The sequence below is a fragment of the Engystomops pustulosus genome, chromosome 3 (assembly GCF_040894005.1).
Source record: "Engystomops pustulosus chromosome 3, aEngPut4.maternal, whole genome shotgun sequence".
Lineage (NCBI taxonomy): Eukaryota > Metazoa > Chordata > Amphibia > Anura > Leptodactylidae > Engystomops > Engystomops pustulosus.
In genome coordinates this window covers 180,936,773-181,008,861 of record NC_092413.1, presented here as the reverse complement: position 1 = coordinate 181,008,861, position 72,089 = coordinate 180,936,773, and the positions used below count along the sequence as shown (strand labels likewise).

Genomic DNA, 72,089 nt, shown 5'->3' with positions numbered 1-72,089 from the left:
ATAATTGTGCCACGCTCCATTAGATGTTCCATTATTGCTCTATTACTGAGGGAATCTTCCCTGAAAGCATCACTTCCAGAGGACAACGTCTCTGAAACACATTGTTATACACAGGAACCGTACAACAACATAGTGAGTGCTTACAGCTCTATAGTACTGAGCCACAGGGGAGCTATGTCCCTGGGAACAAACTCACTGTTCATTAGTCTTAAGAGAAATTGGATAGGCAAAGTCTAGTCCTCTGCACTCTGCTGCTTTAATACCTGGGTTTCAGTTTTAGCTATTTTATTTATCTGCTATGTTCTTTTTATCCCAATAATTATATTGTTTCATATGACAATGTTATTGCTCTGTAATGTCTTGTTTGATTCGTATATGTAACCCATGAGTTGTGGGATCCAAAGGAATATGATGTCACTTTGTAATTATTTATTATCAGTAATTATTAATCTTCAATATTTGCATATCATGTAGTATTTATGTATCTAAAAAACATTACAATGGGTGCGTTGCAAAGGCTATAGCAATCACCTGTGATTTATGAAGACACCTACCAATATGTATGCAAATTTTTCTGCAGAACTATCAAAGTATTCCACAGTGTGTATTCCAATCAATGGGTTATCCCTGTGGTATGGTGGGATAAGTCCTCCTAGTGGAATAGATTCGCTCTGAAATAGAGGTTATGTAAAGAGAACAGTCCAAGTCCCTAGTGCCTTGCAGTAAGGGAACAGAGATGGGGATATGTTGCCAGGCCAGCATAAAGCCCTTCTTCTGCCAGGGAGGAGATTGGAGAAGTCATCCTATGATTTACTGGTACTGCTTTGTCCCTAATATCTTCAGTAAAGCAGATAACTGTTCACTGCAGACCCTGACTCTCTGGACTTATTTCCCATTGGGGTGCACCACGCCTTACCATCCCTTCTAGAGAGCACCAACACATTTTAACACCTCGTCAGTGACTGGAAGATTGGGGCCATCCCTAACCTGGGAACTGCTTTTACAGTACAATTTCTGCATGCAGTACTACATGTTAATGGTAAACAGGATCAGAATAGAAGGTCCTCTGGTGGACCCGGGCAATAATTGGATTTAGAGGTGCTCCACAATGGTTCAGCTGGGCCGGCTATAGTGAGTTAGTGCTGAGTCGGAGCATACATCATTTGCTACAGCAGTAGAGATATTCAATTCCTCAAAAAGGTATTGGCATAACAATGACAAACTAGAGGGGAATTAACACCAACATTGTCAACTTCACAGGTTCAAGGACCAGGTCGGCAGCTGGACAACTCTGAAGGAGAAGGTTGTGAAAATTTAGGGGCCAAAAGAGCCACAAGTAAAGAAGGACTTAGGGCTAATGAAGAAACTAAAGAAAGCTAGACCCAAAAGCAAATTGAGCATATACTGCACCTGAAGCCATTGTTTAGTGAGACAAATTGTTATTTATGTACCTCTACGGGCACCCTGTATCAAAGAACTAGTCGGTATCAACAAAAATGGCCAGCAGTCAGGATCTTCCCAACTGCTCCCTCTACTCAGCACAACATACACTGAGCACTATAGCCGCGACAGGTTCTGTTGCAGTCACATTCTTGGCGGCTGTTGGTGCCATAGAGAAGGATGCATAATCATAAATAGCATGATGGTAGCTAAAGAATATAGTTTGCTTCAAGTAATGTCTTTGTTCCCCCCCCCAAAAAAAATACAAAAAAATATACATTTGAAATATTTTCAACATGCTCTAAATTACATATCATATAATCTGTCAAAATATTTGTAAAGTAAGTGGGCAACAATTGGTGAATCTCTGGAACGCCGAAACTCCCTTTCAACACTCTCTTAGGCCATTCAGCAATGAAAATAGATGCTAAGGGTAAACATAGTTTAAATAGACATGTAAGATAGACCTTACTTTTTCCTCTGACCTGCGGATAATTTAGGATTATGCTGTAATTTTATGATGAATTCTCCTGTGGATTTTCCACTTAAAAGTTTTAAATTGAGTAGGATGGAAGTAAGGATCATTAACCAATTTACATTCTAAGCCCTATCATATTCAACACAGCTAATTGATAATTAGACAGAAGCCTTTTTGTTTTCTGTACCCTGTAACGCTCCATGTGTATTACCTTTTAACGACATGTGACACGCTCAAGGGGAAATGACATGCAGAATATAACTTTTTGCTTAATTTACTTTGAACAGTGAGTACTGTAAGATATTCAGCCTCATTAATACTCACAGCAATTGTAATATCAAGAGCACCTGGTATGAATGAAGCCAAAATATAACATAAAAAAAAAAAATTTAAATTAGACAACTTATTACACAAACTTGACTACAACTATTAAACCCTCTCGTGTCTATAGTCCCTTTTATACCAATGAGTCTAAATTATTACCTTTCATCATTTATGATGATGTAGAGGACTAGGCTAGGTTCAAGTTGCCATTTTTTTCGCATGCTTAGTGTATACACCAGGAAAGCTCCCAACATACACTCACCGGCCACTTTATAAGGTACACCATGCTAGTAACGGGTTGGGTAACGGCCTTCAGAACTGCCTCAATTCTTCGTGGCATAGATTCAACAAGGTGCTGGAAGCATTCCTCAGAGATTTTGGTCCATATTGACATGATGGCATCACACAGTTGCCGCAGATTTGTCGGCTGCACATCCATGATGCGAATCTCCCGTTCCACCACATCCCAAAGATGCTCTATTGGATTGAGATCTGGTGACTGTGGAGGCCATTTGAGTACAGTGAACTCATTGTCATGTTCAAGAAACCAGTCTGAGATGATTCCAGCTTTATGACATGGCGCATTATCCTGCTGAAAGTAGCCATCAGATGTTGGGTACATTGTGGTCATAAAGGGATGGACATGGTCAGCAACAATACTCAGGTAGACCGTGGCATTGCAACAATGCTCAATTTGTACCAAGGGGCCCAAAGAGTGCCAAGAAAATATTCCCCACACCATGACACCACCAGCCTGAACCGTTGATACAAGGCAGGATGGATCCATGCTTTCATGTTGTTGACCCAAATTCTGACCCTACCATCCGAATGTCGCAGCAGAAATCGTGACTCATCAGACCAGGCAACATTTTTCTAATCTTCTACTGTCCAATTTCGATGAGCTTGTGCAAATTGTAGCCTCAGTTTCCTGTTCTTAGATGAAAGGAGTGGCACTCAGTGTGGTCTTCTGCTGCTGTAGCCCATCTGCCTCAAAGTTCAACGTACTGTGCATTCAGAGATGCTCTTCTGCCTACCTTGGTTGTAACGGGTGGCTATTTGAGTCACTGTTGCCTTTCTATCAGCTCGAACCAGTCTGCCCATTCTCCTCTGACCTCTGACATCAACAAGGCATTTCCGCCCACAGAACTGCCGCTCACTGGATGTTTTTTCTTTTTCGGACCATTCTCTGTAAACCCTAGAGATGGTTGTGCGTGAAAATCCCAGTAGATCAGCAGTTTCTGAAATACTCAGACCAGCCCTTCTGGCACCAACAACCATGCCATGTTCAAAGGCACACAAATCACCTTTCTTCCCCATACTGATGCTTGGTTTGAACTGCAGGAGATTGTCTTGACCATGTCTACATGCCTAAATGCATTGAGTTGCCGCCATGTGATTGGCTGATTAGAAATTAAGTGTTAACGAGCAGTTGGACAGGTGTACCTAATAAAGTGGCCGGTGAGTGTATATGCTGAACATATTCATTGACATATACTTGCAGACAAAAGCTTCCTTTTTGCCCCAATCTAACCAGTATATGTCAAGTAGTGTGGTAAACACATCCTGGATCCTGCTTCATCCTGCTGAGCATGTATATACTCAGCAGAGGCAATTGGAAGCAACGAGCGACAGATGCAACATATTGCATCCCTCCTCTGGCCTCCACTGAGTGTATCCTCAGTAAGGACTCTGTCTACATAAGGACAGATACATCACTGGGGGAAACACTAACATAGACAGCAGTGTAATGACAGTAATAACTGTCTCTTACCAAAGTTCACTCCTCATCCCACTTTCAGGAAGGGGGAGGGGAAGGAACAGGACAACATATTTATGTACATAAATTGGATTACATTGTTTTCCATCCAGTGTATGGACACACCTGCCAAATTTATCCTTACAAGAGAGGGGAAAAAAGCTGTGTGAATGCAGCTTTAGTTGGAAGAGCCTACTTAGTTTGGTTGTAGCCTGTTTATACCGAGACAAATAGAATATGTGCATCCTCTGAAAGGAATTACTATGTGAGGCCTACCTGGTAGTATTATGTGGATGGAGATTATGAGAACCATGATTAGAAGTGGGCGCTGCTTTACTTGTCCCACAGGGGCCAATTTTCCCTCAACCCACACTCACCTCTTTAAAGGTTCTGTAGTCTCTGTGGCTTCCAATCTTTTCAGAATTAATGTGTTGATGTCATGTTTTTTTTGTGCTTGTGACAGCTGAGGGAATTTCCGGCCTCAGTGGTCATCTGCCCAATTGCACAGTTGAAATAAAAAGGCTCAGCTCACTACGCCTTTGGCTTGACTCTGTACAGTGACACTGGAAGCTGGGACTTTTTGAGTAAAAATGTTGTACAGGTGATAGAAAATTTCTATCTAAAGATAGAAAATGATTAAGCTACCAGTGATACTACTTCAAAAATGCAAAATCATAATATAATATAGGCAGTTTGGGCACCTCTAGAGGGTCCAGGGTTACCCAAACCATCCACCGAATTTTAGACTGAGAAGGACCCTCACCCATGAAGTCCTCATACATCTGTTCATGTATACACACATACTCGAGAGAAATTTCAGGTCCTTTAAACTCCTCCAAGAGTCCTGAAACTGCCGATTAAAAGCAGAAAGAAGGGACACATCCTACATTCTCCAAGAAGCTGATTCTAGTATCATATAGAGGAAGTGATTTCAGACATGTAGGGGGCTATAATATCCATACAGCCCAGGGTCCATAGCAGTCTTAATCCATCCCTATGCTAGACCACTAAAAGGTGCGCAAAAGCTGAAAGCATTTTTGTGCAATTTACTTGAAAAATGTCCCAAAATGAATGTGATAATGTCCTACCTGCCTGCACTGCAGTCTCTGGTGTGGTGAGTATGTGCTTTTGTGTTTTTTTTTTATTTTACACAAAGACTCCCCTGAAAGCAAAGCTACACAACCACTACCAAAATGCAAAGTATGCAAAAACCGGTGTCTTGAAATACCAGAAACAGCTCCAAACTTGCTTTAGACACACACTCGTTTAAAGATATATATTCATATATATATATATATATATATATATATATATATATATATATATATATATATTTTATTTTTTTTTACTTGATTCCAAATTCTGAAATTGTCATCACAAATTCAAGTAGAAAATATTTTGCTCACATCATAGATAGAGTAAGTCCTTGTCCAGAATGGCAGGCTGAAGTCTCTTGAGAATAACTCAATCATTTCATTATTTTCAGCTCTGTGAAAGCCTTGGCCTGCAAGTCACTTACCACACAAGATAAAATTGTTTATGATGCTGAAGGGGAAGCTGAATTCCTGTACATCAGTTTGTGGGCTGAAGTTTTCTAATGGGTAATTTATTGAAATGCCCACTGGGGATCAGTGAGAAGGAGAAGGGGTTCAATAATTTCTGGAAACAAACTGTATCTTTTGGGTTATAGGAGGATGACCTTTGACATTTCAAATCATTCCGAAATCTGATGGCATGCATCGTCATAGTATAAAGTAAATTCTTCCTGGTTTAATGGATAATTTATCTTTCAATGACAGTCTATGTGCAGCCTTGTCTGATGATTCTGAAAAAAATAAAACTTAAAAACCCACCATATATCTGGAAAAAAAAACTGTGATGGAATAAGCTCTTTTAGAGATCCAGACAAAGCTGCTACACATCAGTATTTGTTGGATCAGTTATTGCAGTGTGTGCCAGAGTACCTCCATCTAAACATGAAAACTTGGCCGTGCCCCTGAATCCTTATGTGCGGAGACTTTTGTGCACTGTACAGTCTTTCTCTTGTAAGCACAGCTTTATCCTGAGTGGCAGGGACAGGAAGTTTTTGAAAACTTCCTTTTAGCCCTAATGGAGCTTATCTGCCTGGCACATGGTAACCTTAAAATGTGTTGTTCTACTTTGCTAGTCAGCCCTTCAGTGCACATACATGCTTGATGAACTGTTATTTATTCACAAGTCTGTCCAATACAAGTCCTTCCCTCCACCTGTCACATACTGGACTTCTTATATGAATATCACACTCATCCATACAATTAAGCCTCTTCTTGGATCATCATCCACCTTGATTTTTAGATTTCATCCTGCTTTGTGTTCCCTCACAGGTGTAGCTATATTCTTGTAGATGTTAAGACATTTGAGGGGAACTTCACATCAGGTTTTTGCCATTAAACCTAATGATAGGCTCCCACGGAAGTCAGTTTTATTGCAAAAATCTATAGCTCACATCAAAATCAATAAAAGAAAAAAAGTAGTTGGCACCAACAGAGTTGACAAGACACAACTGACATGTTTTTTCTTCTCTAATGTCTCTCTCTGCTCCCTCAACCCCCCTTCCCTCAGGAATTAGGGAGGGGGAATGAGGGAGATGAGGGATATATTGAAGAAGAGGAATCACATCCATTGTGACTCGGTGAGTGTGATAGCAAAATCCCATCTACTTTGTTAAAACTGATTTAATAATGATATGAGCTATGGATTTATATAATAAAAACTAAAACTAAACTAAAACAGTGAGGAGATTTCTGTGGGAAACTGTCAGTAGGTTCTCCTTTCCCTTTAACATATGCCTTGGTTCAATGTGGTTGCTTACAATTAGTTTTTGCCCCAGGGGGTGTAGAAACTACAAACCATCTACCTTACCTCTCTCAAGTGCTCTGGTGCAATGCGGTTCCTCCGTCACCGCCAGTCTCTGTATAAAGAGTATCAGTGGTGACAAAGGGACAATGGAGCGTACCCACTGTACTCTGTAGATATATCCTGTAGCTGGTGCACACATACGACATATTGCAGTGAATAAAAAAGCCATGCATCAATGGAGATAGATAAGAATACCGGTAGCTTGTTTTACACCCCCTTTGGCCCATAAAAAACAACGCTAACCCAGGACAACCCCATTAATATTCTGTACAAACTGATCTTATTCACAAAGACTGCTGGTAACTCTTCAATTGTTATCCCTAGAATTGCAGAATGAATATGGCATCACCGATGAGCTGCATTTGCATTGTATCAAGGATTTATTTTGTGATTGTAGGTATTATTGTCTTCAATTCAATAGACAGATCAGAAAATGTGCTGGATATCATACAGTTATTGTTATGATAGGATCATTGCATTGTAACAGCTGTTGGGGAAAGCTCATATAAAATAGCGTTAAAGGGTGATACTAAAACTTAAAGGGGTATTCCCATCTGGGCATTCACATTTAATTTAATTCATTTGACATGTGTAAACATTTCTTCAATTGGATGTTATTGAAAAAAAAATTACATGTGTGAAGCTAATTTCTCATAAATGTAGTTATATGGTCCCTTAGAAACGAGTTAGCTTCCTCGGATACGACCACCCCGCACTCTGGCAGCGATGGCCACACATGCGCTATTGTGTCCTGCATGACCACCTGGATTAAGGGTTCATTTCCACAGGACGGCTGTGGGACGTGCAGTAACTCCCGGACATTTCATATAGAAATAATAATACTAATTCCTTTATTTATATAGCGCACTCAGATTATGCAGTGCTGCACAGAGCTTGCCAAATCAGCCCCTGCCCCAATGTGGCTCACAATCTAATCAAAAACTTTTTGTTTCTTGTGCAATCCTTCAGGCATAGGTGGTCGTATCCAAGATGTCACGATTACACCCGTGATCCTCGGTATGGATCGTGGGTGCACCTATGTCCTGCTGTGTGGCACAGTGCTCCTTCTCCTCCGGCCTGTACTCACCTCTCCTGGCTCCTGATGTGACTCGGTCCCTGTCCAGGCCATACGCCGGCTTCCACACTAGGCCGCATGCTCCCGCTTCTAGGGCACGCGTGCCGACGCATCATGATTTAAAGGGCCAGCGTCCTCCTAATTGACGGTGGCTAATCTGGCTTGCCTTTATAATCCAGCACCTCCCTTCACTCTCTGCCAGATCTTCAAGTCATTTCCCTGAAGTGAAAGCCCTCCTGTGTTTCCTAGTGTTCCAGCATTCCCAGGTTTCCTCTGTGTGTCTATTTTCCAGTGTTCCTCCGAGTTCCTGTATTCCCATATTCCTGTAGGGTCCTGTATTCCTGTGGCGGTCCTCTATCCCGGTGGTCATCCTGAGGATCTGCCATCCTGAGGTTCTGCCATCCTGAGGTCCTGCCTTCCAGAGGTCCTGCCATCCCGAGGTCCTTCCAGGGGCCACTTAGACTCCGGTCCCGGGTTGCGGCTAGTACCATCATCCCTCACGGTGGTCCAGGGAGTCCACAGACTCTAGCCCCAAGAGACTCACCCACACCCCCGTGTGTGACAAAAGGACACCGTCATGTTTCTAAGGGACCACATATCTACATTTATGAGAAATTATCGTTACACAGGTACATTTTTTTAATAACCTCTAATGAATTACCGTATATACTTGAGTATAAGCCGAGTTTTTCAGCACAATAAATGTGACTCGGCTTATACTCGTGTCACCTTTCCGGCGCCTCCCGCAGGTCTTCTTTACAATCCGTTCTCCTGTGACGTTGAATGGACCCAGCACACACTCTGATGTCAGGGCGGCTGACGTCAGCGCTGTGCACTGCACGGACCTGCCGCTCCCGAACAGATCGTACAGAAGACCTTCGGGAGGCGCCGGAAAGGTGAGTTATGGGGTTGGCTTTATACTGGGGGTAATCAAGGCTGCATCCAGGGGGGCAAACTAATGCTGCATACTGGGGGAAGACTAAGGCTGCATCCAGGGGGGCAAACTAATGCTGCATACTGGGGGAAGACTAAGGCTGCATACAGGGGGCAAACTAATGCTGCATACTGGGGGAAAACTGGGGGCTGAATACACTCGAGTCAATCGGTTTTTCCATTTTTTTGTGGTAAAAGTAGGTCAGCTTAGGGTCAGCTTATACAGTACTTATACTAAATTGAATGTGAATGCCCAGACAAGAATACCCCTTTAAACAAATTAAATCTCCCATCAAAATCATTAATGATAAACCAGGACACTTACTCATAGATCCAGGCACTGTGACTGTACAGTAGCAATTCTTATATTTTTTTATATCCATGGCCTCCCTCCTTCTAAAACCAAGTTTTAAAAATATGCTAATGAGCCTAGAGGGCTCTGGAGACCTAAATTAGAGTCCCTTTGTGCTGGAGATGATTTGGCAGTACTTGTCTCCCTCCTCCTCTGCCTGTGTAATCTAGCAGTGAGTGCAGGGACAGAGGAGACCTGCCATTCTCAGCCTCTTAAATTACAGCACGGAGGTATTATGGACACAATCACCAGAGCCTTTCAGATTAATTAGCATAATTATATAAGTTGATTTTAAAAGCAAGGAGCCCATGGACAGCAAATACAAAAAGGATAACCACAGTCACAGTGCCTGGATCTAAGTGTCCCTGGTTTATCATGATGGATTTTGATGGTAGATTTAATTTAACTTTTACTAAGCAAAGCAAAGGTATGATTTCACATGTAATTCCATTATAGTATGAAAAGGAATAATCCAGTGGGTTCAGATGGACCTATAACACACAAACATGGGGTACAAATTCCGAAGAGTGGAAGCACAAGAGACCACAAAACTTTTCTCTATTATGCCGAGAAAAAGACTAAAATGCAGTTACCCTAGAAATTCCTAAAAAATCAAGCGTCACAACACGTTTTGTCTATGACATAGACTCTACGAAAGCCTAGTGACAGCAGAGAAACCTAGGCCAAAACAGTCATGGCATTATATACTGTGTCCTGATGGCAAACCTGTAGACAGAAATATAACTACCACTACTTTATCAGACCTTGACAGTCTGATGAGCCTTATGGGACCCATCTCTAGGTAAGTCTAAAGGTTTGGGGGGGGTTTTGTATTTTGTTTTTAATAGCAGCCACAGAGAGAGATGCAGCAGAGCAATATGGGACACTAGACAAAGACAGCATCTATTTTAAGTTCATAGACTCAGTGGGGGGGGTTTTGTCATATGCTCGTACTAGGTGCGCCAGCATGGGCGTAACTTGAGGGGGTGCAGAGGATGCGGTCGCAACCGGGCCCAAGAGGGGACCCATAATGTGTCACTTCCCATACGAGAAGATTAGTACTATAAACCATACATCATAGTGGCACAGACCTTGTACTGGGGCCCATCAACGTCAAGTTACTCCACTGTGCACCAGCATATGATGTAATCCCTACACGTCTGCCACGTTGGATATATCAGGAGGCTCCGACCACCCGATGTAACCGGCAGCCGGCTGCGCTGTCATACAGTTTTCTGCTGGGCCCTTCCAAGTGTAGAAATGCAATTTTCCAGGTCTACACAGGAGCAGGAATGTTTGCCGAAAATGCCCCCTACACATGCAAGGGGGGGGGGATTACCTTTCAGGAGCTTTTTCAGGGCTCGTATGCCAGACTGTTGGATTAATTTGTATTCCTTTACAATAATAGAATCCACCCCCCCCCCCCTTCTCTTCTACATCTTTCATTTATCATCATCATCAATAATGATGTGGATATTGACAACCAGAAACCAAAATCCAATAACCTCTCAAGTATTGCTGCCACTCTACAGCACATCGGTTTACCTTGGTGTATTAGTGTATAATATATAAATTATGTAGATGAATAATAAAAAGTTAGATTTCTTAGACATTGAATACTAATAACAATAAATTAATAAAATTTAAAAACATTATAAAATTAAATTAATATTTAAGCACATCTAAATACATCTATGATTTTAGGTATAAATGACTGTGCTTAGATTAGTGTTCCCCAGCTCTTTTATATTACACCTACAGTAATACAGTAATGTCCATAATCTGATATATTTAATGGTGTGCCCTAAGATTATCAGGACCATCCCATGAGCATCTGCTGGTGGATTGGGTATTGCAGATGAATTACCATTCAGACATGTAAATGTTTTCATAAAGTCTTTATGTAAATTGAATATTATTATGTCTGGTAAAAGAGTGCAAGATAATCCCCTTGTTTGTCTAAATTGCCAACATATTGAATGTAAACTTTACGAATACATTTTTTGGGTGATCTCTTTGCACCATCTAGTGGTCAGTCAGCAAGATATACAGTCCTACAGTCAAATATTTCACTACATTTCACTACAGAGTGAAAATATATGAATTAGGATTAAGACTAGAGATGAGCGAACACTAAAATGCTCGGGTACTCGTTATTCGAGACGAACTTTTCCCGATGCTCGAGTGCTCGTCTCGAATAACGAACCCCATTGAAGTCAATGGGAGACTCGAGCATTTTTCAAGGGGACCAAGGCTCTGCACAGGGAAGCTTGGCCAAACACCTGGGAACCTCAGAAAAGGATGGAAACACCACGGAAATGGACAGGAAACAGCAGGGGCAGCATGCATGGATGCCTCTGAGGCTGCATAATCGCACCATTATGCCAAAATTATGGGCAACAGCATGGCCATGACAGAGTGACAGAATGAAGCTAGATAGCATCTAAAACATCCAATAATTGACCCTGACACTATAGGGGACGGCATGCAGAGGCAGCGGCAGCAGGCTAGAGAGTGTCATGGCGACATACCCTAAATGGACTCAGGCTTCAAACCAATGGGTGGCAGAGAGGAACCAAAGGAGGTGAGCAAGAAGCGCTCAAATAATATCGGTACATGATAAAAGTTTGCCAGTATATTTTGTGGATTACACAGCAGGGTGGCGACAAAGTTAACATGGAAGCCATGAAAACAACCCAAAATTCTGCCTGACACAGCTCGTTTGATAAGGGGACCATGTATGGAGGCAGTGAACTAGTAGTAGATTAAAGGTGCTGCAGTTAAAACTATGTTAGTTGGATCTTGGCATGGAGCTGGCGCTCCGCTGCCAGGCGAGCTTTCGCCAATCCAAGCCCCTGTCTCTAGGCTACTCCCCAAACAGCACTTCTAAGAACCTTTTGTATAAGATCAAGTGTAGTAGCGTTCTTATAAGTTTAGGATATGCCGGGTGAGGGGAATGTAAACAGATGCGCAAGAAGCGCTGAAATAATATCCCTAAATGGTAAAAGTTTGCAAGTATATTTTGGGGATTACACAGCAGGGTGGCGACAAAGTTAACAACTTTGATGTGGAATGCCCTGTAATAGCTCTTGGGCGGTGTGCCTTTTATCGCCTAGGCTCAGCAGTTTCAGCACCGCCTGCTGTCGCTTAGCGACGGCACTGCTGCTGTGCCTAGAGCTACCGACTGATGGCGCCATGCCCACGGATGGTAATTCGGAGGAGGAGGAGGTGGAGGAGGGGTGGGAGGAGGTATAGTAGGCCTTTGAGACCTGGACCGAGGTAGGCCCCGCAATTCTCTGCGTCGGCAGTATATGACCAGCCCCAGGGTCAGACTCGGTCCCAGCCTGCACCAAGTTAAGTGTAGTAGCGTTCTCATAAGTTTGGGATATGGCGGGTGAGGGGAATGTAAACAGATGCGCAAGAAGCGCATGATGCGCATGGAGCTGGCGTTCCGCTGCCAGGCGAGCTTTCGCCAATCCAAGCCCCTGTCTCTAGGCTACTCCCCAAACAGCACTTCTAAGAACCTTTTGTATAAGATCAAGTGTAGTAGCGTTCTTCTAAGTTTAGGATATGCCGGGTGAGGGGAATGTAAACAGATGCGCAAGAAGCGCTGAAATAATATCCCTAAATGGTAAAAGTTTGCCAGTATATTTTGTGGATAACACAGCAGGGTGGCGACAAAGTTAACAACTTTGATGTGGAATCCATGAAAACAACCCAAATTTCTGCCTGACACACCTCGTTTGATAAAGGGACGATGTATGGAGGCAGCTATATGGACGACTTTTGGAGGTAGCAATGGAGACAACGTGTGGAGGCTGCTATGGAGACAATTTAATTTGGATAGTGCCTGTATGTGGCAGTCCCAAACATTTTTCAAACCAGAGGAGCAGGTAGGTGGCCCTCCAGTAAAATGGGATAGATTGAGTGCCTGTATGTGGCAGTCCCAAAAATGTTTCAAACCAGAGGAGCAGGTAGGTGGCCCTGCAGTAAAATGGAATAGATTGAGTGCCTGTATGTGGCAGTCCCAAAAATGTTTCAAACCAGAGGAGCAGGTACGTGGCCCTGCAGTAAAATGGAATAGATTGAGTGCCTGTATGTGGCAGTCCCAAAAATTGTTCAAACCAGAGGAGCAGGTAGGTGGCCCTGCAGTAAAATGGAATAGATTGAGTGCCTGTATGTGGCAGTCCCAAAAATTGTTCAAACCAGAGGAGCAGGTAGGTGGCCCTGCAGTAAAATGGAATAGATTGAGTGCCTGTATGTGGCAGTCCCAAAAATTGTTCAAACCAGAGGAGCAGGTAGGTGGCCCTCCAGTAAAATGGAATAGATTGAGTGCCTGTATGTGGCAGTCCCAAAAATTGTTCAAACCAGAGGAGCAGGTAGGTGGCCCTCCAGTAAAATGGAATAGATTGAGTGCCTGTATGTGGCACTCACAAAAATTGTTCAAACCAGAGGAGCAGGTAGGTGGCCCTGCAGTAAAATGGAATAGATTGAGTGCCTGTATGTGGCAGTCCCAAAAATTGTTCAAACCAGAGGAGCAGGTAGGTGGCCCTGCAGTAAAATGGAATAGATTGAGTGCCTGTATGTGGCAGTCCCAAAAATTGTTCAAACCAGAGGAGCAGGTAGGTGGCCCTGCAGTAAAATGGAATAGATTGAGTGCCTGTATGTGGCAGTCCCAAAAATGTTTCAAACCAGAGGAGCAGGTAGGTGGCCCTCCAGTAAAATGGAATAGATTGAGTGCCTGTATGTGGCAGTCCCAAAAATTGTTCAAACCAGAGGAGCAGGTAGGTGGCCCTCCAGTAAAATGGAATAGATTGAGTGCCTGTATGTGGCAGTCCCAAAAATTGTTCAAACCAGAGGAGCAGGTAGGTGGCCCTGCAGTAAAATGGAATAGATTGAGTGCCTGTATGTGGCAGTCCCAAAAATGTTTCAAACCAGAGGAGCAGGTAGGTGGCCCTCCAGTAAAATGGAATAGATTGAGTGCCTGTATGTGGCAGTCCCAAAAATTGTTCAAACCAGAGGAGCAGGTAGGTGGCCCTGCAGTAAAATGGAATAGATTGAGTGCCTGTATGTGGCACTCACAAAAATTGTTTCAAACAGAGGACCGGGTAGGTGGCCCTCCAGAAAAATTAAATGCATGAAGTACTATAGCAAGAGCCAGTGGGCCCTGTCAAAAAATAGCCAGTTTCCTCTGCTTTACTGTACAAAGAGGAGGAGAAGGAGGAAAATGAGGAGGAGGAGGAGGAGTGGATCAATTATTCAGGTTGAGCTTCCTTCACCTGGTGGAGATTGGAAATTCTGAGAAATCCAGCCATTATTCATTTTAATAAGCGTCAGCCTGTCAGCGCTGTCAGTCGACAGGCGTGTACGCTTATCGGTGATGATGCCACCAGCTGCACTGAAAACCCGCTCGGACAAGACGCTAGCGGCAGGGCAGGCAAGAACCTCCAAGGCGTACAGCGCCAGTTCGTGCCACATGTCCAGCTTTGAAACCCAGTAGTTGTAGGGAGCTGTGTGATCATTTAGGACGATGGTATGGTCAGCTACGTACTCCCTCACCATCTTTCTGTAAAGATCAGCCCTACTCTGCCGAGACTGGGGACAGGTGACAGTGTCTTGCTGGGGTGACATAAAGCTGGCAAAAGCCTTGTAAAGCGTACCCTTGCCAGTGCTGGACAAGCTGCCTGCTCGCCTACTCTCCCTCGCTACTTGTCCCGCAGAACTACGCACTCTGCCGCTAGCGCTGTCAGAAGGGAAATACTGTTTCAGCTTGTGCACCAGGGCCTGCTGGTATTCATGCATTCTCACACTCCTTTCCTCTCCAGGGATGAGAGTGGGAAGATTTTGCTTGTACCGTGGGTCCAGGAGAGTGAACACCCAGTAATCGGTGCTGGAATAAATTCTTTGAACGCGAGGGTCACGGGATAGGCAGCCTAGCATGAAATCTGCCATATGCGCCAGAGTACCAACGCGTAAGAATTCACTCCCCTCACTGGCCTGACTGTCCATTTCCTCCTCCTCCAACTCCTCCAACTCCTCTTCTTCTGCCCATACACGCTGAACAGTGAAGGACTCAACAATGGTCCCCTCTTGTGTCTCGCCAACATTCTCCTCCTCTTCCTCCTCATCCTCCTCCACCTCCACCTCCTCCGATATGCGCTGAGAAACAGACCTCAGGGTGCTTTGGCTATCAACAAGGGAATATTCTTCCCCCGTCTCTTGTGACGAGCGCAAAGCTTCCGACTTCATGCTGACCAGAGAGTTTTTCAACAGGCCAAGCAGCGGGATGGTGAGGCTGATGATGGCGGCATCGCCACTGACCATCTGTGTTGACTCCTCAAAGTTACTCAGCACCTGACAGATATCAGACATCCACGTCCACTCCTCATTGTAGACTTGAGGAAGCTGACTGACCTGACTACCAGTTCTGGTGGAAGTTGACATCTGGCAGTCTACAATCGCTCTGCGCTACTGGTAAACTCTGGATAACATGGTCAGTGTTGAATTCCACCTCGTGGGCACGTCGCACAACAGTCGGTGAGCGGGCAGTTGGAGGCGGCGCTGCGCTGCCCTGAGAGTGGCAGCATCTGGGCTGGACTTCCTGAAATGCGCACAGATGCGGCGCACCTTCGTGAGCAAATCAGACAGATTGGGGTATGTCTTGAGGAAACGCTGCACTATCAGATTTAACACATGGGCCAGGCATGGCACATGTGTCAGTCTGCCGAGTTGCAGAGCCGCCACCAGGTTACGGCCGTTGTCACACACAACCATTCCCGGCTTGAGGTTCAGCGGTGCCAGCCACAGATCAGTCTGCGCCGTGATGCCCTGTAATAGCTCTTGGGCGGTGTGCCTTTTGTCGCCTAGGCTCAGCAGTTTGAGCACCGCCTGCTGTCGCTTAGCGACGGCACTGCTGCTGTGCCTAGAGCTACCGACTGATGGCGCCGTGCCCACGGATGGTAGTTCGGAGGAGGAGGTGGAGGAGGGGTGGGAGGAGGAGGAGGCATAGTAGGCCTGAAACACCTGGACCGAGGTAGGCCCCGCAATCCTCGGCGTCGGCAGTATATGAGCAGCCCCAGGGTCAGACTCGGTCCCAGCCTCCACCAAGTTAACCCAATGTGCCGTCAGCGATATATAGTGGCCCTGCCCGGCAGCACTCGTCCACGTGTCCGTGGTCAGGTGGACCTTGTCAGAAACGGCGTTGGTCAGGGCACGGATGATGTTGTCTGACACGTGCTGGTGCAGGGCTGGGACGGCACATCGGGAAAAGTAGTGGCGGCTGGGGACCGAATACCGAGGGGCGGCCGCCGCCATGAGGTTGCGAAAGGCCTCGGTCTCTACTAGCCTATAGGGCAGCATCTCCAGGCTAAGCAATCTGGAGATGTGCACATTAAGGGCTTGGGCGTGCGGGTGGGTTGCACTATATTTGCGTTTCCGCTCCAGCGTCTGGGGTATGGAGAGCTGAACGCTGGTGGATGCTGTGGAGGATCGTGGAGGCGACGATGGGGTTTTTGTGGCAGGGTCCTGGGCAGGGGGCTGACTAGCAGCTGACACAGGGGAAGGAGCAGTGGTGTGCACGGCCGGAGGTGAACGGGCTTGTTGCCACTGAGTGGGGTGCTTAGCATTCATATGCCTGCGCATACTGGTGGTAGTTAAGCTAGTAGTGGTGGAACCCCTGCTGAGCCTGGTTTGGCAAATGTTGCACACCACAGTCCGTCGGTCATCCGGTGTTTCCTTAAAGAACCTCCACACTTCTGAAGATCTAGCCCTCGCCGCAAGAGCCCTCACCACGGGAGCTTCACTAGTTGACAGTGGCGCTGATGCACCAGCTCTGGCCCTGCCTCTCCGTCTGGCCCCACCACTGCCTCTTCCAACCTGTTCAGGTCGAGGACTCTCCTCCGTCTCAGAAGCACTGTGTTCACCCGGCCTCTCAACCCAGCTTGGGTCTGTCACCTCATCATCCTCCGATCCCTCAGTCTGCTCCCCCCTCGGACTTCCTGCCCTGACAACAACTTCCCCACTGTCTGACAACCGTGTCTCCTCATCGTCGGACACCTCTTTACACACTTCCACTACGTCAAGAAGGTCATCATCACCCACAGACTGTGACTGGTGGAAAACCTGGGCATCGGAAAATTGCTCAGCAGCAACCGGACAAGTGGTTTGTGACTGTGGGAAGGGTCCAGAAAACAGTTCCTCAGAGTATGCCGGTTCAAATGCCAAATTTTCCTGGGAGGGGGCAGACTGGGGGGGAGGAGGCTGAGGTGCAGGAGCTGGAGGAGTGGCGATTTCGGTGACATGGGTGGACTGCGTGGAAGACTGACTGGTGGTGGACAAATTGCTCGAAGCATTGTCAGCAATCCACGACATCACCTGTTCGCACTGTTCTGGCCTCAACAGTGCTCTACCACGAGTCCCAGTAACTTCAGACATGAACCTAGGGAGTGTAGCTCTGCGGCGTTCCCCTGCTCCCTCATCAGCAGGTGGTGTCTCACCCCGCCCAGGACCACGGCCTCTGACCCCTGCAGTAGTTGGACGCCCACGTCCCCGCCCTCGTCCTCTACCCCTAGCCCTCGGGTTAAACATTTTTAAAATGAGAGTTATAACTTTATTTTTTTTTTTACTTTTTTTTGTGTTTTTTTGTGTTTTTTTTTTTTTTTTGTGTTTTTTTTTTTTTTTGAGTTTTTAAAACCAAACAATGCTATCCTATTGCTATGGCTATTTTCTAGCCAAGTATCAAAGGAAGCACAGTACTATGCCAGATGAGATGACACTGAGTTATTGCCTAATAGAAATCCAACCCCTACTGAATTTTGCCACTTCGGCCTTTGCTATGGATATGTGCGCCACTAAGCGCAGAACACAGCGGTCGCAAGTCTCACTACAAATTGCTCAGAATTGGCAAGTACATGCACTGCAGAAACTACAGCCACCAGCAGATCAACCAGAAATCAAATATATAGAACGCTACTGTAGGCTTCAAGAAGCTGTTTGTATTCTCCTATGGCTATTTTCTAGCCAAGTATCAAAGGAAGCACACTACTATGCCAGATGAGATGACACTGAGTTATTGCCTAATAGAAATCCAACCCCTACTGAATTTTCCCACTTCGGTCTTTGCTATGGATATGTGTGCCACTAAGAGCTAAACACAACGGTAGCAAGTCCCCCTGCTAATTCCTCACAAAATGGTAAAAGATGCAAATTAAAATAAAAAAAGTAGAACGTTATTGTAGCCCTAAGAAGGGCTGTTGGGTTCTTTGAGAATCACTCCTGCCTAACAGTAAGCTAATAGAACACCCTAACGCTTTCCCTGAGCAGCAGCAGCTCTCTCCCTAGCGGCATCCAGAGACAGAATGATCCGAGCAGCGCGGCCAGCGGCTAGTCTATCCCAGGGTCACCTGATCTGGCCAGCCAACCACTGCTATCGACGTGTAAGGGTACCACGTCATGCTGGGTGGAGTGCAGAGTCTCCTGGCTTGTGATTGGCTCTGTTTCTGGCCGCCAAAAAGCAAAACGGCGGGAGCTGCCATTTTCTCGAGCGGGCGAAGTATTCGTCCGAGTAACGAGCAGTTTCGAGTACCCTAATGCTCGACCGAGCATCAAGCTCGGACGAGCATGTTCGCTCATCTCTAATTAAGACTAATCTTTATCAAAGTAACATATGCAGAATTTATTTAAAGCAGAGTTTCCCATGAAAGGCTTCTCCAGATCAGATCAGATAGTAGTGACAAAACCAAGATGCTGAACAAAACATGTCTAGGCCAAAATATAGCTCTAGACAAGAATTAGTGAATGTTTTACCAAGCAACAAGATTTTTTGAGGTAGTATTAGAGAATCCCCTACATTTTTTTTCTGCATCCCTCTTGCTGCCTATATATAGATACCACTGACCCATCACTACTGACAATAGATGATGTCACAGCTTATCTCCTCCCCTTCCCTGCCAGTACAATGACCTCTATATAGATAACACTGACCCATCATTACATCACTACTGACAATAGATGATGTCACAGCTTATCTCCTCCCCTCCCTGTACAGTGACCTCTATATAGATAACACTGACCCATCATTACATCACTACTGACAATAGATGATGTCACAGCTTAGCTCCTCCCCCTCCCTCTACCATGACATCTATATGGATAACACTGACCCATCATTACAACACTACTGACAATAGATGATGTCACAGCTTATCTCCTCCCCCTCCCTGTACAATGACCTCTATACAGATAACACTGACCCATCATTACATCACAACTAACAATAGATGATGTCATAGCTTATCCCCTTCCCTCCCTGTACAATGACCTCTAAATAGATAACACTGACCCATCGGTACATCACTACTGACAATAGATGATGTTACAGCTTACCTTCTCCTCCATGTACAATGTCCTTTATATAGATAACACTGGCCCATCATTACATCACTACTGACAATAGATGGTGTCACAGCTTATCTCCTCCCCCTCCCTGTACAATGACCTCTATATAGATAACACTGACCCATCATTACATCACTACTGACAATAGATGATGTCACAGCTTAGCTCCTCCCCCTCCCTGTACAATGACCTCTATATAGTTTACACTGACCCATTATTACATCACTACTGACAATAGATGATGTTACAGCTTATCTTCTCTTCCTCCCTGTACAATGACCTCCATATAGATAATAATGACCCATCATTACATCACTACTGACAAAAGATGTCACAGCATATCTCCTCCCCCTCCCTGTACAATGACCTCTATATAGATAACACTGACCTATCATTACATCACTACTGACAATAGATGATGTCACAGCTTATCTCCTCCCCCTCCCTGTACAATGACCTCTATATAGATAACACTGACCCATCATTACATCACTACTGACAATAGATGATGTCACAGCTTATCTCCTCCTCCCTCTACAATGACCTCTATATAGATAACACTGACCCATCATTACATCACTACTGACAATAGATGATGTCACAGCGTATCTCCTCCTCCTCCCTGTACAATGACCTCCATATAGATAACACTGACCCATCATTACATCACTACTGACAATAGATCATGTTACAGCAAATCTCCTCCCCTCCCTCTACAATGACCTCTATATAGATAACACTGACCCATCATTACATCACTACTGACAATACATGATGTCACAGCTTATCTCCTCCCCCTCCCTGTATAATGACCTCTACATAGATAACACTGACCCATCATTACATCACTACTGACGATAGATGATGTCACAGTTTATCTCCTCCCCCTCCCTCTACAATGACCTCTATATAGATTACACTGACCCATTATTACATCACTACTGACAATAGATGATGTCACAGCTTATCCCCTCCCCCTCCCTGTATAATGACCTCTATATAGATAACAGTGACCCATCATTACATCACTACTGACAATAGATGATGTCACAGCTTATCCCCTCCCTGTACAATGACCTCTATATAGATAACATTGACCCATCATTACATCACTACTGACAATAGATGATGTAACAGCTTATCACCTTCCCCCCTGTACAATGACCTCTATATAGATAACACTGACCCATCATTACATCACTACTGACAATAGATGATGTCACAGCGTATCTCCTCCTCCTCCCTGTACAATGACCTCTATATAGATAACACTGACCCATCATTACATCACTACTGACAATAGATCATGTTACAGCAAATCTCCTCCCCTCCCTCTACAATGACCTCTATATAGATAACACTGACCCATCATTACAACACTACTGACAATATATGATGTCACAGTTTATCTCCTCCCCCTCCCTCTACAGTGACCTCTATATAGATTACACTGACCCATCATTACATCACTACTGACAATACATGATGTCACAGCTTATCTCCTCCCCCTCCCTGTATAATGACCTCTACATAGATAACACTGACCCATCATTACATCACTACTGATGATAGATGATGTCACAGCTTATCCCCTCCCTGTACAATGACCTCTATATAGATAACATTGACCCATCATTACATCACTACTGACAATAGATGATGTAACAGCTTATCACCTTCCCCCCTGTACAATGACCTCTATATAGATAACACTGACCCATCATTACATCTCTACTGACAATAGATGATGTCACAGCTTATCCCCTCTCCCTGTACAATGACCTCTATATAGATAACATTGACCCATCATTACATCACTACTGACAAAAGATGTCACAGCTTATCTCCTCCCCCTCCCTGTACAATGACCTCTATATAGATAACACTGACCCATCATTACATCACTACTGACAATAGATGATGTCACAGCTTATCTCCTTCCCCCCTGTACAATGACCTCTATATAGATAACACTGACCCATCATTACATCTCTACTGACAATAGATGATGTCACAGCTTATCTCCTCCCTGTACAATGACCTCTATATAGATAACACTGACCCATCATTACATCTCTACTGACAATAGATGATGTCACAGCTTATCCCCTCCCTGTACAATGACCTCTATATAGATAACACTGACCCATCATTACATCTCTACTGACAATAGATGAGGCAGGCATTTGCCTATGGTACCACTCTAGTTCCCAACTTGGGGGGCACTGTACCGGCTTTCAAAAATAAATATTTGTGTGTGCAGTATATTAAGTTTTGGTACATATTTATTTGTGCAGGTAAATATTTATGTCTGGCATATTCACTGCAGGTATGCATTTGTAAAGTATTTACTTTGCCGAAAAAATCTTTATGTATCAGCTACATTTATCACAGGTATATATTCATATCCGTGGTAAATATTTATGTGGGCAGTATTTTCACTGGAGGTAAATATTTCATTCTTTGCGCTATATCTACCTTTGGTAGGTGTCATTGTAAATTGGCCACAGCATTGGCCACTTAGACTACATTTCTTATGATTTTTAAAGGGGGGGAAGGGAGCCATTTAATTTTTCTTCCCAAACTACTTCTGATTCCCAGTATGTACAGTTTGTCTTGTATAGGTGGAAATGTAGATTTGACAGAGACTGGAAGTTTACTGCAAGCGAACTGTCCATGTATTTAATGGATGGAGTCATCCAATGGAAAGAAAATAAAAAGTCCCTAAGCCCTCAGCATAGGCAGATTTACAATAAATTTGGAAAGATTGAAGGATAGCTACCACCAGGATGAAAAACTATTTGCAAATGAGCCTGAGTGGCTTCAGGCTCCATTTACACCTTTAGAGCCTGGAGCCCCTTAGGCTCATTTGCAGACAGTCTTTCATCCTGGTGGCAGATGCCCTTTAAAGGAAACCTACCTTTACGGATCTACCTAGTTAGGTAGATGCATCTATACAGATGTATAGTAGGATAGCCATTTTTATGGCTAATCCTTTAGTCACACATAACTTTTATAAACATTAATTACCCTAATATGAAAATTTCTGAAAGAGGCTAATGGGGCATGGAGTAGACGGAGCTGATACTACACAGTGTGGCTCCATGCTGCAGTAGCCTGTTTTGATCCTCCTACCTCAGTGATGGTGAAACTTTTAGAGACAGAGTGCCCAAACTACAACCAAAATCCAACACCATGCCAACACAGCTGTTTAAGAAGTTGTAGCTCCCTGCTCTGTCACCACATTCATTGTATCAGTTCCTAAGGACACTAATACAGTTGAAATAAGGAAATAAGATTTGGAATCCTCCTGTACAGGAATAAAACTAGGGTTAGAAGGACCACCACAAATAATCTGGTCCTTTCCACACTTTCTCACTCTTCCTGCAGTCCTAAAAATGTATTGTGTTAAAATAGAGTAGAGAGCAGCATATCTTGAGTTGACTAAGACTGCAGGAAGATTCTTTTAGTCCTGTGTGCTGATCTTTGTCCATGACTTGGGTGCTCATAGAGGGCTCTGAGTGCCCCCTCCGGCACCCATGCCATAGGTTCGCCACCACTGTCCTACCAAATAATTTTCAGCGCACAGCTGCATGTAGTTGCGCGCATATGTCAGCGAAGTCGAGACTGTGCAGCTGCCAGCTCTGCATAGATAGTCTGCACACAGCTACCAGGAGTCGCGCGCTGAAGATGACTTGGTAGAAAGATCGAACGAGGCTACTGGGGGCATGGAAAATTTGCATATTAGGGTTATGAAAAATAATAAAAGTTATGGGGGGACTAAAGGCTTAGCCATAAAATGGGTTATCCTACTATACATTTGCTGAACCTGCCACCGGATGTAATTTAATAGATAGATCCATGATGGTAGGTTTTCTTTAACTGGTTCACGACTGCCCGCCGTGTATTCATGGCGGCGTCGGATCCCGGTGCATGGAGAGGGCTCACGGGCTGAGCCCTCTCCATAGCCGGTAAGTCTTTGCTGCATATTGCGGGTGTTATCACAGTGATCGTTGCCAGCAGCCTCAAAAAGATAGCGGCGCATGGGCGCCGCCATCTTGCCTAGGATCGTCGCTCCCCCTGACGTCATCGGGGAGCGGCGATCTGTCTCCATGGTAGCCTTGGATCTTCCGAAGACCCGAGGCTATTTCGTTTTAACCCCTTCAATACAATGTGCTGATAGCACATTGTAATGAATGAGGAGGAAAATCCCCATATAGTATATGATAGGATCGATCAGACAACCTAGGGTTAAAGTACCCTAGGGAGTCTGAAAAATAGTAAAAAGAAAAATTTAAAAAAAAGTTTTAAAAAAAAATGATAATAAAAAAACCTAAAAATTCAAATCACCCCCCTTTCCCTAGAACTGACATAAATAAACAGTAAAAATCATAAACACATTAGGTATCGACGCATGCAAAAATGCCCCATCTATCAAAATATATTAATGGTGTTTGAATGCGTTTAAGCCTGTAACGGAGAATAGCACCCAAAAATTGAACTTTTTTGCCATTTTGAAAAATATAAAAAAATCTATAAAAAGTGATCAAAAGGTCATAAAAATGATATAATTGAAAATAATATCAAATGTTGCAAAAAATGACACCACCCACAGCTCCGTACACCAAAGTATAAAAAAGTTATTAGCGCCAGAATTTGGCAAAATAAAAAATTTGTACAGGAGGTTTTAATTTTTGTAAATGTATGAAAACATTATAAAACCTATACAAATTTGGTATCCCCATAATCGTACCAACCCAAAGAATAAAGTAGATTTTGTAGTAATTTGGGGCGCTCAGTGAAAGCCGTAATATCCTAGCCCAAAAGAAAATGGCATTTTCACCATTTTCACTGCATTTGGATTTTTTTTCCTGCTTCCCAGTACATGGCATGGAATATACAATAGCATCACTATGAAGTGCAATTTGTTACGCAGAAAACAAGCCAACACAGAACACAAAAATCTTGCAACTGAAGTTTCTGTTGTCTAAAGTAAATGTTGTAAGACCACTTTCGTAGTATTTGTTCTGATCTGCTCCTGTAACAGATTCTATGTCGGGAAGACAATTAGGAACCTATACATAAGGATAAGAGAACACCTTAGTTCCATAAGGACAGGGACAGGAGCACCTAGACTCATTGAGCACGTGAGGGAAGCCCATGGGGGCAATATAGAAGCCCTCAAATTTGCAGGCATAGAGATCATCCCTCCTGCTAAAAAAGGAGGGGACAGACAACGCCTGCTATTGCAGGCAGAAAGTAAATGGATCCTTCGTACAAATGCTATGGGACCTGTGGGTCTTAATGACAAGATAGATTTTGGAGTGTTCTTATGAAATTCTTCTTAGCCCCTAATATGAGAGAGGGGTCATCCAGATGTAGTCAACATAAGCATTGTGTAGATGTGATTTATTAAGCAGGTAATTGTATTACCGTAATGTTTTTATTTATCTTATATATAATGGGGTTGTGCACCTCGGTACCATGTAGGTATACACTTTGTGAAAAAAGTACTAACGGGACGACTCCCGTTTTTCATTCCCCCCCCGCCCCCCCGTATTCTTTACCTGCCTCTGACCTTTCCGTTTGTTGCCCATGATTGGGCACGGCTTCGTATCACCGTTTTGGATGCCATCTGTCTGCACCCCACCACGGTCTGTAGTGCACCCGCTCCTAAGTGTCGTCTTCTGGTGACGCTCAGCCGTGTTTTCACAGCAACGCGTCACCTGATGAGGCAGTGAGGGGGTGTGGCTATCGGTCACGTGACCTGCCCAACGTTCTGGAGGCCGAGGTAGGCGGCGCCGCTGCCTAAGAGCAGAATGGCATGGCGCGGCCCCAGACAACCTCCTGCTGGACGGGCCAAGATTTGGTGGGTGGAGCTACTAGGCACCAGGTGAATTTAGCAGCCCGGGCATAAGGATTGGTGGGTTAAAGGTAGACTTCCTGGAGGCTGAGATTGATGGCCCTCATCACATATCATGAGGGCTATTTACTCTAGAGGGCGTACCCTAGTAGGTCTGATGGTGCATAAATACCCTTACATGTTTTAAATCACTGACATCGGAGGCCGGAAGAAGCGCGGGTCTGTGCGAAACGGCCGTTGCCACCGACTACTGGCATTCTGCCTTCACACACCCCCCCTCCCTTGCATGCACAGTTGTATGTCTTTGCTCCTGTAATGTGAAATAAAGAGCAAGAAGATTTTTTATTGAAGATTGGTGAGTGACGTCCATTCCTTCTCAGAATTTGAATAAATGTTCTTTGTAGTAGCCATAGTTCAACCGCATGCTTATTATCAATTCAATTCGAAGGGGTTATTTAAAAAAATCAGTCCATGGCAAGATCTCATGTTTACACCAATACTGTATAAGTTTTCCCAGATTGCAGTTACTCTCGTTCTCATGTCTGATAAGATCTTAATGCTTCCTTTATTCTGGTAGAAGATGAACATCTTTAGAACACTGACAATTTAACAAGAAGAGGAAGCTTTTAGTAAGGCAGATTACTTAGACAGGAAATCATTAATACAGGGTAGATAGGAACAAGTTGGGAACCAAGTAAAATAAAAGATTTATTACAAAGATGGCACCACAGATTAACAGTACATTAAAAATATCATTGGCTGATGTTTTGGATGGAAAATGGAAGTTTTGGCTAGAATATACAAGTGTTCTTTTTATTTTTCTTCCTTTTTATAAAATGTATTTATATATATAATTGAACATTTCCTTTTTTACTTTTATTTTATTGTTGGAAAAGAATAATAAAAGAATAATATTAATTTTTTTTTAAAAAACTAGGAGGCTGTTACATGGAATCTGGTACTGAATTACTAAATGTTACATGTGGCATGCATACAGAACCCTCACAGGGAAATATTGCAAAAATCTTTGTCTGGTGAAATTACTTATATTTTACTCTTCATTTATTACACTTATTTATGTATACTGCATGACCTTTACTAGAAGCATATTCATAGTAAAAACAGTTGTCAGAAAAGGAGGTTACATATAGAGACAAAGCTCCCTCAGACCTTATACACACTAAAATAGTTTGGAGACCAGGGATGTAACCTTATAGAGTGCAGAAGGTGCGCTCACAACCAGGCCCAAGAGGCTTAGGGCACCCATAAGGTGCCACTTTCCAATATAAGAAGACCAGTACTATAAACCATACATGACAGTCAGGGTGGCCCCATCAGCCTCAAGTTATGCCACTGTCAGAGACGCGAGTTAACCATTGTTTTAGTGGCTAGGCACACATCCCAATGTATTTCTATGGGCTCATCCAGACCCCATGTGTGATCCGCAAAACTCAGAGCAGGTCTATGTTTGTGACCCGGAGAGTCCTTGTCTCCTGGCCCGGACCATGACCTTTAATGCAGCCTTCTAATGCGTTTTCAGTGCCATTTATCACTGTTAATCCTTCTCAACCATTTTATTTAGCCAAGGATTTACGACTTCCCATTGCAATCAATGGGACGGTGAAGATCATGTTTTTAGAAACTGTGTAAACATGCCACATTTTTTTTTTTTAGAAATGATGCCAGATGAAACCATAGAATTGAGTCCAATATATCCTAGCATGAGAGAGCAATCCATCCGATCTGGTTTTCGATGCTTTTATGGTTTTCTGTTGTAATTGTACTGAAAACAGCAGAATAACTAAAATATAGTAGTGTCACCATAATAACTAAAATGTAGCAGTGTCACCATGCCTTTCTACCGCCACCCAGTGTATTGGCTATACCCATGCCAAGCAGTTATGTCCCAGCATTCAGAGGGGCTTCACCATTTAGAGTGTCCAAAAAAGTTAAATGACCTAATTTCAGATCATGCTTTTTTAAATTTTTTTGGTACAAAACCACTTTCACTCTGGTACCAACATCAGAATCCTTAAATTGTGCATCGGTTGCTCAATTCTCCATTGTGTCTCCATTTTCCTTGCATTTTGTGTGTGTTTTCGCAGAAAAAAAACTGAAGATGTAACATTGCTTTGAAAAATATGGGGAAAAAAACACTTTTCCTGTTTTGTTTTGTTTTTGTGGACAGACTTTTTGCCTTCTGTGATCCGCATCCATGAAGAAAATAGGACAGGTTTCATAATTTATTCCACGGGCAGTGGATCGGTAAAATTACCAGCCAATGTGCAAACACCCATAGAAATCAATGGCTTTGTGAGGCATCAGTGGAAATCAATGAAATACGGATGTGAAAAACAACGGCAATGTGAAAGAGCTCTCAGACTGGATAATTAGGGGCTGATATATAGACCTGATATAAAGTGAGTAATAGATAACATATAGCATTTATTTGACGAAAGACATTTTTGGATGTACTTTTAGAGATTAAAGGGCATCTAGCACCAGGATGAAAGACTGTAGCCTAAGGGGCTCCAGGCTCTATAGGTGTTAATGGAGACTGGAACCCCTCAGGCTCATTTGCATACAGTCTTGCATACTGTTGGTAGATGTCCTTTAAGGTTTTCTTTAGGATTTTGCAAACCTCTACCATCATTCTTGTGTAATATAGCAGAAAGCAGGCATCACTCCAATAGATATGGTGAAACAAATTGGCTTTATTCACCCATGCAGCTACCTTTTGCCTTTATTAAATGGCTTTTATCAAGCCAATAATTCAAGGGTTCCTCCTTGGGATAGCACCCAGACCACCCGCTGCTGTGCTGCTGTTTTTTTTCTATGCTCTACCATCATTCTTTTGCTGGTCATATGGTCTGGTTCCAGGTTATAGGCGAGTGAGACCGGATGTCTGAACCATAGCTCAGTAAATTCCATTAACATGAATTTTAACAATAAATTGTGTTGTCGGCTTTCCTGTACCGGTTTATGTGAAGATATCGCAGAATTAGAGGAAATCACAACAATGTAGTAATAAAAGAAAATGTCACTACTTTTTGAGCACCTCAAAACAGGAGATGCAGTCCAGAGTGTTTTATTTGAAAGAACACATGCATTATCTGTTACAGCAAGTACATACATAAAATAAAAATACACAATCTCCAGTTTTCACAAAATGCATGGAATTGCCGCCTCAAACAATGAAAAAGAATCTTCATTATGTCGAACGTGTGCCAAAGTACCATCAATAAAGACTGGGTAGTAGGTTATAGCAAAAAGCCCAGCCGCAATAAACTGTACAAGAAAGTCCAACAGACACCAGTGTACAACACATCTGAGCTCTGAGATACCAAAGGCGATTATAAAAACTATTCTAAATATCTTAAAAAAAAAAAAAAAATCAGTAGTTAAAAAACAAACATAACACATCTGCAATGTGAGTTACTGTATCAAAAATACATACAATGGTCAATAAAAATATTGGTAAAAGCACAATGAAGCCTTCCAATGTAAAGCGATCACTCACACAATAAAACTAGAGAAATGTACAAAACGGCACTGGGTTCAGATTTGTTCACGGAAAGTTCATCCTCAAGGTTTGTTTATTTGTCCTGTAAAGAGAACAGCACCTGGAAAAAGAGACAGAATATTAAGGTGACTGACAGAATATCATTCATCCTATAGCTCAGTGGTGGCGAACCTATGGCACGGGCGCCAGAGGTGGCACCCCAGGACAGAGTTCACCAGACAGGAACAAATCCACCAAATCTTTCTGCAGTCCCAGGCAACTTTAGAGATGCTGCTCTCAGCGCTATTTTTAAGCAACACTTCATTGGCTTTTTGGAACTGCGGGAAAAGTGAGAAGGTGTGGACAGGGCTGCATTATCTTTTTGAGGTCCCCCTGCTGGACCCACCATTCTTCCTCTACAGAGAGACCATGGAGAGAAGCTACAATGAGAGTCTGAATTTGCATGCTTTCTTTCAACTGTATTGGTGTCATAAGGGGGCTGATACGATTGAAAGATGTGGAAGAACAGGTAGCAATAAGTTACTGCTTAAAATGCCATGTTGGCACATCATGATAAATAAGTGGATTTTGGTTGCACCTTGGGCACTCGGTCTCTAAAAGATTCGCCATCACTGCTACAGTCTCGAGTACACAATCTCGAGTACAGTGCGAGACTGGAGGTTAAAGAGTTAGGCTACATTCACACTGCAGTATGGGGGACAGACTTATATACTGCATATGTATGCCCCTATAGACGGCAATAGGCGCACAGCGCTGTACAGGAGTAGTACGTGCTGCACCGTAATGTTGAGGGTGGGTAGTCCTGCTCGGCTCTGGAAACACCCATCAGAGACATTCAGATTTATTAGCATAATTATTCATGGCATCCTTCCTTCTGAAATCAACCGTGAGGACCTGTGGGTGGTTAAGGGCACAAGTTCTTTCCCGATTGAAATGTCCTGCCGATCAAATGGCAAAACCACCAAAGTGAAGCCTCTAAACCAATATTGTGAAATATAAAATATCTAACATTGTAAAACATTTGCAGAAATAAAGCAGCTCACCTGTTGGGTTATGTCTGATGAAGAATAAGAATGGCCTGTCCACTATAAACCAGGGGGGAGATGACCTTGCTATCAAAATTGCAGCTGGAAAGGAAACAAAAAAGGATTTACCATACTTTCATCCATTTGGGCACAAAAACTATGAAATGTAATGAGAGTGTGTGAAATGACAGCAGTGCAGGAATAACTCTGTGGAGGTATAAACTTGGTGGAAATGTGATAGTCTGGGTATTAGATACTCTACACTTGTCATACTACTATGACCATGACACCCATCCAACTGGGGATGACCCATGGCAGATATCTTTAGATTCAGTCAAGTCTTTATCAAACAACAGTGACGGGCACTCTCAAAAGTTTGTAAAGGTTTAGAATTCAGGATGTTTGAATATTCTGAATATTGGGCCATGAGATTCCTTTATTGATTGTAAATAAAGACTAGAGATTCAGAGAGTTTATATAATGGCTTCATCCACCGGCTCAAAAGTAAAAACATCTAGGAGACAACCAATACCATAGACACTGCATTTATATACAACCTGCACAGACTCCCAAGTTATAACCATTGATTGCGTCAACAATATACAGAACTCTCTGCTGTTCGCAATACCTGCAATGTGGCGCAGTCAAGCCGGGGTGGTGCACGCGGTTTGATAAATCAGAGTTGTACAGACTGCCATACACTAATAAATCCTAATTAATTATGAAGCTTAAAGGAAACCTGCCAATAGAAATGAGCCTAAAAAAACTACCAGTGTCTTGTCCAGCAGTTGAACAGCTCCTAGATCATGTTTCTTTCATGACACAGCTTGGTGGCATAATGCAGAAAATTTACTTTGAAGTTAGATGTATAAAGTCAGGGAGGTGTAGAACTTAACACTGAAGTCAAGATCTCTCTGCATCTAATCACCCCCTCCCTTGCGATTGATACCATGTGCCATAACGCGGGCACAAGATGTCCGGCACGCTGGGCTGCTAATTATGCACGCCCCTGCACCTCCTCCTCCCATGCTGGGGTAGGCAGGTGGTGTCAGGTGAGGGGTGTGCATAATTAGCAGCCTGGAATGGCAGACATTTTTCTCCACACTCCTGGCTGCTAGTTTTAAGTCTTTTTTCTAGGCATTCCCAGCGCGGCAAGATTAAAGAACACCACTCTGGGATCAGAGTATCTATAGTTTGGGTTTTGTGGTAGTTTTCCTTTAATAATAGAAAGTCAGAGTTTCATCTGACTGCAGTTCTTACCAGTGGCTGCTGAGGCCTTAGTACCGTCCTCCTTTACTTCAATCTTCGCTTTCTGCAGCATTTGGGAAACATAAACTTGCTCTGATCCTATTAGTGTAAAAATACAGTGCGTTAAGCATTACTTGTAGGAAACCAAACTTTTACAGAATTCTGTAAACTGTCCAGCATAAAAAATATTTGAAACTAGGAAAGAAACTCTTCAGCCCCTTGCACACAACCGTATATGGCGGCTGTAAGAACGGTGGTCATCATATGGTTGCTACAGAAGTGCTTTGTGCACAGCACTGTACGAAAAGCACAAATGTCCTGTGCCGGGCCATACCCGGGGAAAAAAAAAAGATAGAAAATGTATCTTTTGCCATAACAACAGCCCGGCAGCACGCCTCCCTATGGAGGTAAGGGGCGACAGGCACCCACACCTCCACCTGAGTGTTTGTCATGCCCGGGTACTCCTTACATTCAGGTGGAAGGAGCCTTAGGTGGGGTCAATTCAAGTTGTTTTTTTTTCTTAAATATAGGAAATAAAGGGAAAAAAATTATATTATTAAAAACCAGTGTAAATGTTTTATGAATAGTTTTAAACATTTGAACTGAAAATTGTAATTATATATACACTGGATGGTAACAAAATATGTTCCATTTTCATTTGAACACTTCAACAATAACAGAAGCGGTACATACAGAGACTAAAAGAAACAATTAATAGTCCATTACAATTAATGGACATGTTAATGGTTCCATTAGACTTGTGAAATTGTCTTTTCATTGACAGAAGTTGAAGTTCATAGTTAGTGATGAGCGGCTCTACCTGTGGCATGTAAGGGATAACACCCGAGATCAGCGCCAGAAACAATACTAAACGCCATTAATGGATTTGTTGGTGGCATATAAAGGGTTAACACCCATGACTAGTGCTTGCAAGCACCAATCACAGGTGTTTGGATTAGAATCTAGGTTCAGCCGGACCTGAATCGCACTGGGTCCGCTCATCACAACTCAGTCTATCTAAATTTTAGAGAAGGAGGATGTGACCATTAATATCCATAAAAATAGTGAAATGCCTGTGATTTTGTTTGAAGTTGTAGATATTATTATTGTAATGAGTTTACATTCCAGTCAATTCTATCCTGTACAGGTCAGTATTCTGTATTACTTTTATTATGGATTCAAAGTCTGCCCTTATTTACAGAAAAGATCTTTTATTGCCAGCTTATTCCAGTTTCGGACAGGAGATGGCGCCAATGTACACGAAATAAAATTCTCCAAAGATACTTTGAAACTTAAAATGTAGATTAACTGATATTCTTAATTAATATTCCGTTTCTATTATGCCTAGTATATACAGTTATGTAATATTATTCCCTTTTAAATTTACAGTGAACATTCCACAATATAAAGGTCCACAGACATTCAAATTCACAACAAAAATTGCCTCATGTGGAGGAAGCAATGGTTCATTACCGCGTCTCAACTAATGACACATGCCTAGAAGCCATTATTATTGTCATGCAGCATTCTCCTGCCGCACTACTACTAAAAACTACTTTATACCAGAATTGTCATCTTTCCCAGAATGTCTCCAGCGAAAAAGCGCTCAGAATCCTGGAGGAACACATAGTCGGCACCAGGAACATTTTACTCCAGGACAATAAATGTTGGCAAGTTTGTTTATCAGAGAAAATTTTATGATACAAATCATCCACATTTGTGCAAAGCTGCTTCCACAGGCCTCCATGTTGTTGTCAAGCTTTATAGGTGCCCAAAGTAGAGCCAAGCCACATAGCGGTCCAGTACTGCTACCAGCTTAGGCTTATACTTCAGGCCAAGGTGAAGTTATACATAAAAGATAAAAACTTTAGGGGGAGCTACACAAGATTTTTCAACAGAATAATAAAATGTTAATTTTAGGCTACATTCACACTACCGTATGGAGGACGTATATACGGCCGATATACGTCCTCCATAGACGGCAATGGGTGCACGGCGCCCTACAGGAGCGCTACGGTGCCGCACCGTACCGCTCCGTACCCGGGAAAAAGATAGGACGTGTCCTATCTTTTCCCGTAATACGGCGCCGTGCGCCATGTATCTCTATGGAGAGGGGCGGGGGTGAGCTGCGCTCACCTCCTCCTACTCTCCCCGTACACTGCCGTTGCCCGGTACGGTACGGGCGGGCAACGGCAGTGTGAATATAGCCTTAGAGGTGACTGAAGGTCATTCAAGGATATGCCATGTGTGAATAGGTCATTACGGAGGCCATTGAACATCAGCAGTGACCTATGAAAGTGTTAAAGGAAGCCTACCATGAGGAATCTACTATCAGAAGTAGATCTGATGGTAGATTCCTCCTCCATGACTCTGCCCTAATCTGTAATTTAATAATCCTTGAAGTTACCCCAATTTGTTAAAAAACTTTATTTTAGTAATATGTAAACTACCTGCAGAGGCTACTGGGGCGTGGAGTAGCCTGGCCGGGCACTGGGAGCTAAGGCTGGTACACACCTCAGTAGTCTCTGCAGTTAATTTACAGATTACTAAAATAATGTTTTTAAAAAATTAGGTTAAACGCCAGGATTATTAAATTACAGATTAGGGCAGAGGCATCAGGAGGAACCTACCATCAGATCTACTTCAGATGGTAGATTCCTCATGGTAGGTTTCCTTTAAGGAGCTATGAAGTAATAGTTGCAGTGCACACTCTTCCAACTTACTAGTAATCTTGGTAAAATTAGCTTTATGGGAGTCAAACATATCAGTGATGCCAAGGTTTCTAAGAGGTTCCTTCAGGTCAGCATCGGCTTCCACTGTGAATCTAAAAGGAACAAGAATTTTTGATAAGATCAAAAGAAATAGTAAAAATATTGCAGCGAAAATACTTAGAAATAACGTACTTAGGCAAAATCAGTTGTACCCTCTTAGGTGTCATGGTCATCCAGCTTTGCAGAGTTTTTGTACTAATATGTGGTATGATTGCAGACAGTGGGGTGCTTTCATCTGTAGGAAGAGCTACCAGCATGCTCACACTCCCTCCATGGTAGGGCAGCTCGATTACATTATACCACAGGCCGCTGGGGGTACTGGCCGATCCTGGATTCAGTAGGAGAAAACATATAAAATAAGTAATGGAGCCATCAAAAAATGTCATCGAATTTTATATTTTTGGTTGTTTCCTTTACAAAGTGTATACATGAGGGCTTGTTTTGTGCAAAAAATGTTGCAGTTTGAGACCACTACTTTTAGGTACATAGTTCTCATCATTAAACTTTCTTTGGCACTTTCCAAAAGGGTAAAAGTAAAAACTGTCCTGGTTTTCTTTTCACTTTTACATTTTTAAAAGAGTTTTCCCACTAAGCAAGTTAGGCCCTATTCTATGGATGGGGCCTAACTTGCTGATTGATGGGAATCCTAGTTATGAGACCACTACAGATCACGAGAACGGGGGGACCAACGAGGTCCCAGGTAACTCTGTTGAACCCCTTGTCGCTCCACAAAATGAATGGAACAGAAGGCTGCGCATGACTGTTCTGCTCAATTCATCTCTATGGAGCCAACGGAGACTGCAGAGAGCCACGTTCATCCATAGAGATGAATAAAGATGAATGGTCATGTGTGGCTGTCTGCTCTATTCATCTCAGGGAGCGACGAGGGGTCCGACGGAAGGCCTGTAAATAGGGGCCCAACTTGCTTCGTGTGAAAACTCCTTTAAGTACTAACTGGATCAAATAAATACCTTTATAAATATTCCTGATAATATAAGTAATTTTTTACTAAAAAATTGTGCTCACTGTGCTGGGTAGCTACAGACAGTCCCCGGGTTACATACAAGATATGTTCTGTGGAGTTATTCTTCAGTTGAATTTGTATGTAGGTCGGAACTGTAAATTTTACATATGTAAGCACAGGCAAATATTTTTTGGTCTTTGTGACAATTGTATTTTTTAAAATGTTGGATTGTCATAGGAACCAAGATTAACAAAAAAAGCTTAATTGCAGACATCTTTGAGAACTGCTAGAGGGCTAAAGTACAGTAAATTACCAATTACCAGAGGTCAGTTTGTAACTAGGGGTTGTCTGTAAGTCAGGTGTTCTTAAGTAGGGGACCGCCTGTACTAAGACAGTTGTATGGCTTGGGTGATTGGTGCAGGAGTTTAGTGGGGGTTTTTTTAATCTTTTTCATTTACAAGACAATATGGAGAGGGAAAAAAATTGTTTCTGTAACTTCTTTTTATGAACAAAATCATTTTCCAACTTTTTTTTGCCAAGTAATATATTTGCAGTAAACTAGATGTTCATAGGTTCAGGACAGATGTACTTAAAATTATTAATACCACAAACACGGACCTTGAAGAGCCGTAGGGAACACCTCTGTGGAGTCCGGTGCACGTATATCCCAAAATGGGCTTGTCGGAACGCCCCGAAGCAATCAAAGAATGGGAAAAGGTAGAGATCGTCACTCCAGGCTTTCTAAAACATCAATCTTCTTTAGTCAAAAATCCATAAAAATATACAAGGTGGTCATAGTGCATAGTCCATAAGACCTACGCGTTTCGAACGTAAATATTAGTTCTTACTCATGGTCTGAGAGCCATTGGCAAGGACCCACATTTAAAAAAGCATATAACAGGTGTATCGAACTATACTAATTGACGCATGCGCATAGTGGAACAGCTAGACATGTTATTGTGTAAACATAGAAACAAGTTGTCAGCTTACAGAAACTGTGTTGCAATAGTTTTTAGGTATTAAAAAATAGAATGCGGATAAATGACAACTGCTCCATGTGCATTAATAAAGATACATTGTATCAGTTTTGCTGTTAAGACCTCCAGGCATGCGCGTGTCTAACTGGAGAATCCACAGCATCTCCCGGTTACGGAGTTTGTGAGTACGATCCCCGCCTCTACTTGGGGCGGTAACTGTTTCTATGCCAGTAACCGTAAGGTTTGTGAGATCTCCATCATGTTTTTCCAAAAAGTGTTTGGATAGACTGGATATATTTTTATCTGGCAACCGTAGTCCGGAACCGTCTGTTATATGTTCTGCAATCGTTTTTTTCAAAGGACGTATCGTGCTTCCCACATAGTGGAGATTGCACACTGTGCATTCTGCTAAATACACTACAAATTTAGTATTGCAGTTGATAAATTAGTTTATATTCCATTCCCTACTAGTAGTGCAATTCGAAAAAGTAGTAGTATTATGCATATGGGCACAGCAGTTGCATCTGTTACCCCCGCATCTGTAAGAGCCTTTGACAGTAAGCCATATATCCCGAGTCCTATTCTGTTGTGATATATATGTAGAAGGGGAAACTGCATTACCAATTGTGCGTGCTCTGCGTGATATAAACTGGCATCCATTGTTCAAAATCTGTTTTAGTTTACTGTCTGCTGTTAACATTGGTAAATACTTTATTATAGCCACTATTTGTTCAAATTCATTACTGTAAGTGGTAGAAAAAACCACCTCAGAAGGGCTACTAGATTTCTTAACATTTTCAGATAGCAGAGATTGTCTTGTTCTGGTTTTAGCTATATTTATGGCTATCTATAACAGGTTTGTGATATCCTCTTTCAGTTAGTCTAGTAGTTACACTGTTGCATTCTCTAAAAAAAGGATTCTTCTGTGTTGCAACTTCTGCGAGCGAGGATAAATTCGCCTACTGGCAAATTTTTAATCACATGTCGAGGGTGACAACTAGATGCTTGTAATACCGAATTACCACTGGTGCTTTTACGGTATAATAATGCCAATGGCTCTCAGACCATGAGTAAGAACTTATATTTATGTTCGAAATACGTAAGTCTTATGGACTATGCACTATGACCACCTTGTATATTTTTATGGATTTTTGAATAAAGAAGATTGATGTTTTAGAAAGTCTGGAGTGCCGATCTCTACCTTTTCCCGTTCTTTGATTTCTTCACTGACTATCTGGATCGGTGAGTGCCCTTGAAATAGTCCCATTTTCTTCTGAATCCGCGAGGACGGAGGTGAGCTTGTTTTTTTCTTCTTTTTAGTACTAGTTATACTTCTGGCAGTGCCCTTAACAGGTTAAAGAATATCAATAGTCGGGCTACAAAAAGATGGTTTTTACCATCAAGTTAAACCTACAGTCTAAAGCAATATGTTGAAACAAAAAACCCTATATTTACCTCCACTTTGGGCCAGAGTGGCTGAACCAGAGAGAGATTCAGAGATTTCCAAGACTGCTGATGTCACCTCTACAGCCCCTGCATTAGTTCTTTTCTTGCTTTGCTAATGGCCAATAATTTCTTAATTGTGGACAACCACTTTAAAGAATGTTAATCTGCCCAACTTCCTTTCCCAAGCCTCATCAACATCAGTCATTGACAAAGGAAAATGGAAGCGATCACAAGAAAATCAACCCATATGTTTGCCGAATTTGCACAAGCCCACTGGTCTCAGAAACACATGGAAGATCCTTCAAACACTATGGGCAAGGTTATCCTCCATTTACTCTTATGATTGACCTACAAATTCGTCAATAGGTAGGTTTAAGAACAGCCTTTTGGAAGAAAATAAATATCACTAATACTTACCACTCCGGAACAAGGAAAGTTGGGCAAGCATTGGGACCTGATAAGCCTTTCCATCAGGTCCATGAAAAGTCCTCTTTTTAGTGTTTTCTGGTTGGAAACGAGATTTCCAAAGACCCTTGAAATAAAGGGCATTAATTACAACCAATCTGGTCATCGAGCTGTCTAACAACTCTGGAGATATTAAATTGTCGATCATACCTATAAGACAGAGATGAAAAGTAGTGGTTAGTGTACCTCAAATGCTGTCATTTTCTGATAATTTAAGACCACCCATTATCTGGATGGGGGTTCCATCATATTTTATATACCCTGCCCATCTTGCTTGATCAGATCATTGATTTTGCCTATAGGCAAAATGTCAGTGAGTGAATCACAGAGCCTCAGACAGCCTTTGTATATGGCATCTTGGGGAGGGAAGGGGGTCACTTTTACATCCTCTTGTAGCAAGATTTAGTTTTTAATAAAGATTTTAATTGGATCCTACAGCAGAGAAACAAAACTTCACATTCTTCCAGAGGGTTAGATTAACATTTTTAAAATACGAGTTAATATAGAAAACTCTATATGCAGTTACTATCTCAAGATTGTGCCATTTAAGCCCTCACTCCATACAGTCAGTTCATATACTGCTTTTCTCATGGACTTCTTAAACATTCTCTCTTTAGAAGACGGACATTAGTACGTGTAGCACATCTGTGAGCTGCTTACCCTTTGTCTCATTCTTTACCCACTGGTTGATCATAGAGGCCGCTGTGTTCCTGTCCTGGAAGTCAGCACTTCTCACTTGGCTGTGAAAGACCTCTTTATTTTTGCTGACAAAGGGTTCCTCCATCTTGAATCCGCTATTGGCAAACACTGCATTGGCTGTGCTCACAATATCTTTATTCTTCTTTGCTACTATCGCCCTATTGATTCTTTTTAGTATTTTTCCAACAACTGAAAAAACATTTTTAAAGAAAGGTTTATTTTTGTCAGTCAAAACAATAAAAAAAAATTATAAACAGCTTGAATAACTTAATAGTGACACGTAGGAAACAGATTGCATGTGATGCATGAAAGGACATCTACCACCAGGATAAGGGATTGTAAACCAAGCACATTGACATACTGGTATGTGCCCCCTCTGGCAGGATCCACTTTTCTTTTAGCTTTTTTTTTTAAAGTCTTTTAAAAATATGCAAATTCGCCAATTTGCTAAATTTTCAAAGCTCTTTTTCAAAAACTGTTTTTATTTCAGTATTTTTGTTCCATCCACTGTTCAAAAAGACAGGGAAGTCTGTAAGGAAGTTCCTGATAGACAAGGGGCCAGTGACCTCTGCTTTTGATAAACACCCAAAATATGTCACTATCCATTCTCTATATCTTTTGAACAGGTGAATGGAATCAAAGCAAATATATTGTTTACGACACAGCAGAAATCATGGGGCATACTTTACTATTTTGTGCTTGCCAACAGGTCTTCTTTAGGCATCAACGTAAAGTTGACACATTAAGGTATCTAACAATCTTGAAGTTTACATATAAACATACTGGCGAACCATATGGGTCACAAGTAGAGATGAGCGAGTTGACTCGTCCGAGTATACTGCTCGGTCGAGTATTAGCATAATCGGACCGGCTCGTTACTCGGACGAGTATCTCGCCGGCTCGAGATCGAGCAGTAAATTAATAAAATAAATTGAATACAAGTATTTTTATTGTAAAAAAAAAAATATTACACATGTTTGCAGATGTTTTACTTGTAAGAACACATTGAAATAACATTATTCTTCACTTTCAAGGTGTTCGCGCGTGTCTCCCGCTAGGTTCGGAGATGTTCGGAACATCTGGAATGTGAAGAATAGTGTTCTTTCATTGTGTTCTGCACTTAAATGGTCCTGTGTTCACAGTTTTTAATGTTTTAATTCTATTCTTCACTTTGCAGCTTTGCGCGCGTATCTCCGAACCTATCGGGAGACACGCAAGCACACCTGCAATGTGAAGAATAGAATTAAAACATTAAAAACAGTGAACACAGGACCATTTAAGTGCAGAACACATTGGAAGAACACTATTCTTCATATTCCAGATGTTCTGAACATCTCCTAACTTAGCGGGAGACATGCGCGAACACCTGCAAAGTGAAGAATAGTGTTATTTCAATGTGTTCTTACAAGTAAAACATCTGCAAACATTTGGAATTTTTTTTTTGCACTGTTCTTTTACTGTTCAGTTTTATTAAAAAAATGCTCGGGTCTCCCATTGACTTCAATGGGGCTCGTTATTCGAGACGAGCACTCGAGCATCTTAGTGCTCGCTCATCTCTAGTCCCAAGCTATCCAGGTTAAAACCCAAACTCAGTTTTCCAAACTCGATTGATTACATGGACTGACAGCAAGTGATTACTTTAGCAGTCATATTTCATTGCAAGGCTACATTGCAAGAGCTAGGCACATATTGATCAAGGAAACAGAGGTTGGAACTTGGAAGCAGTGGGAAATAAATTGAACAGATCCTTTAAAAACGTTCACCATCTACATGATATTCCACAGATATGTGGACATTACTTCTTACCAATTCATGTGTGCAGAATTGGGGTTCTCTGAGCAGCATGGCTGCAGCAGTTACCTCATGAAGAAAAGTTGCAATGTGCAAATTCTACACAACGGGGAGGAATTTAACAAATGTGTTTTAGGATCTGCCAGTCTCTGGCTAGAAAACTCTAGTCTTTTACTGCGAGCAGTACAAGACTGTGATAGTTTTAATGGTCTAAACTGTGTGGGAGAATCTTTGGTGCACAGAAAAAAAATTTCTGTTGGCCTCACCCCTTTGTCATGAAGTTCATTGTCCATAGGCCACGTCCCAGTAGCTGAACAAGTTGGAAAGTGCCAAAAAAAGGTCTACAAGTCTTGTTAAATGTGGTACAATATATATACACACACACACACACACATAACTACACACATACATACATATATATATATATATATACACACACACACACAAATAAAAACTGACCGTTCACTTTATACCGCATTGCTGTCGTCAGCTGCTTTTTCGTTTTGCCATCTGCTCCCAGCTGAAGCATGCCCAGCACTGAAGCAACTCCATGAGGGGAGATGACCACGTTGTCATGAGGCTTGTTCTTTACCACTTGGTTAAACACCTGGATTCCAATGTCTGAACCAAGCTCCTCAAGAAATAGTGGGTTGGTCTGGGATTGCACAGAGGTCAAGTAAACCACCAAAAGTAAAGCCAAGAAGAGCTCCTTCATGATCCTTAAACACTATAAGGTCCACCTAAAAATACAGATAAGAATGTCAGTTTGAGAACATGGAGATTTGATAACTTCAGATTACCAGTAATCAAAATTTCAGATATATTGAGAGGACATTATGCTGGCTATAATCGCCAAATTTTTAAGAGTTGAAAATTGCAATGGATCAAATCTAGGATATGGAAATAACAGTTTTGTGTATCAGTCACTTATGATGGTGACAAGGAAAACAAACTCAAAATTAAAAAAATGTGGAAATCCTGCTGTTAGCCAACCTCTATACAAAATGAGCCAGTCAGAATCTGGTACTACGCCAGTTCAGGAAATAGAAGCAGAGAGAGAAAATTGAACTAGGAGCACTAGTAATCATCTAAAAATGTCTGGGGAGCCAATCCGGGAACCATGTCAAATGCAATAATTATAACAGTATACAGTCAAGAAATAAAAAGAGTAAAAGGCATTAGGAGATAAGTCTGTTGTAGCCCAGATTCATTCAAAGCCACGTTATTAGTTATTATTCACACCTCAGTATTTTCCCCATCAGTGTTTGTCTAGTCTCCAATGGATTAAAGAAACGGTAAAGGTTACAAAAAGTTGTAAACTACATACCGAAACTGCCCAAAAATATACCTTTAAAAAGGTAGGGAAGTTAACAAACATATACTGGTCAAAAGATTCACGTTAAAGGGGAGGAATCAGCCCACTTTTCTGCTTTAAAACTTTGGAAGAAACTATGAATAGAGTTAACTTATGAAGAAAACGTCCAACTGCATGATCTACGGGGAAAAAAAAAAATCGGGACAGAGAATAAGCTTAAGCCAGCCTTGATGTCACATAACGGCCATTCATATAACTACAGGTTAGGAAATCAAAAGAAAGAAAGTGCTTCACAGACAACCTAGGTGTGTGGCTATGCATGTATACTTTGTACATGCATGTACATTTTGGCAACTTGGATGTTTCAGACTTTACCTAAAATGGGACGCTAATTATTTAGTTAGAACAGAAATTTATCTGTGAAATGCTGTATTTTTGTTATGAACATTGAATTAGAGAATGTGTTATTTTGTTATTCTGAGTGTATTTAAGAATCTTGTCTTCGTGGGAATACCCCTTTAAAGAAGCCTATTGGAAAAGTAGAACTTTGACTTTGCATAAAGATGTGGTAATGATTATTTATTGTAGCCATAGGTCATCCATACATGATCCATTTTGTGTCTGGGATCAGGATACTGATGGCAAATTGTTAAAACTGTCTAAAATTGGTCAGGTTCTAATTCGCAGTCTTAATTCGTTTTTCAGAAATTCAGCATTGCTTCCCATTCATGATGACAACTGGATGACAGTCAAATATTCTAAAAGCATAAGAGGGTCTCTTGATTTCCCTACAAAATTATAATCTTTGAACAAAGATCTCAAATGTCTTTCACTAGAATTGATCTTATGTTTCTGTAGCAGATAAGTGACTGCCAGAGGTGTCTGTAGGTTCTCTTAACTCTCCAGCCACCCTTTAGCTGAAACTCATCCCTTTAAGACATGATGATCTAAAATATAATACAATAAATTAGAGCACTCAAGGAATTTGTGTAAAGTATATTACATAGAAGTGCAACATTTCTATTCAGTGATGAAGAGTATTTTTATCCAAGAAGTAAACAGTGCCACCTACAACAACAGAAGCTTTATACGTCTCTACTGGAAGCAACACCCTAGATATAAATGGACCAACATTGCCACACCAAATTACCAGCCACCTGACAGGTCACAAACAGAAGAAGACTGTGAAAGTCCATTTCATCAAGTGGTTATGTAACCATCACTGGACATAAGCAATGGGCTAAAATAAGAATCTCAGACACCTCACAACCCACCCAATAATTTCGTCATAACTTTGCTTAGACTGGTCTCAAAATACTCTGTAAATTCCAGTAAATTACATGAAAAATGGGGCAAGAATGAGCAGTGAGTATAGGATCATAAATCATGACAAGATGCTTCAGAAATTCAAGTATAGGTTAAAGATGCATTAATTATATTTAAAGACTCAGCAATTCTGACAATGCATATTTTCAGGCAGTGTTGGGTATTAGCCCTGGAGATCTGTGTAACCATAAAGGTGTGTATGCTGTTAGTAGGGACAGGACTGTGAAAAGTAAAGTTGTAATCCAGGTCTGCAGCTCTTTTTGTCTTTACACGGTGGTTCTCCACAGCCCCTCCCTCCATTTTGGTTGGGTTATTTCTGCAGTTACTCAGAACAGAAGGAAGGGGCTTAGGAACAGTTCATTGTAGAGAGCAGAAAGCTCTTCAGGCTGAAAGATCTGCCCAGAACATTTGCTGGAGCTGAAAACCTTGACTAAAGATTCACTTTACTTTAAACATCCCTAGTGCTACAAAGGTAAGGTTACAAGGCTTTCCGGGGCCTACACCTAGCACTGTCTGCAGTTTATTATTTTCAAAACGGATAAGAGATTCCCTTTAAGGCGAAGATATATAAATTAACGACTATTGCTATATACATTCAGTAGCCATCAACAGCTTCTTCTTAAAAGGGTTATTCCGGGAATATGAACATTTGATACAAAAAAAAAAAATGCTATAAATAAATCAACACAACAAAACGCAATGTCACTAATCACAAAACAGAGTTTAAATAGTTTGCTTTTATGATTCACAAAATTTTATGAGTTTCTAAAGTAGGCAGAGTTATCTCCAAGATGGCTGCCATCCAATATTCCCAAGATCCTGCAGTTCTCATTAACAGCTCCTCCCTCTCATGATTTGCACCCAGTGATGATCTAAGAGACCGCCCTGCGTTGTTACCATAGTAATGATGTGTGTATCTGCCATCACTGCACATTTCCTCACTGAGTTGGATCAGACAACACTGGCCATACTGATTGCATTGCAACCAATCGACTACAGACAAATATAGTAATGATCACATGACCTGCTCAGGCAGGTGCAGGACATGTGAGGTAGACATATGACCAGCGGCCATCTTCTGTGCTGTGTCTCCCCCACAGGGACAAAGTCAGGACTGGTTAAAAGGCCAATAGCATTTTAATTCTCCATCATAGTGTAGGTCCACAACCTTTACTGCTAAGGGAAGCAAAATTTTAAATAAATAATAACATATTAAAAATATAAGCTAATGACCCATTTGAATATGAATTATGCCTATCCCTGGAATATCCCTTTAAATTTTCCATTCATGTACAAGCTCTGAATAAGAAGAGGAGAGTCTGGGATCTCCTATATAACTTTAGGCCCCTTCCACAAAACATTTTTTTCTGTTGTATGCTGCCTGTACTGTATCTTTTTGGTATGGGTAGCACACACCCATATGCATTCCAATGGGCAATACATCCATCCATATGAATGGATGCATTGCCCACCGGACAGCACTCAGGAAATTGCACCGCAGTATAAAATTACAGCGCAAAACACAGGTAAAATTCAGGCACAGAAAAAAAAAAAAAACACACACAGCACACAGCACACAGCAGAGCATCAACCACCAAGCTTACAAGAACTAAGCTTCACAGAGGTATGACCAAATGTTGATCCAGGGGGTGCTCTACGAGGATTATGATAAATATGTAATACAATGGATAACTTGCTAATTTTTCTTTCCATGGAAAGCTGCGTCCATATACACAGAATGTCAGATTCATGTTTGTGCTTGGTGTAAGTCCCATTCCAGGAGGCATCAAATAAGCATTCGGAGAGTCTGTAAATAGAACTGGCAAGAAGAAAGCCTCACAGAAGCCTAGTCTTCCTCTCCGCACTGTAAATCTGTCTCACTGGGTAAAGGCATTATGGTGTTAACCCTCTTATGTTTGTTCCTTTATTGCTTCAATAACTCTGCAATAAAGATAATACAGATCCTTCTTTATTATTCAGAGCAGATCGTGGTTACAAAGAGCATCCATTCTTATAGAAAAAGTCATCTGTGTATTACATGGATTAACAATTGATTTCCATTTCACTTTCTGCAGCAATACAAATGATCAAACAATGACCACTTGTATGGTTGACCAAGATCCCTATTAGTCGGCAACACGTGCATGTTTAGGACAGGTGAAGGCGTCTTTGGCAGATTCTTATTGAATTTATCAATATTCAATATGAATAGTGTAAGCATAGATCAGGGCGGTCTACAAATGAGCCAGATGATAGATTTGGGGCATCTATAGTGTGGCTAGTCTTAGTGGGGATTTATCAAGCACTGGTCCATCATGCGCCATTGCTTGAGGTCATCTCTGCACAGCGGTTTGCGCCAGATATACCAAGAGGTTCCGGTGCTGACGAGACAATTCTAGAATTGTGTCAGGAACTCTTATAGGCCATAGGTAGTGCACAGACGAAGGGGATGTCTGCCCTATGCTAGACAACATCGCCCCAGCCCACTGAACCTGAAAATAGTCCCAAATCCTTTCAACTTTATCAAGGCTTGTAAGTATATACCTTTTCTTAGTTGTTATACTTTTTTGTAGAATTCTTCTTCTGCACCCACAAACTTTATTAAGTCAATGAAGTGAACACATACAAGCTGGGCACACACAGAGCTACGGGCAGTTTTGTGAAATAAGCTCTACCTCTGGCATCAGGATTGACAACCGTGAAATCATATACCTCATTTTTTTGGGGTGCTTTTTTATGCATACAGATTCCCAAATTCCACCCATTGAAGCCAAGAATACAGTGGGGTAAATATACAAATCCTAAAGCTATGAATAGTCAACTAATAGGTTTGATTTATCACACTTTGGGGCACATGTATCATAGTTTTTCGGCTGCCACTATTTCAAGTCTCCTGAAGTTGGCCTACTAAATCGTTGCAGTGTATGTTAAGTTTTTCCCCTTTGTGATACATGTCATGAGTTGCCTGTTTAGTCTTACTTTTGTAACTTTTTGTGGTGTGCAATTATTTTAGTCCCAAATATTAGTTTACCAAAAGTAAGTCTGGATCTAGCATGCTCTGTTTTGGGACTTGACTTATTAGGAGCCAGAATGGGACAATTTCATAAGCCAAAAGTCTCACAAGTTGAACAAACATCTGGGCTACAAAGATAAAAACGGCACTGCACAAAATCCTAGAGGCGGCCAACTCTGGCACGCTGCTTGATTCTCCACCTAAAAAGTCTCAAATTGCGAAAAGTCTCACAAAAAGTTGCACAAAAAAAAGAAAGTGCAAGCAATAGGAGTGTTACATGTCCACCACAGTGTAACTTTCCATGGTCTTGTCTATGCTTAAACTATTTGTTATTTTAAACAAAATTTCTGGCGCAAACTTGATGCTCATGAGAGAATGGGAGCTACACAAAGCACATGTGCTTTTTTATGGCACACATACAATACATGGACATAATAACAGATCCGATATAGACAGACACCCAAGTCTCAATTGGTGAACACTACAAATAAACCACATTGTTTCTAGCCCTACACTGGGTTATTACCATAATCTATAATCACGGTAATGTCCATGTCCTCATATGCCCTGTATAGACAAAATCATAGGCTATGTCATATCATTGCAGTGTAGCTTAATATTAAAGAATATAATTTTTGCATTTAGGTTTCTGCTATAGAGGAGTTTGACATGTCTCAAACTACCGGAGGCCAAATATGAATCTGCTAAAATTTACCATCTGCATATGTAATATAAGATTTGTGTGGCCATAGGAAAACTCACAGCTGTTAAATCACTGCACGGCAGATACAAGCTCAGTCTCGGATTCTGGTCCAATAAATTTGTTTTATTGTCCGTAGAACAGGATGTTTATGGGTGTGAAGAATAAAATAACTGCTCCCCATCTACTCCAATATCCCCAGATGATTTCTTACAGGAATGAAAAAGTACTGAAGTACATTTCATATTTCTTTAGGAGCACCACAAACATACATTTAGGATGGAACAGTACATCAATATCCAGAAAATCTGCACGTCAAAAGACTCTTTTCCATTACACAAGGCCACAATGAAAACATTTTTCCATTGAACAAAAGTTTTCCAAATTTGCCAGACAATGCACAAAAGAAACTTTGTATACACGGTCAAGGACAGAGCTATATGGGGTTCAGGGGTGGCAAGCAATGGCCACCACGTGACAGAAGACAACCAATGGCACAATAGCACAGATACTGTAGGGATGCAGTTGTAGATTTGGTGCTGTACTCATCTTTGACTTACTGAATAAACCATTATTTTAAGTAGGACATTGGAACAATAATCACTAACTATCTGATGGGGGTTTGGTAAAATATAAGGCCCAGGGAGCATGAGGGTAGATACAAAAATGTCATTGTTCTCATGGACCTTGTGCTCTCAATGTATTATTTCAGTCTATGGACCAATAGAAGAAGACTTGGATACAACATGATTCAAGGTCTCCAAGATGATCTCCTACTTACACACACACCAACATCCACACCAATGAAAACTGACTATTTTACATTCCAGCATTCGATTTTGGACTGTCCTAGATTTGCAACAATAGAATACACCTTTCCAAAATTTTGAATGTTATAGTGACTACCGTTAAGTGACCACTATACAGACTTTGACTGACCCACAAGTAAACCTACCGTTTGGCACCTAAACTTGGTGGACCCCCAGGCCCTGCATGAGCTGTGCAGAAACCTCACAGTATATCCAACAGATACTATTCAGGATACAACTTTTTGCCACTCTATAAATAATATGGGTACGTTATCTAGCAAACTGTGAAGTTTTTGCATATAATGCAGATGAATTGGATGACATAACTAGTGTCTAGCCAACCAGTATCCTTCAATCACGCAGTAAAAGCCTAATCACAATGCAGCATCATTCTACTGCTCAAGTCTGTCTACTCTCAGGGGTGAACCTAAACTCTGCTGCCTGAGGCGCCCTTTATTCGCCATACAGTAGTATATTTTGTAATACAGTCGCAAGCCCATGTTGACATCAGATGTGAAGAAACACTATAATTAAGGATCATGCCCTGTGTTGTAGAAGTTGGCTGCACCCCTGATGCTGCCCCCCATCTTGGTGCAGCTTGAGGCAAGATGCTCAACTCCTCTCATGACTTGCACACCCCAGTATGGTGCCTAGGCCCCACTGTACCCCCAGTATTGGCGGTCATTCAGGATTCTTTTTCCGGTCTTTGTCAGGAGCAGAATGTCTCAGTAATGCAGAACTCTACCCCTATCTAGATTGTATTTTCGGTCTCAGAGTAAACTATACCTTAAGATCAGAGGTGTTGTGATGCATTCATTATTTGCAAGTGATAATTGGTCTCTAAAATTATGGGTTAAGTCTTTATTATGGCAAGGATTGTCATAAAAGTTGAAAATATTTTTTTGGGCTACTTGACATTTATTACTAGAATATGTACCTGTGTTTCTTCTTGACAGCGTACTTTATTTTCTGATCAATATTAGCGATCCGTCAGGCCATGCTGGACGTGCACAGGGTAGCAATACCTTACAATATCTTGTTGTTCTTTTATATAATATATGGACAGTAAAACAGATTCTTTCAATCTTTAGTTACTCGAGTTAACATTCAGTAAAGCAGTAGGAGTGATGTTTCCCCTTCAGTATAGGGTCTTGCAGGGAGTGCTGCTTTTTCATTTAAACATTTCTGATAACGGCAAGTACTTTAAGTACTAGTACCATAGATAAAATTCAACTAAAGTAGCAACAACTTAATGCTCAGAACTTACCAACAATTGCTGGGTTGCACCAGTACTTGCCATGGTCCCCAGCTGCAAGTCCTATGCAGCCATCAATTGGAAGTAGCCTTGGGTAGCTCTCCAATTTACGAACACTTATGCAACAATATTTTAAAACAGTAATCCTATGTGGATCAGCATAATGAATGGTTTCAGTACTTTATAAAACGTTATATTACATGGCTCCCTGTCAGCAGCGTGCATGTGAGTCACAGGAGAGGAGGGGGGCAGCTCCAGCAGCCTTTGTGCCTCAGTCTCCTTAAGGAATTCTTCCTCTCTTCCCTCCCATACTTGATAGGAAGAGGGGAGGGAGCTGGATGAATGAAGAGGCGAGGAAGACACAGGCACACAGGCTACTGGAGCTCCCCTCTCTCCAGATACTCACCACATGGTGCAGGTAATGTGAAGCAAGTTTTATAAAGTACTGAAAAGATTCAGAATGCCGACATAGGCATTTTCCAAATGAACAAAGCATAGGCTATTGCTTTAACCAACTAAAAATGTCATTCCTGGTGATAGGTTCAGGTGGTTAAATCTGGCAGACAAATGGAGAGTTACTTCTACCCCCATTAACAAATACTCATTGTGCAACTACAAAAAGGCTGGGAACACAGGCGGAGTAATCCCAGTGAGTTAGTACAGAAAAACTTGCCCGGAGCTAACGTCTTGCTGTCTGGGTACCACTAAGAACTAAGTAAATGTTGTGCACATGTTGTGCCATATAAACGGGACTAAACTGCACAAAAGCAACGTCATAAATGAATGGAACATCTTTTAAGGCAACTACTCAAACCGGCACATTGTGGTATCGCAACTAGCACTTCATAGCACCTGAAGGTTGACTGGTCGGGCTTTGCCATCCAGTGGCCACTGTTCCATTTAGTACTTTGCCTTCAGAAATTATAAAATGCCAATTATAATGAATAAGACTGTTCATATTCTATAAAACTGAGAGAGGGAGCAGCTTAGTAACAGCTTAATATTTGCATTTAATTTTGCTTGCCCTTTATTCAGCCTGGGAAGAGATTATGCAACGAGCGCTTAGAGCTGGATTTAATTGTAAATGTCATCACAGTTTTCCTTTCCTAGAACAGTGAGAAACACACCCCAGTACCAAAAAATACCAGATAAAGAACAGAAGTCTCAAGAATGTCAAGCTGAAGATCATAGGAGCCTACTACTTGGGAGGAGCGCAGCTCACGTCATACGTAGGTTACATAGCCAGCACAGGCAGTGATGACAACTCTACACAGGATGTGGAAATTCTTAGAAGAATGGCTACTAGAACCAGTAGGTTATAGAATTAGGAACTTTGTGTTTTCTTAGGACTTTCCATTTCTCAGAATGCCAGTTTTCAAAAACAATGTGAAAGAGGAACCCGTCACCAACCCCACTAAACTAGTCCCCACAGGTAAGGTATAAAATATCCTTCCTAGAATTCTGTTTTAGGTGAAATTTTACCCATTTACCTATAAAGAAATGTCCTACAAAGTTAGGCAAATATGACTCTTCTCATCCTATCCCATTTTCACATGAGATCAACTTTAGTGGTTGCAGGTAGAGTCACTTAAACAGCCCTATCTTTTTTACTATAGCACCTAGAAAAATGCTGCTGCTGTCATATCAAAGATAAGAATCTCATCTTTCACATCGTCTCAGGCTTACAGATATATGAGCATGCATGTCCAACTATGGTTGTATCTCTGCTTCTGTAGATAAAAAAAAACCCATAAAAAGCCAAATTTAATCTGAAAGATGAGATCTGTACATTTAATACAGCACAAAAAGCATGTTTCTGGATGCTGTAGAATAGAAATTAGGGGGGTATGAAGGGAAATTACCCCTGGAAGCACTTAACTAATTTCATGTGAAAATGGAAAGAGTCATATTTTCCCGACTTTGGGCAAGCCGTTTTTTTTTTTTTATAAAGGTAAACAAGTGAGATTTCAAAGAAAAAAGGAAATTCTAGAAATAAAATTTCTTACTGCACTTGAGGGGGCGGCTAGTTTAGTGGGATAAAATCTGGCAACAGGTTCTCTTTAAAAATAGTATAGTGTAAGGGTGGGATGGAAAATCTTAACCCGACCCAAGTCTTCCGGGGGGGCAGGATTACCTGACCTACAGGTTTATCACTGGGCGACTGTAGTAATGCGCTTTGTGGACTGGACGTATAACTCTACCTCTAAACAGTGGGTACTCTTAGAACAGAATATTACACCCCTACCCCTGAAAATTGTGCCTTGGATCCAGGGGGATATAGCACAATCCTTAGTGGGTTACACACCTCATGCTCGGGCCGCATTGGTGCTATGGAAAAGGTTACTCCGCCGGGGTCTTCTATCCCGCCCTTTAGGGCCCCTAACTCCGTTGTTCAAGAATCCACTGTTTCCCCCAGGTCTGGGTAGAGATTCGTTTTTGATATGGCGTCTATCTGATGACCCACGCATGCATTTGGTCCTCAGGGACGGATCCCTACCCTCCTTTAACGATCTAAGTGCCCGGGTCCCTGACACCCAGCTTTCTTGGCTTGAATATTCCCAACTACAATCCTTCATACGCACACAGGGAGATAAGGCAACTTTTGGAGCTAATCTGACTGCATTTGAGGAAATGCTCAAATCATCCACTCCACCTATGCACGTTATTTCTCAAATTTACGCTATCTTAAAGGACGAGTTACATCCGGGAGACCCGGCATTTGTAGAGAGCTGGGAGCAGGAGCTGGGCGTTGAGTTTGGGCCACGGGAAAAAGAGAAAATATTTATCTTTACCCACAAATTATCTTCTGCATGCTCTGCACAAGAGAAAAATTACAAAATTTTGACAAGATGGTACCGGGTTCCAACAGCCCTACACAAATTTTACCCTACAGTGTCTGACAGGTGTTGGCGGTGTCATGACTCCAGAGGAACGATGTTGCATGTCTGGTGGGATTGTGCTGCTCTCAAACCTTTCTGGGACAGAGTGTTTGCTACCTACAAAAAGGTCACAGGCTGCTCAGTGGAGACCCAAGCTCAGATTGGCCTTCTGTCCATCCTCCCGGGTACAGTAGGGTCACAGAAAAAGGGCCTATTGAGGTTCTTCCTCACAGCTGCTCGCACAGTCATCCCCCGCCACTGGAGATCCCCCACCCCCCCTCCCTTCCTCGAGTGGATTCATGAGTTCTCTAATATATGTCGCATGGAGGAGCTTTCGGCAGAGGTAAATCAAACCATGGAGAAATTCACTAGAATCTGGCAACCATGGTTCCTGTTTAAAGGCACACCAGAGTACGTAGCTCTATTCGCCTGAGCCGTCTGCGAGTGACAGTTGTACTGTGTCCCTATTCCATCATGTTGTCTTCCCTACTCTTGACCCCCTTCGGGATCCCCCTGTTTCCCCCTTCCCCCCCCCCCCCCCCCACTTAGCTTCCTTTTCCTTTACTCTTAGTTCCCCTACCCTTATTATTAGTTCAATGAGGACTGTGTAGCCGGTCCTGCAATAAAGGTCATGAACATATTAACATGTATTACTTCTGACTATATAGTTACACTTTTATTCTTATTCATTATTTGTCATAATTGGTCTATGGAGTCAGGTTTTTTTTTTTTTTTTTTCCTGTGTAGGTTCGGCGTGTTACCACCCCGCTGCAGTATGTTTGCGGCGTGCGGAGGCTCCCGATCCACATTTATCGTTATTGGGACCTGCGTGTCCCACTGCTGTTATGATGCATACTGTCATTATTACCAAAAATGTTTTACATTGTTTCCTGAACTGTATGCTAACACTTTTCAACTAAATAAACCGTATTGAATAAAAAAATAGTATAGTGTAGCCATTTATTTTTTATTGTTACATCCACCAAAATGGTACTAGTCCTAAAAATACAAAGAGCCACTGTTTATAACATTAATGGCCGCCGTGCAAGAGGAGTCTGCTCGAAGTGGTCAGCTACTGTTATGGCCTAGCCACAATGGAATCAAATGAAGTCATTCATGTAGGAAGATCTGATGACTCACCTATGATACACGGCAATCCGATGAGGCTATACCTAGTCATCTCACACACGTTATACACATTTGGTTGTATTTTTATTACAAATAAATTGTACTCTTAAACTTTCCAAATGTTTGGTAACAACAGCTCAAATGCAGATTTATCAGTCTCCAAGGCTACACCCATCCACCCATTACCCCTCCTTAGTTTCTCTAAGCATTATGTAAGGGAACACAAGTAGTTATATTATCCTGGTAAAATAGATCTGTGTATAAGCAATAAAAAATAATTAAATGAAAAAAAAAAAAAATCTAAACAATATTTCTTAGGTTCCTCAAATTAGAAAAAGCACAGTCCACTCAGGTAGAAGAAATGTTACTTTGTCCCATCTGGGACGTTGCCAAGAACATGTAGTAAGAGTGAACCTTAGCGCTGTTCAATATTAAAGACATTTGAATTAAAAATAGTTTTATGACTGTGGGTTAATGTTCTTTTACTGTTTTTGCTGTGACCACAAGATTTATTATTAACAACAAATTGCCAAGAAATAGAAAGGCTTTATTAGCAGGGTGCCACATCGACCCATTGATTGTGTCTAGGATTGCTCAGGTCCAGACACATGATCCATCTGTGATGCCCCTGCATGTACTTCCATAGGTCACATCACTACTTTAGTTACATTGTGCTCTTATTGAAGTCAAATGGGGAGATTTATCAGATGTGCCTGAGAGCAGAAGGGTTGTAGCTGCTGTTAGCATCCAATCAGAGCTCAGCTTTCATTTTAAAAACTTCTGTGGTAAAATTAAATTTAAGCTGTGGTTAGTTCATACTTCTGATAAATCTCCCCCAATGTCTTAAGTTGCTGTCTGTTTTTACCCCTTCCCATATTTTATAGAATTAATAACACCGGTATCCATTTTTGTTTTGTCCATTCAAGCCTATGTGAAATGGATAGGTTGGAATGGATATTTAAAGGGCACCTACCACCACAAATCTACCTATAAAGGTAGATCGGGTGGTAGGTGAATCAATGGGACGTGAGGATAGCCCTTTTAAGGGCTAATCCTCACGTCCCCGCACTTTTTTGTAAACTTTTATTACCCTAATATGTTAATTTTGTTATGCGGCTACTTGGGCGTGGAGTAGCCGCATCTGAGGTTACACGAGGCGGCTACTCCACGCCCCGGTAGCCACTTTACCCCTCCTACTCACCATGTTCGGCGCGCAGCTGCTCGTAGCTGCGCGCCCTCGTCCGACGATCCTGCCGTCTGCGCATGCGCAGAACAGCAGGCCTGTGCAGCCCCGGCTTCGGAGCAGTGACCGCGCAGGCGCGGGCCTGCTGTTCTGCGCATGCGCAGACGGCAGGATCGTCGGACGAGGGCGAACATGGTGAGTAGGAGGGGTAAAGTGGCTACCGGGGCGTGTAGTAGCCGCCTCGTGTAACCTCAGATGCGGCTACTCCAAGCCCAAGTAGCCGCATAACAAAATTAACATATTAGGGTAATAAAAGTTTACCAAAAAGTGCGGGGACGTGAGGATTAGCCCTTAAAAGGGCTATCCTCACGTCCCATTGATTCACCTACCACCCGATCTACCTTTATAGGTAGATTTGTGGTGGTAGGTTTCCTTTAACGGTAGCCATAATTTCCATCACTCAAGGGCATTATAGGTAGGGGGGGGGGAGGAGGTTGAGCTGGACCCAAGATTCTGATGATGTCTGGGGTCAGTTCCAAGGGACCAGACTGGCAAAGTTTGGTATGAATCCAAACTTTGCTGTTCAGGTCTGCACATCCCTAGTGCAGTAACAACTGCAATACCACATATACATGCTGTGGACCGGTATAGCAGTATTTTGGAATAATGGTGGTTCCCTTTAATAATTATGAAAAGGTTTTCGATATCTTCTCTTAGGACTTTTACTTCCAGAATAGATGGATCCATGTATATATTCAATAATTATGCTACTGTTGGGTAGTATAGTACACAGTAGACCTGTTCTACTGTCATATGCCAAGGTTATGACATGAACTGGGTTCTGAAAAACATGAACCCAGTTTTCCAATAGATATTTGGCTTTGGGAAAATACTATATTGTCTAAAACAGATTAGGAAAAAAATGATATGTGGGACTATTTTGTGAAATTTTAATGAAAAGCTAAAGCATGCCACATGTATAACCTTCAATGTACCCGTAACTGTGATACCGGGGGCATCCATTGACATAATACGATTACTAGTAACCAGGAAATGTAGCACCCACTATCCTCACCATCACAATAACTACATTAAAGAAGAGAGAAGAAAAACTTCAATACATCCTTTCCTTGGTTTGTGAGAAGTTCCAGAACTCAATGACCCAATCTATCACTTCTATGGCACAAAGCTCTGCCAGATGCCATCGTATGAGAATTCTAATTGCTTTGATCAACGTCTCCATTTGTGGGCTCCATGGGTCTGTAGACTCATAAATGTTTTTTTTGTTCTGCATTAGATAACAAGTCTCTGGGGAGAGCTCAGCTTATTAGCAAACTATTTTTTATTTGGGTAATATAACACAAGCTATGGCTTGAGAAAAAAAAATCTTAATATCTTAGAATGATGTGTACAATAATATCCAATCTCCCTATTAGATATTGTCCCCTTTTTTGCTTTCCATTCTCCAAAATATTTAGCAAGTATTTGAGTTTTCTTGAACAATTATAAAAATTAGACTCAAGTTTTGGAAATTATGATTGCACACAACGAAATGCCATAGAGACACGCTTTTAAACTGTCACCCTGTCCGTACACATGGGCGTCATGGTGACAGGACATCTGTTCAGGTCTCCTACCGTCTCTGGATCATCACTTCCAGATGCAGTAGTGGTGTCACAAACCAGGGACGCAGCACGCAAGGCTGCCACCGTAAGTAGGCCTTGCACACCGCAATCTCAACAGGAGGGACGCTCAGAGTAGCGAGAGCTCTCCTCTGCTTTAGCCCTTCAGGAAGAGGGGGCTGAAGAAAATTTCCACTAGATCAAATTTGCCAGGAAGGGCCAAGCCGATGGGGGAAAGTGGATAAAAATTTAAAAAACAAAACAATACTATATCCTCACATACCCCTCCCCCCTTTTGGAGGGAGAGAGACAACTCCCAATCCTGACTGAGTACAACACTGGCTTGAGGCTGCCTGGGATGGGCCTTTACATTTAAAAGAAGTTGCAAAACAGGAAAAAGGCCAAGAAACAACCTCCTGGTAGGCCGTCATGGATGTGATGGAAAAAACTATTTGACAACAATGGGGAAGCAACAACTTTTGAGCTGATGACTAAACATTGATCACATATTATTCATCAAGTATATATACATATTGTATTTCAATGTAAATCTGTAAACAAATAATGTCCAATTAGATGGATAATTTCCCATTATGAATAAGGGCCAATTCACACCCATTTCTGGGATTTTCATTACACTCACTGTTTAAGTAAAGCGTAACGAAATCTATAAACAAAAGGTCACCCATGCACCGTCCTTCCCCAACCAGACTTTCTGCTACACATACAGTAATCAAAGCAGAAAACCGCTGGTGTGAACTTCGCCTTGTAGTGGCTGCTAATAGTTTAACAAAGGTCAAATTTTGGATTTGCAATATTTTGTTCTCCAAGTTCTACTCCACAGCAAGTATGGCTCCGTAATGGATCAACCATCAGTGAAAAAGAGAAGAAAAAGTATAGAATTTTCTACTTTCTGCCCACCTCATGACTTCCCAAAATTAAAAATTATATTTAGAAATGACTGAAAATGTAACATAATGTGGCATGTTCACAAGTCAGGTAAAACTCTAATACTGCAAAATAAATCCTACGGTAATTGGCAGATTTGCAAGTTGAACAAGCGCTGCAAACATTTATTTTGCGGTTTTAATTAATGAGGGAATAATAAAAAATAAAAATATAACTCCATGTTTCTGAGGTAAACAAGCGAGAAGTAAATGGAGATGATAGTCTAGCTGCCTGTACAGAATGTAGGAGAGACGTGCTCAAAATCTTAATGTGAAATTAGCATTTAAAGTGTTTGTTGGAGTTTGCAGATTGATGTTAGCGCGACCCTGAGCATGAACAAAGAAACAATCCTCTATCCTCTGAGTATCCCTTAAATAACAAATATTTGAAAATTACATCACAATGGAACAAGTAGCATTCCAGGACAGTACGCAAAGTCCCGTCTAAGTTTCCTAAAGTACTGACATTTTCAAAAAGGCCACCTGAAACTGAACTCCAAGGTGAAAAGTCAAAAGGATCTATGTGATCACAAAACAAGTTTCATATCTATGACATGGTGATGACCATCTTTTTTTTAACTCAGATTGATCTTTATTTATTTTTACATTTTAAAGGCAAACATCACAGTGCCAACAGTACCCCAATTGGGGAAAACCAAAGAAAAACCCAACCCCCCCCCTTCATCAAACCCCCCCCCTGGTTCCGGCCCCCAAAATCTTCACCTTCAGCAATTCTGGGATGGACCTTGTCTGCCCAATGTTATTACTCATAATAAGTTGAGCAATGCCCCAGCCCTTCAGCACCTTCCCAGACCAACAAAATCATTCATGCCCCGACATTCGTACCCCCCACGCTAATCCTACCTCTCAGCAATCCTTGTGACGCCAGCCCCGGTGTATCCAACCACTCACTCCACAACTTCTCAAATTTCTCCGTTTTCCCCTTTTTTTGGAATACCGCCCGTTCGTTTAGCAACAGCCCATTCGCTTTTGTAAGGAATTCCGCCTCAGTGGGTGAAACAGACTGTATCCAGTGGGCAGCAATAGTCTTCCGTGCGACCAATAGTATACGGCCAACTGCCGTTTTACATCTCTTAGTCAACTGCACCTCCTCCATGCATCCCAACACACACAGCAGTATGTTCCTAGGCACATGTGTAGAGAAAACCTTATCAAGAAGATCCAGCACTCCTGACCAAAAGGATGACAGATGTGTGCAGGTCCACAACATGTGAGCCATATCTGCGGGAGCTTCCCCATACTTTGGACAGTTATCAGGACGGATAACTATATCATGCAATAGTTTGGGCGTACGATAAGGGCGGTGTAAAATATAGATTTGAGATAATCTACCCGATTCACTAATGGACATAGATGGGATCTCCTCCAGTATCCCCTCCCATTGCTCATCCGTGATATTACCTACGTCCCTTTCCCACTTCTGCCTAACCCTAAGGGGGTAGCTGTCCAAAAACGTATCCAATAAGAGACGGTACACCAATGATATCAATCCTGGTAGATAATCAGCATTGGCCACACATCGAATAATTGGATACTTCCTGATTTCTAAGGGAGTTAGTCGCTTTTGTGCGTCAAATGCATGGCGGACCTGCAGATACCTATAGAAGCTGCTGTGCGGTAAGGATAGCTCCTCCTGCAGTTGCTGAAATGGTTTAATGCTACCTTCCTCGCATAGTTGGGACAGTTTAACCAGGCCCACCGAGACCCAATACTCGTTATCTTCCATTTTAGCAAATTCCCCAAGCGTCCCATTATGCCATAAGGGGGTATATTCTGTAAAGCCTGTAACCCCTCTTATCTTCTTCACTTTCCCCCATAGGGTGTGAATAAGCTTCATTATTGGAAGCCAATCAGTTTCCCGGCGGAAGCCCCCCCATCCAAGGTCATGAGTAGCCTCGTAGTACCCAAATAGTAGCTAACCATCCCTGCGGAGACCCCTACCATTCTGTCAGCCCCCCACCCCCGTAGGTGTTGGAGCTGCGCTGCCAAATTGTAAAGCCATGGATTGGGGAGGGCTAATCCCCCGTTCGTCTTTGAGTGCTGCAGAGTTTCCAGCCTGATGCAAGGGTGTTTCCGCCCCCACACCAAGTCTCTTATTAGGGCATTTATCCTGTGAAACCTATTAAGGGGTAGCCATATCGGGGCATTATGCAGGGAATACAGCAGCTGGGGCATCACCACCATCTTTACAAGGTTCAGGCGGCCTTTTACCGTCAAGGGAAGCTTACACCAAGCTGCTATCTTGGTTCTCATCTTAGTAAGAAGTGGCATCAAGTTAAGTTCTTCAAAGTCCCATACGCATGGAGAGACCTCTATCCCAAATATCTAAATCTAGAAACCACTGGTATGGGAGTTCCCAATCCCGCCAAGGCCCCATCCAAACGATCCACTGCCATCAAGGCCGACTTATGCCAATTAACAGTAAGGCCTGATAGGAATCCAAATTCCTCCAACAGGCGCATTGCCGCCTCCAAAGAGGGCCCGGTGTCTCCCAGAAACAATAAAGCATCATCTGCATACAGCGCTATTTTATTGTGTAACTGGCCATATCGAGACCCCTCAATATCCGGAGGCAGCCTCACTGCCGCTGCTAATGGCTCTATGGCGATGGAGAACAGCATGGGTGACAAAGGGCAACTTTGTCGTGTACCCCTAGTAAGGGGAAACCACTCAGACAATTCTCCATTTGCTCATATCCTCGCCCTGGGTGCAGAATATAACACTTTGACCCAAGATATAAAATTAGGTCCAAAACCCATCACCCGCATGACCTCCCAAAGATATTGCCATTCCACACTATCAAAGGCCTTAGCGGCATCTAGTGTTAAAACTGCTCTCTGACCCATGTTATCTGCGGGGATCTGTAGGCTGAGTAGCAATCTCCGGATATTGATAGAGGTCGATTTCTGGGGCATAAAACCCGTCTGGTCAGAATGAATAACGGAGGGGATGACACGTATTAATCGATTGGATAAGGTCTTGGCTAATATCTTCACATCAGTGGATAACAAGGAAATGGGCCTATATGACTCCGGTACCTAAGGGTCCTTCCCTTCCTTAGGTATTACCACGATAATGGCTTCCTGCATCGACCGGGGTAAGTCCCCTTTCTCAAAGGATTCCTCAAAAACCTTTAGTAGCTTAGGCAGCAAGATTCCACCAAATTTTTTGTATAGCTCCGTTGGCATCCCGTCCACCCCTGGGGCCTTGTCGTTGGCCATCGCCTGCGTTGCCTCTTCTATCTCCTCCAAAGTCAGAGGGCCCTCCAGCATATCCCTATGCTCTGCCGGTAGTTGAGGTAAGGAGAGTTTAGTCAAAAAATTCTCAATATCTCTATCTGACGCCTGCGTTCTTGTTGTGTACAGGTCTGCGTAAAAGGTCTGCAAGACATCTAGAATACTTTTAACATCAGTGCACACAACCCCGTTTGGCGCCCTGAGAGAACCAATATGGGTTGCCCCTTGCTGCGCCTTCGAGATGACAGATAGCAAGTGGCCTACTTTCTCCCCTTCCTCAAAAAATCTTTGTTTCATAAACATACGCTTCCGAGCCGCCACCTCTAACAAGTGTGTGTTAAGTACCTCCTGAGCTTGTCGCAGTCTGTCTTTGGTCAGGTCAGTAGGGTTTTCAATAAAGTCCGCTTCTGCCCTACGCATTTCCAAGTGCATAGCCTCATCTAATGCCCGAGTCCTAGATTTGGTAAAACTCACATATTTCATAAGAACCCCCCTCAAAAAGATTTTCATAGTCTCCCATGTCCATTGCTGCGAGTCACAATCTACATGTGCCTCAAAGAACTGAGTGAGGTCGCCCGGAACATTACTAGTCACCAGAGGTTGAGTCAACCAAAAGGGATTAATCCTCCACAATCTCAGAGGTATGAGGTTCGCCGGGTGTGGTAAAGGAAATTAACATAGGGGAGTGATCAGACAATGTCCTCTGGAGGTACTGGACGTCCGTCACTCGAAGTAACATTCCGGAATCCCCCAGCGCCAGGTCAATCCTAGAGAGACTAGCATAGGTAGAGGAACAGCAGGAGTATTGTCTAGAGCACGGGTATCGGACCCGCCATAGGTCTATCATACCCACCTCCGAGATCAGAGTACCAAAGGGAGTCACCCCTACCGCCCTACCATCTGGCAGCAGTCTATGTCTGTCCAGGCCTTCATGAGGGACATTGTTGAAATCTCCCACCACCAAATAGGGCATCCCTGGATGCTTTGCAATATATGCCAACACCAAAGTACACACCACATTCGAGTAAGGAGGGGGGATGTATACTGTAATAAGCAGAAAGGAGAATGTATCAACGTTACATTTCAGACAGATATACCTCCCCTCCGTATCCACTGCTTTATCAACACATTCAAAAGGTATATTCTTATGCACCAGAATGCTCACCCCCCTTGTGTATGTGGAATAGACAGCATGGTAGGCATTCCCTATCCAGGGCTTATTCATCAAATGGACATGATCCTCAGACAAATGTGTCTCCTGAAGACAATATATGGCAGGCTGTTGTCTAAGCAGGTACTGAAAGACCCCCATACGCTTGGTTGCATCAGACAGGCCTCTAACATTCCAACTAACTACTTTCACATTCATCGCCATCTATTCTTACATACATACCAAAGTTACAGCCGCCCTTTCCCACCACACACCGACATATCTTCCATTCGCTTTCTCCCAAGGCCGGAACCAGACCCTCCCCCCACTCCCTTCCCCCCCACAACAAAAACATATATCACAAGTGATTCCTAATACATCTCCATCCACCTGAGCCCTTGTTGGGGCTATGTATATACCTATGATATACCCTCTGAGCATGTACTGCATATTTCTCATACATAACCATCTTGGATTCAGTACTACTCATCAGGTGTATCTCCCACCCACCTCCCCCCTATTTCCACCAAATAGTGAAGGGAAGACAGGATCTTTCTACCCTTAACAAAACTATCCGGATCACTACTTTTACTCCAGAACCATTGAAAATAACACTGTATAATAAACATCAAATGTATAAAAACTGCCCCTTCTGTGGATATCTTATCAGGAGCACCGTACAGTAACAGCCACAGGTGCATTAGGGCAACATATCAGAAACTCTTATCTTAAAGGTCTCTATAACAGAGGTCGATCAGTCCCCCTCCTCCGGTACACGATTCCGCAGTTGGCCTTCATGTTGGTCTTGCAGGGCTGTTTTAGGATCCTCAAAAAAGTGGGTAGTCCCCAATGCCACCACTCGCAACTTGGCTGGGAATATCATAGAGTAGGGGACATTCACGGCTCGTAACCTGTGCTTAATGTCCAAGAACTTGGCTCTTCTGCGCTGCACATCTTGAGAGTAGTCTGGAAACAGAGAAATTTTAGCCCCGTTGATGGTGAGGTCAGGATTATGCCGGGCCTTACGCAGAATAGTATCCCTGTCTCTGAAGTGTAAAATCTTTGCCAACATTGGTCTAGGTGGGCGACCTGGTGGTAGTGGTCTTGTGGGGACCCTGTGGGCCCTTTCGATGGCAAACAATGGAGATAGCGTCTCTTTCCCAAATTTCTGAAGCAGCCACTGCTCAATAAAATGTTGTGGGATCTTGGCCCTCTTCTTTCTCGGGTATCCCCACCAGCCGTACATTATTTCTGCGTGCCCTATTCTCTAGGTCATCCGTCTTATCCCAAAGAGCGCCAATCTCATCTTGTGCCCTTCTGGAAGCTTTTTTGCATTTTGCCACATCATCCTCAAGATCTGAGGTTCTCTGCTCTACCTCAGTAGTGCGTTCAGATATTCTATGCACCTCATGGCGCATAATGGAGAGGTCTTCCCGCATGCCCCCCACTTGTTGTGTGAGAGAGCTAATGCCTGTATTACAGCGGGCCACCGCCTTCAGAACATCAGCAATAGTGGGCTCAGCTTCCTGAGAGGCGACTTTAGTCGGCCTTGGTGTCTGAGTAAGTGTCCGGTCACCCACCTCCATATCAGAAATCTCGTCCTCTGACAAGTCCGGATCAACTCCAGCCGAGCCAGCCGTCCGCTGCCATGAGTCATCAGGAGGACCCGATCGGTTCCCTCCCATCTGCCTGGCAAAGCAACCCAGCCGGTCCGCGATGTTCTTCTGCCGGCGGGAAGATGCGGGAGTAGACACGGAGGCGCCAGCGCCATCTTGAAAATCAGAGCCGCAGGAAGTTTTAGCGCTGCGGGTGCCTTTAGAAGGCATTTTCTAAAGTTCAGCCGGTGTCTAAGCGTACCGGAGGATGTCAGCAGCAGGATCCTCGGTTCTGGAGCCAAATCTTAGGCAACCACCGGATAAAAGCAGGATAACTGGTGGGAGCTCTCCCTATGCGCTTCTTACTGCATGCTCCGTCAGGCCACGCCCCCCGTGATGACCATCTTTAAAGAAGCAGATTTTACCAATCCCTGAAACTCTTGCAGGGTACAGAGAAGTGCAGAATAAGAAACCTTCCTTTTTACTCTGATAAGACATCGTCGTTAGAATTTTCTTTCAATCTGATGATGCCTCAGCACTGCATCACATGCACAGCTAGAGCCAGTAACATCTCTGCCCAATATGGGACACTTTAATAACCCTTCTTACGACATATATTTTAAAAAATTTAATAGACCAAAAGTGAAAAATCAGGAGGCTGCATTATCATCTTCTCCATTACAATGATGGGACAGGACCATGCCTTATCAGCAGTAGCCGTGCTAGGCTCTCCACTCCAGAGAGTGTCTAAGAGGTGATTCTATGTCACATTGGACAGTCCTGTAATTCTCAGGGATGACCCAACAAAGGAGAAGAAGAATTCCAAGATTCTGATGGAAAATAAACAACTAAATAAGTTAGAATTATATGATGGTTGTATTATGCATATTGGTGGAGGAATCATTAAGACAGACATCTTGGTATTCAGTCTTAAAGCTCTCCTCACTGTCACTCCAGCACCCATATCCATTAAGAGATTCCGGCCTCTTAGTAAATATGGGCGCAAACTCTACCAATTTGGACCTGTAGATCAGGTCTTTTTGCTATAGTCTCCAATGGTTTTCCAGTGAAGACTAAAGTAAATCTGGCGAGTCAGGTGTTCCGCTCGCTCTGCTCCACAACCATAGTGGTGGTCGGAGAAGCCAGAAAACTGGCGATGAGTGGGGAGATTCATGTACATTCTCCACTAGAAAACTCATACATATCATACTTATAATTTATTGGTAGTAAGGAAATTCAGGTCACTTGACCCACTTCCACCAGGCTGAGAACTTTCTTCTGAGATGTCAGACGAAGGGGCCTGTGATAACAGTGGTAACTGTGGTTAGAGGGACATCTGGACGGAATTGGCACGTCCCTCTAACCACAGAAACGGGAGCGTTACCACACAGGGGGTCATGTATACAGTAATGAGCACACAGCCCACTTTAATCACTAGAAGCCAGCAGGATATAGGACATCACAGGAAGTCCCTAAACCTGCTACTGGTGGGTGATGTGACCCATGGACTACACAGGAACTTTACAAAGGTAAGGCTATCTGCACTCAAACTGAGTATGTCTGTGGAAACAGGATTGTGTGCTGGTTGGATCCAAAAGGCACAGTGCACTGGAAATGAGTCCTTCCATCTTAGTGAAGTATGATGCAAGGAGTCTCAGCCTGTCGGGCGAACTGCGGATTCAGTTCTTAGCAACTGGAAGGGATTTTATGTAACAAAGCTGTATGTTTAGATTACTTGGGATCCAAGAGGATTCTTTTAAGATGGGGTTACATAAAGCATGCTACAGATCTCATCTACCACCAGGATGGAAGACCGTATGCAAATGAGCCCGAGGGGCTCCAGGTTTCATTAACACCTAGAGAGCCTGGAGCCCCTCAGGCTCATTTGCATACAGTCCTTCATCCTGGTGGTAGATGCCCTTTCACGTAGGTACCAAAATGACTAGGAGTTAAATGTAAATACAGAGGCAGATTTTGAAGACCTTTTTAATTTTTTATTGCACTGGGTAAAACACAAATCAAAAATCCACTACAGACTACAAGTAAGCTACAGACTACAAAGGAATATAGGAAACTGCATTTAGTGGGAATATTTTTGTACACTCTAATCAGAGTCAATTCCTATTAATCTGTTAATCGTACACATGACCTAAACTGATTATACAAATTGCTTTGTGTTCGGAACAGTAATGGAACCTAAAAGGTTACTAAACATTTGAAACCACTTTATTTCCAGAAATCAATAATGCAAGTTATAACTCTAAACTTTGTCACAGCAGAATACTTTATTAAAGGGAAAGGTGTCTATGTGCCATTTTTTGTCATTTTTTCCTGCATTTAATAAGATCTGTGAGTCAGGTTTTGGTCAGTACACACACAGATAAGGAGAAGTGGTTAAAGATTTTTAAGTTTTAACTCCTTACAGAAAACAAAAGGATCAATTTATAACTTCCAGAAGAGTAAGGCGGTAATCTTTAGCAGTATATGGACATGGTCATATGTTCAAAAGTTCTCAAGTCTCTGTGAAACTCTTTAGAGAAGGAGAAGATTAAAGGGCTCTTTCACATTGGCATTGGTGCTTAGCTTCAGTTGCTCTGTTGTTTTTCCCGGTGTGGTGCATGCACCGTGCCTCACTGCGCTGTGAATGCGTAGAAAGCAGTCTCTTTCTAGTGACATGGGCCAAAAACAATGGCACACAGCCCGTTCCTGGCCCGCATGCGCACACACAGTCATGTGTAAAGGAGCACATTATTCTGCAAGGGCATTGTACAGAACCACTAGTGTATTCTATATACCCAGTCATGCTGGCTCTCACATGTATATGAAGCAACCTGTGTTTTGGTGCCTTAAATTGGAAGTATGAAAGGCTTTAGACTAGTGGGGGACAAAGACTGCAGCTTAAAAGAAAACCAATGATTCTACAGGAGGAGGATATCTTGGTTTATTCCATTGCATGTGATTCGTTTCAGCTTTCAGACTATTTGACAAAGGCTGAGGATTTTACAAGTAAACATCAGATTTACTTGTGAAACCACACAGCCTACGTCATTGAACTTTACTACTTAATACTGTAAAGGTCCTTATTTCTTTGTCACTGTGCCAGTCCAATCTCTAAAGCATCGTTATTAGAGGAAAAGGAGAAATACAAAGTGTAAGCCCCTAATATCTTAAATTAAAATTTTCATCAAAATCACTTACTCATAGATCCAGGCACTGTGACTGTGGTAATCTTCCTGTATTTGTTATCCATGGCCTCCTTCCTTCTAAAATCTACTTTTGCAATTTTGCTATTGAGCCAGAAGGGCTCTGGGGGCATTAACAAAGCTCCTCACAAGCTGTTACAATGCCCCCCCCCCTGCACCCTCGGCACTTGCTCCCTCCCTCTGCATGATGTAATCTCACAGCAGCAGAGGAACTTTCAGCACAAAGTGGGAGGGTGTAACAGCCGTGAAGTCAGAGCACAGAGGGGTTCTGGTAACGCACCCAGAGCCCTTCTGGCTTAGTAGCAAAATTGCATAATTTTAAAAAGTTGATTTGAGCAGTGAAGGAATGGCAAAGAGCAGGAATCAACTCTGTCAATGGACCGGAAGTCCTGGAGACCAGAGCTGGAACCAAGGGCATTAAGATAGGCGCTCTAATAGAATGGTGAAAAATTGTAAACTGTATTGACTAAAAGATATTTTCCGACATTCATTCCACAGTTATAGAAATTGACAGAAGCATTTTAAAACTATTTCCCGGCCAGAATGCAGCTGTGCAAACGGGTCTTAATAAAAAGAGTTTTTCCCTGTATGACCCCTTCTACCATAGCAGGACATGTGGACAAGGGTGGCTCTTGTGGGAGAATTACTGATAGAACAGAGTAATGGCCTCTTTCTTTAATTATGTCATGTTGGAAATAAAAAGATTCCGTCTTGAAGACAGAAATGAAAGGAACAGCAGCTGTCCAAGCTAGGGAACCGCAAGATGAGGAAATAAGATAAGACAAATTACTGGCAAAAGCATTCTCACTCCAGACTTCATGGGGGGGGGGGGTTATCAAGGCTCGCCCTCATCACCACAGGTCTGGGTGATAATCTACTTTCTCTAAGGCACGTTAGACTCTTCAGGTCATTTGTAAGAATCTTTCTGTATTTTTTGTGCAATTCTGAACCTCCCCCCCCCCCCAGTTCATTTATAATCATGTTCATACAAAAAGGAACACTTAAAGGGAACCTACCACCACGAATCTACCTATAAAAGGTAGATCGGGTGGTAGGTGGATAAATAGGAATTTTAGGATAGCCCTTTTAAGGGCTAATCCTCACGTCTCTGCAATGTTTTGAAAAGTTTTATTGCCCCAATATTCAAATTTCCTTATGCGGCTACTGGGGCATGGAGTAGCCGCATCTGAGGTTACACGGGGCGGCAAATTCGTCAGACGAGGGCGGCTGCTGCTCCTCGTAGCTGCACACCAAAGATTTTCGGTAGGAGGAGAAAAGAGGCTACCGGGGCGTGGAGTAGCCGCCCCGTGTAACCTCAGATGCGGCTACTCCACGCCCCAGTAGCCGCATCTGAGGTTACACGGGGCGGCTACTCCACGCCCCGGTAGCCTCTTTTCTCCTCCTACCGAAAATCTTTGGTGTGCAGCTGAATATTGGGGCAATAAAACTTTTCAAAACATTGCGGGGACGTGAGGATTAGCCCTTAAAAGAGCTATCCTCATATCCTATTGATCCACCTACCACCCGGTCTACCTTTATAGTTAGATTCGTGGTGGTAGGTTCCCTTTAAAGGTACTCTCCAGTCAACGCCAATTCATTAATTAATACATGGTGCAGGGCCTGATGGGAGGAGCAGGACTCATTTCCATTGTATTCCTAGAACCTGAAGTCCTGCTCATCCCTTCAGGTCCTGCACAAGGTATAATTCCACAAATCCGCCTGGAGTGTTCCTTTTTTCTCATTCTTTTCTACTTTATATTTTTTACTCCATAGGACAGTGATGACAAATCCCCAAACTACAGTCAAAACCGACTTATTATCGCAAAGTGCCAACACAATGATTTAAGCAGTAACTTCTGATCACCCGTACAATTTACCGCACTACAAACTGTAGTATATTGAGAATAAACTACTTTCCTATTCTAGGAGGAGATTTATCAGAAGTGTCTTGAGAGCAAAATTATTGTTGATGCTCATAGCAATCAGACGTCAGATTTCATTTTCCCACAGCAGTTTTTAAAAATCAAAGCTGAGCTCTGATTGGTTGCCAGGATCAATAGACACTTCTGATAAATCTCCCCATGTGTGTGATGTCCACTCAACAGACAGGAATTGGACCTGCTCTTTTGATGCTCAGATACAGAGCTTGTACACTGATCCCGGGAAACCATAGTTGTGTGCATGAGCCCATAGATATAAATTTGTCTGTGTAATATCTGCTGAATTAGCCAATAGCATATAGGCAAAAAAAACAGGTCTCTAGAGGCTCCTGGTTGTCATAACTGCTCTCTGCCCCTGGATGTCAATCAAATCAAAGATGGTGGTGCAACGGGCTCAGCCCTTTTGATATTTATGGGGTGTTTGCTATGTTATGCAGCAAACAACCAATGCCATCACCCATGATTGGTGCAGGCACTGATCACAGATGTTAACCGTTCTAGTGAAACAAGCAAAGCCAAAATATTGGCTTAGTTGATTGCCATACATGGTGTAATCTGTTACTATGACAGCCTATGACAGACCTGTCATAGAGCATCATGAATTAGATGCTTGGATACAAAAAATTACAATATACATCTAAACAGTTTTAAATACATATGGGTCAGTACTCAACAATACGGCTTGGGATTAAACCTATATCAGTTCTGCAGGTGCCTCTACATACTCTAGTGCAGTGATGGCGAGCGAACCTTTTAGAGACTAGGTGCCCAAACTACAATCAAAATCCATTTATTTACCATGAAGTGCCAACATGACAATTTCAACAGTAACTTATTGCTCCCTGTTCTTCCACAACATTCAATCGTGTCGGCCCCTTGAGGTCACCAATACAGATAAAAGTAGGTGGGCAAATTCAGGCATCATTGTAGGTTCTCTCCAAGGTCTCTCTGTACAGAAAGAATCAGTCAAAGATGTGTCTCCTTAATAGAGCGTTAAGAGCAGCTCCTCAAGTTGTCTGGGACTGCAGAAATATTCGAGTCCTGTCTGGAGAACTCTGTTCTGGGACGACAGCCTGGGTGCCCACAGAAAAGTCTCCGAGTGCCATAGGTTAGCCATCACTGCTTAACTGCTTAAAACACCAAATGCTATAGTAATGGTCACATCTACATCTGCTGGACTATTTCATCCAACAAAATTGGCATCTCTTAATAGAAACCCAATTCCAGTGTAGTCAATGAAGTCTATACGTAGATGAGCGTTTTATAAAATGGAACTAAAAAATATTAAAATACAATTGGGTAGATTTAGGACTACAACATATGGTGGGTCCAAGAATCCTGGAGCGCTTAGTGGCTGTATTTCATAAACCAAACATAATGCCGAGGACAGGACTCCTAGTGATAGATAACAAGTCCCTTCTTGCAGAACAGAGGTACAGTGCTACCGTTTTTGGGAGAACTATTAACTCCTTGCATCAACTATCATAATACATGAAGCCCCATCCTAACCACTGTATTGGGCACATGAAATCTGGGCACCATACAGTCCAGGATTCACAGAGCTATGGTACCATGGTCATCTCAACTCTTACTAAAAGAAGTTAAATACAAGGCATTTAAATAATATGGAGCCAATTTGAAGGTGATGTATGTCATAAAACCAACATGTTACAATGACAACAACTCACAACTGGTTTGGAAAACATTCTATATATGTTCTATGTCCCCTCCACCTTACATATGGAAAATAGCACCTCTCATGGGGGGTTATTGCTTCCATGATGCCACTTTAGATCTAAACCAGATTAGTTGTAAATGTTGCACATATCCCCAAAAATAGGAATAGTTTCCTGAGCAATCCATAGAGATATAATTATTCCAAATAGGGTTAAGCTTTTTGAGAATAGTGGTCATTGAGAGTTTGGTTTCTATGTGCTAGTCTACATTTCACACTACATAATAAGAGTTTTCTTGGTTCATGCCATAATGGGTCAGTATAAACACTTTCTCTTTAAATTCTTCCTCTGTTAGAAACCATGTAACAAAGAGAGAAGTTTTTTGACGGACGAAAATCTGAATCGGCAGAATCCCAAAACCATGAAACCTAAACCGTCAGGTTCTCCTACCTGTTCATTAGCGCAAACAAATATCAGCCAAATACTGAACAATAATTACAATATTATATAGGCTGCCAAACAAAGAACCTTTCACTGTGAAGAACAGAATACAGATACAAGAGAACCGAAAATGTCCTGTAACTCAGAGGACTCTTCATTCATGCACCTTGTTAACTTGCTGGATACTGGGTTTCCTTGCAGTCCTATCCAAAACTACATCTAACATATCACATTTGATTGTAAAAACAGGTCCATTCTATACTTATCTATCATAGCAAATGAACAACAATCCTGATCAATGAAATGGTTAAAGTGCAGGAGCCTTTCCTGACATCATAGACAGAGAGAGAGAGAACCCCAACATCACACACAGAGAGAACCCCAACATCACACACAGAGAGAACCCCAACATCACACACAGAGAGAACCCCAACATCACACACAGAGAGAACCCTAACATCACACACAGAGAGAACCCTGACATCACACACAGAGAGAACCCTGACATCACACACAGAGAGAACCCTGACATCACACACAGAGAGAACCCTGACATCACACACAGAGAGAACCCTGACATCACACACAGAGAGAACCCTGACATCACACACAGAGAGAACCCTAACATCACACACACAGAGAGAACCCTAAGATTACACACAGAGAACCCTGACATCACACACAGAGAGAACCCTGACATCACACACACACAGAGAACCCTAACATCACACACACACAGAGAACCCTAACATCACACACACAGAGAGAACCCTAACATCACACACACAGAGAGAACCCTAACATCACACACAGAGAGAACCCTAACATCACACACAGAGAGAACCCTAACATCACACACACAGAGAACCCTAAGATTACACACAGAGAACCCTGACATCACACACAGAGAGAACCCTAACATCACACACACAGAGAACCCTAAGATTACACACAGAGAACCCTGACATCACACACAGAGAGAACCCTAACATCACACACAGAGAGAACCCTAACATCACACACAGAGAGAACCCTAACATCACACACAGAGAGAACCCTAACATCACACACACAGAGAGAACCCTAACATCACACACACAGAGAGAACCCTAACATCACACACACAGAGAGAACCCTAACATCACACACACACAGAGAACCCTAAGATTACACACAGAGAACCCCGACTCCACAGAGAAGGTTTCTATTCTTATGCATCTAAGGACACAGGCAACAAGTTCCCGTGAAGAGAAGCTTCTCACCTCCTTGTTGTGCTGCAGTTTGTGTGCTGTGCCTGGACTGAAGCCTTGTTCTCCACTGATGCTTCTCTTGTGATTTTCCTCCAGCCATCCACTTTCTTCCTCCTCCTCCTCCCCCACCTCTAGTTAGAGTCCTCCCTCCCTGCTTTCCTCCTCTGACACAGACCCTGGTTTAACTTGGAGACCTTTGTAAGGAAGAGGCACAATGTTACATGCTGTAATCTCTTTGTTGCTTAAAGCAGGTAGAAGTATATATTTGGATTACATTACTCTTTATAGCAGATGTGTTCTGTGAGGTGCTAGGATTCAGGGGATTATTGGCACATTCATTCATTCATTGCACAAAATTCAGATTAAGGAACAAATTTATTTACCCTCTTGTATCATTTGGATAAATATTAGCAGCAGCTAAACACTAGCGCACCCAAATCAGCACCGAAATAAATACAGGCGGTCCCCTACTTAAGAACACTCGACTTACATACGACCCCTAGTTACAAATGGACCTCTGGATACTGGTAATTTATTGTACTTTAGTCCTAGGCTACAATAATCATCTGTAACAGTTATCACAGGTGTCTGTAATGAAGCTTTATTGTTAATCCTGGTTCTTATGACAACACAACATTTTTAAAATCCAATTGTCACAGAGACCAAAAAAGTTCTGGCTGGGATTACAATGATAAAATATACAGTTCCGACTTACATACAAATTCAACTTAAGAACAAACCTACAGACCCTATCTTGTATGTAACCCGGGGACTGCCTGTACTCAAAAATAAAAAGTTGTAAATTGTAAAACTGCACCCTTATGCGGCAGTCACTCATTGAGTTTGAATTGGGCTCCGGGTGCTGCCATACAGGGCGTTCTGGTACCGTTTTTAAACGGACTGAAATCGCAAACGTTTGGCTGGTTTGAACCTGATTATCTTCATTTCTAGAAGTGTAGCAGCTGTGAAACAGATTA

The 72,089-nt window shown here is 42.5% G+C and overlaps 1 protein-coding gene across 1 annotated transcript; it reads right to left on the bottom strand.

Annotated features, from left to right (window-relative positions):
- Positions 1–28,586: 28,586 nt before the first annotated feature.
- SERPINE2 (serpin family E member 2) lies at positions 28,587–71,274 on the bottom strand. The gene is made up of 9 exons (XM_072143132.1): positions 71,125–71,274; positions 40,883–41,163; positions 38,594–38,821; positions 37,886–38,083; positions 34,214–34,409; positions 34,034–34,134; positions 31,323–31,409; positions 30,081–30,164; positions 28,587–29,137 (listed from the first exon to the last, which is right to left on the bottom strand). The coding sequence occupies exons 2-9, from the start codon at positions 41,136–41,138 to the stop codon at positions 29,100–29,102; spliced, it is 1,188 nt and encodes a 395-aa protein (XP_071999233.1). The 5' UTR covers positions 41,139–41,163; positions 71,125–71,274; the 3' UTR covers positions 28,587–29,099.
- Positions 71,275–72,089: the final 815 nt, after the last annotated feature.

Coding starts and splice junctions, on each gene's coding strand:
- SERPINE2 (XM_072143132.1), bottom strand. CDS start 41,138: ATGAAGGAGCTCTTCTTGGCTTTACTTTTGGTGGTTTACTTGACCTCT. Junction 38,822..40,882: donor AATGCGGTATAAAGTGAACG/GTCAGTTTTTAT, acceptor ATGTTTTTTCAG/TTGTTGGAAAAATACTAAAA. Junction 30,165..31,322: donor TAAGGCCTCAGCAGCCACTG/GTAAGAACTGCA, acceptor TTTCCTTTCCAG/CTGCAATTTTGATAGCAAGG.